The sequence below is a fragment of the Amborella trichopoda genome, chromosome 7, assembly GCF_054954075.1.
Source record: "Amborella trichopoda isolate Santa Cruz 75 chromosome 7, AtrichopodaSantaCruz75HAP2 v2.0, whole genome shotgun sequence".
Lineage (NCBI taxonomy): Eukaryota > Viridiplantae > Streptophyta > Magnoliopsida > Amborellales > Amborellaceae > Amborella > Amborella trichopoda.
In genome coordinates this window covers 37754188-37819814 of record NC_142342.1, presented here as the reverse complement: position 1 = coordinate 37819814, position 65627 = coordinate 37754188, and the positions used below count along the sequence as shown (strand labels likewise).

Genomic DNA, 65627 nt, shown 5'->3' with positions numbered 1-65627 from the left:
ACACCTTTGAATACTGTCGGACAGGCACGGTCAGAGTGCCTCCAGGACAAGTACCGTCGGAGCGCCTCGTCTCCATAACAAGCACTGCTGGAGTGCGTTTTGCAAATGCCACAGCACTGTCGTCTCCAGAACATGCACTGTCGGAGCGCATGTGTCTCGAGTGCCAGAGCAATATCTCTCGAGTGCTAGAGCGCCCTATGCAACTGCCGGAGCACTGTGGCTCCAAAGCATGTATTACCGGAGTGCCCTTTGAGACTTTCGGAGCGCATTGTCTCCAGAACGTGTACTGCCGGAGCACCTTTTTGCTAATGTCGGAGCGTTGTGTCTTCAATGCGGGAGCGCCCTATGCAACTGCCGAAACGCTATGGCTCCATGCATGTATTGCCGGAGCGTCCTTTGAGAATGCCGGAGTGCATTTCCGTTAAAAAAAAAAAGGGCATTTTGTACGATGAAGGGCATTTCCATAAAAAAGAAACTTTTTTGGTTGGGGGGGGGGTTACTTTTGGAAAAAAGTGAGATAATAGTTTTAGATGGGGGTAAGTTGCATAGAGAGTGTATTTTGGGGTTTTTTTTTGTAATTTTCCCAAGAATAAATGTAACAATATATCATTGTAATATGCGTAGGGTAATTATTTCATACAAGGGTTGTATAATAATATAATGCAATAACTTTTTAAAAACTATATTAGGGCCATTTGTTTTTGTTCTAAATTTAAAAATATACGCTTTTCTATCTAGGCCTTAGAATGATTTTTTTTCTTTTCAAAATTTTTAGATAAATTTATTATCATTAGATTAATAATATTAAAAAATAAAAAATGATTTTGAATTTATAATGGCCTAGATCTTGAAATTCATCTAATAGAAAGTCTAAATTCATTAGTGGAGGGAACTCATTTTGACCCTATATAGGGTGCAAATTATTTATTTATTTATTTTTAGATTGATTATTAAGATGAAGAGAGAGTGTGTGCAAATCTTTGGGTCATACAAATACTACAAACATAGTTTTTTAGAAGTATGGTTGCATTATACTATGATACAACCATTGTATGAAAATCACTGCCCATACATGTAGCGAAAGAAAGCATTGGCAACACACAAAAATGACTCAACTTTTCCTTGTGATTTCAATATGGGTGCGGTTTGTATAAGGCTGAGGCTCTAAACAATCAAAGTAAAATCCACTTTCAAATAGTATCGAGAAATATACTTTTATTACTTAAAATCTTTTTGATAGCCTTAAAATATATTTTTTTCTCCAATTATAAAATACAAAACTTCAAAATAGCATAGATCAATGAAAACTTCAAAATCTTGAAAATTAACAGTAAAAAAATGCATTATAAGATCACTATTTCTAAAATTTGATTTTTTTTTTTTTTTTCATGTCTATGCATTTTGAGGTCAAAATGATCAACTTGAGGAAATTTGGGTATCAAAATAATATTTTCTAGTGAAATATTTGACCCTAATTTGATTGTTTGGTGCCTCGCACTTGTATAAAGGTTTTCTTTTTAATATTTAGATGCTTGAAATAGTTTTCACTTAACACGGGTTTTTTAAAACGGTGTCGATGCAAAATTGTTCACAAAGCGGCCCAATTTTGGTGGTCAAAATGGGGATTTTAAAAAAAATTAAAAACCCAAAAATAAGAAATTATTTTGTAATTTATTTTTTATATTTTCTGACATTTTGGAATAAGATTGAAAATATTTTGGCTGACTATGCATTTTTACATTTTCCCCTCTTTTTTAGATGGGCCCCGTTTCTATGAGCAAGCCCGCGTATGTAGAAATGCGGTCTTCTTAATAAATCTATTTTTGAGATGGATTTTAAGACTTAATTTTGAAGGACATGTAATGTAATCTGTATAGAGATCGTGAATATGAAAAAATAAATATATTTTTAAAACTAAAAATAATAATTCTAGTAAGAAAATATTTGAACAGTTAGTTTCCGTTGGTTTTAGATGGAACACCTACTTGCATCCATCTTGAAGATAGATGCTTTACAATTTCTAGACTGTATATGTAGAAATGCGGTCCAGCCCGCATGAATCAATTTTTCCTTTTAGATTACTTCTAAAATATCTCTAGTCACAAATTGATTTTTCGAGATCTATTTTTCTACTACTTTTTTAACACCATATGAAAATAGTGCTTTAAATACAATTGTCATATTTTTAGGGATTTTTCGAATTTGTAATTTTTAACAATGTTTTGGCCTAGCCAGGACCTGCTTAACTAGCTAGGTTCCGTTTTGGGTCGTGTTTTCCTACACTGGGTTGCAACCCCTATCAAAATACGTAAAGCCTCACCTTAAAAACTCGTAGAAAAATACAATTCCGGCATTGAAAGACCATCAAATCTATCATCTCGACCGTGATATTATGATTATGGAAAACAAACTAGGATTTCATGCCTTAAATATAATAATATTATAACAGCTTATCTAGACGATCTATTTTATCCTAAAAATAGTGTTTACAAATTTACAAGATTTGTACCATTTTTTTAACTTCAAATTTCATAGTCATAGTGAAGCTTTATTTTTTTTTATTTTTTTGTAAGGCCTAGACCTTATCTGAACTACATATTTTTTGTAATTAAAGCTCTATATTAGCTATCATGTGGTCTTTTAATTTTATTTTTTTTTTTTAATGTGATCATGCGGTTTTATCTTAGCTATCATGTGGTTTATTAATTTTATTTTTGAATGTTATCTTGAGATCTTTTTAAACGCATCGATGTGGACCGGGATTTGTTGAGGCAGGAATCATTTAGTACTGAATTGGTTTCAACAAGATACAATAGTAGCCCCGCCCACTAGTCCACCCTAAACCTCCCCTTTCATATATGTTTTCATTTCTTCAAGCTTTTTTTGAAAACGATTTTTTTTTTTTTTTTTGAGATCCCAATATTCCCCTATAAACTCCTATTTAATTTTTTGTTTTTGTTTTTAATATTTTTTTAGATCGCCAACTCAAACAGATCTGAATCAGCGATTTGATACAGATGTAGATGGATAATTCCACCTGTGATCTCAATTTTGAAACCATTTTCCTGGATTGTGACTTGGGAGAAAAAATTCCAAACCGCCACAATAAGCTTTGATAAATGCCTAAAAAACCACTTGAAGTAAGAAACTTAACCTAAATAATACATAGTATTCATGTTCAGTTTTCGAAAGGCGTTCTTCAATGATTCAATTCAGAATAATTAAATTGATCATTAAAATCTCTAATGAAAGCGGGGGATGTTATGTATCGCCCATGGCGTGAGATACAACAACAAATCCTCTTGGGCACAATTACGTTTGGCTGAAATTCCTTTTCTCTTATAATATCCCTCAATGTTTTATTATAGGACTATTCATTTTTGGTAAAAGGTTACAACTTTGGAAGTCAAATTTAACCTATTAAAACATAACAAATTTTCAACTTTTTTAGTCATTGGAAGTCAAATTTAACATATTAAAACATATCAAAGAAAATTTGTTTCTCTCATTGTGCTCAAAGAAAATTTGTTTCTCTCATTGTGCTCAAGTAGTGACACATTAGCACATGTCCAATTTCACACCCAATAGTTGATAGTGAATGTGACATTCTTGTATCAAAAGTAAATGGTCTCATCATATACATTTCATATTTTGAAAACAGGTTCGTTAGTGTTGAACTGGCTTCGTAAACAGACAATAATTAGCAGGTAAAAAAAATAATGGCAGGCAATAGGCCTGGCCTGGCACCATTTTTCCGGCCATTTAAAACTAGGGCTTGGCCATGAAATTTGGCCCTTGGGCCGGGCCAGGCTAGGTTATGCTCAAGACCGGACCAGGGCCAGGGTTGGCTTGACCTGTTGCAAATACTAAAAAAGTTCAAAAAAAAGTATAAATTTTTTTTTAAAAAATGATCTTATGTAGGAACAGTAGAAAGATTCGTACACTACAGTAGTTATTATGAATTATCTAAAATTCAAGACCTTTTTCAGAAAAATAAAAAACAATAAAAACTATGCAATCTACCAAAATTCTTTAAATCATGCAAAATACCAATTGTAAAATGAGCATAACTAACTCTTTCCACAGAAAAAACCCGTGTCCTAATTTAGCTGAAAAAATGCTTCGTAATACAAAAATCTTTTAGAAAATCCAAGGGGATTTTCAGAAAAATAAAATACAATAAAAGGGTTAAAAAGTTTCAAGATTGTTGTTTTAGATTATTCAGTCTCTGCAGGTTGAAGAAAACACTTTCTGCAACAAAAAAGCCTAAGGAAGTCGTGCAAAAAATAAACAAAATATATATTTATTTGAGGATTTATTTCATAAAAAACACACAACGATAAAATAACATGAAATCAACCATTATTCTAAACCATAAAATCCCGGTAGAAGAGGAAACACCCTCTAGATAGGTCCCCCAAAGAAATCTTCCATCAAAACTAGTAAAATCCACACATTTGCCCTCAAATTTTCAAAAATCGCCAACACTTTGGACATTGGATCTCTTCATACGTGTTTTTTATCAGAGAAATTGTATAATAAACTTCCATTGAAAAAGTCCAGAAAATAAAAAATAAAAAAAAGGCAAATCAAGGTTTTGGCCTAGTCCGGGCACCAGGCTATGCACAGGTTGGGTCATGGCCATGGCCCAGCCCGTTGGCCCCTAGTTCTCTAAATTCTTTTTACTTTTAGGGCAAAGTTTATATAGAGCCAAGGCTCTAAACAATCAAATTAGAGCCCACCTCAAAAATTTTACTAGAAGAGGTTCTTTTGATGCCCAAATATCCTCAAATTGATTATCTCGACATCAAGATGCATAGACATGAGAAAAAAATGAATTTCAAGTTTTGAAAATAATGCAACACATTTCTAAACCGTCAATTTTCAGGATTTTCAAGTTTTCATAGATATGCTCGATCTACACTATTTTTGAAGTTTCCAATTTTATAATTAAAGATGAAAATATAATTTAAGGCTATCACAAAGATTTCTAGTATTAAAACCACATTTCTCAACACACTTTGAATGCTTTACTTTGATTGTTTAGAGCCCCGGTTTATACAAATCGCACCCATAACATCATATATAATAAATGTGTTACCTTTTAAGCAGAAGAAAAAGACAAGAAAATAAGAAGTTTCCAAGTGTAAGTAAACAACCATTATTTTCCTCCCTGTGTAGTTCGATGGGAGGAATGTACCTAGAATGTCAAATTGAGGTATCCCACCATCCGGACCACCTAGAGGTCCTTCTAGGTAAAATCATAGTTATCAACAATGTACTAAACCAATGGTCTGACCGGTCGGTCGGACTGTTGAGTGATGTCTTGCACAGTTTGGTCCAAAATAAATATCGGACTTGGTTGAAAACCACTCAAAACCAATGTTTAAAACTGGTCGGACCAGCTAGTTTTAACTGATTTGACTAGCTAAATAAAATTCAACTTTATTTTTAATATAGTTTATATTTTTAAACTATTGCATCTATTTTCCTTTCCTTGACCAGCCCTCACCAGTGGTTGGTCCAATCCTGTTAACACTAGATAAAATATAAGATATTCACCCTAACTTTTTATTGTTCAAATAATTTTTTTCTCCTCATTCCTCCACCCCTCTCCTCCTTGGCCGTTACCGGCTACGGAAATGTGACCCTTCAGACAGTGGGGTACAAGAATCAACACATTATTTCTCAGAAGTAAATATTTGTGGTCCATACTACAAAATATCAGGATCTTTTATAAGGAAATACGCGGGCCTATAAATAATGGGTTCTTGTTAAATGATGGGCATTAAGAATGAACCCCATTCAGATACTAATTAGGCTTTTTCTACTTTGCTCAGCTGACATCAATATCATTTCTTTGTTTTCAGAGAAAATCGGAATATTAAAGGGAATATTAGCATGACCCATAGGCATATAAATAAAGAAAATGACCAGCTAAAGAAAGAAAAAGGAAACAGGGGACTGAATTGGTAATGGAGGTGTTTTAGCGACCTTTCAACTCTTTGGAAGAGTTCAGTTTATAAAGTGAATTAACAATCAAATTCTTGTAATAATTTCAGTATCTCAATACATAGAAATAACTGTAATGTTTCTTCTGCGATTAGCATTCATTTGAAGTAAATGAACAAGCAACTGAAAACAAACTGCATAGACATGCGTGTGTGAAACACATACACAAAAATCAACTTGCTGTCACAAATCAATATTTTGGTCACATACAAATGCAATAGATAATCATAATACATGAAGTTACAGAAGTTAGACATAACAGTCGGGGAGCTTGGATATTTTTTAAGTCACATGCAATGCAAGTACATAATCAAAATACATGAATATTAAAAATGAATGAACAGCAGTTAAAAACTTGAAATTTTTTGCAGTTTGTGCTAAGAGAACAGTCCATGTGTTTTTTGGGGTTGACTGAGCCAGGATTAGAATCCAAGACCATTTTATCGAAGCCCTTGTGCCTAAACCAGTAAGTCAAGAAGCTGAACCCCAATAAACCATGCTTATTATTTCTTAACCTTTCATTTCTGACTGACCTCATTGAATGAACAAGGTAAGAAATGCATATTGAACAACACTCAAAATTGACCCTTTTCTTCCCCTACCTCTACCTTCCCATAGGCCCATGATTCAAAGCCTTAGACAATAAATATGCATGGGCAATAAATGGTGCAGTTAGAGGGGCTATGATCAGCAAATCGATATGCAGTATAGTGGAGGTTTTTGTGGTTAAGAATAATTTAGTTTTCATTGGTATTCATGATTGCAATTCAGCAAGCGCCAATGTATGCCACCACCCGCAAGCAATGTTCTTTAAGAAGCACCCCTCTAAAGGAACTTCAAAGGGTAGGTTCCTATCAATGGCATCACCTAAACCGAGCTGATCAAAAAAGAAAATAATTTGAATTTCAGAACTTAGAAATAAGGGTTCGTTATGATACCTTTAAAAGATAGGAAGTTTGGTACTTGCCTGCCCATACTTGTTCCAACCCCAGCAGAAAGCCTTTCCGTCTTCTTCAGGAGCCAATATGAAATGTTTGAACTCATATCAGTTAATGCTTCATATCTGCAATGGAGTCTTACAAACAGCAGAAATCTTGCGATAACTTATAGTGGAAAGCTAATAATACATTACTATAGGTACACACTGGTTGGGCATTTCAGTTGATTCTCTCAAAGCCATTCACATAATGGTCTCAAATGGAGAGTATGTAAGTCCAACGTTCTATATGTTATGAAATGCTCAGTAAAAATGCAAAACCGAACCCAACCAAACTCAAAGTGCGAACAGTCTAAGACTTTAATATTGAAATTTCAAAGGAAATGCAGGAACCCATCACCATTCTAAATTACAACTTTCAGTTAAACCAAATATACATAGGAGCACGGAAGCCAAAGTAACTTCAATTGGCATCATTCTATGGCAAGTTTCTGCCCAAGTATCAACAAAACAGACTTGACAACAATTATTACTATCTACTACTGCCAAGCATCAGCTCAAAACCATGGTACTCTGACTTCAAAGCTATACAAACAAGTATGTTGTCCAGCTCTCAAAAAGTCACAAGACGAACAAGTATGTTAAACATTTTCTCATATAACTTATTGATCTGCTTTAACTTAGTGATATGCTTTAACACTTCTCACATAATTCAGTTGCTCCCATTCTCTTTTAACTGGGATATAAGTAATTTCAGCATAGTCTGCATTTTACTAGAGGAAGTTGAAATTAAAGCAGAGAAAAAAATAGTTTGTTTGGATCAAGAGAGAGAAAGGAAAGGAAATAAAGATGAGGAAGAAGAAGAAGAAGGGGGGGAGAGAGAGAGAGAGAGAGAGAGAGAGAGAGAGAGGAAAGTGAGTGGTGTAGAGGTTCACTTGTGACCTCTACCCCTCTTATAACATTAAGTAATACCCCTTTCATAATATTAAGTAATAACCCTAATTACAAATCATGGAAATTACTACCCTTTTTTAGAGACATAAGACAAATAAAGACTAAACAAAAGATAAATGACAGTTTTGTCCATCAAATACAATAAAGTTTAATCCTTTTATTTCCAACACTCCCCCTCAAGTTGGTGCATAGAAATGAATTGTGCTCAACTTGTTTGTGATATCATGTTATTTGTCTCATCCAACGACTTTGGTGAAGATATCTGCAAGTTGATTTTTAGACTTCACATGATGAGTCTGAATGATCTTGGCAGCAACCTTCTCTCTAATAAAGTGACAAGCCATGTCAATGTGTTTAGTCTTTTCATGAAAATAGGATTTTCTGTGATATAAATGGATGCTTCGTTGTCACAATATAGAGCCATGAAAAGCTTAACTCTAACACCAAAATAAAAAAGAACACTTCTGGTCCACATTATCGCATGTACCATGAGCTATTGCCCTGTATTCTGCTCCAACACTTGATCTTTCCACCACATTTTGCTTCTTGCTTTTTCAAGTGACCAGGTTTCCCAATATGAAGGTACAATAGCCAGTTGTGGATCTTCTATCAGTTTGGCAACCCGCCCAATCAGCATCTGTGTAACTATAACATCAGTATGTCCTCGATTTGAGAAAAATATCCCCTTCCCTGGTGCAAACTTGAGATATCTTAATATTTTGTATACAACATCGAGGTGGCATTCATGCGGTGCATGCATAAATTGGCTGACCATGCTAACCGCATAAGAAATGTATGGTTGAGTGATTGTGAGATATATAAGCTTGCCCACTATTCGTTGATACTAATTAGGATCTTTGAGTAGCTTCCCCCTTTCTCGATGAAGTTTATGATTGACTTCTATATGAGTATCTACAGCTCTAGATCCCAACATCCCGATTTGTTGTAACAAGTCCATCACATTTTCTCTGGGAGATGATTATCCCTTTCTTTGATCTCGTCACTTCAATTCCCAAAAAATACGTAAGGGATCCTAAATGCTTAAATAAGATTTACGATCCTCAATGCCTTTCACATTATCCCCGATCACAACAATATCATCGACATACACAATAAGGGCAGTAATTCCAACAATATCTTTCTTCATAATGAGTGTATGATCAACCTGATTCCTTCTGAACCAAAATTTCAGCAGTGCCTCCCTGAATTTTTTAAACCATGCTCTAAGAGATTGTTTAAGTCCATATATTGCCTTCTTTAATTTGCAAACCTTTCTTGTCTCCCCCTTAATCAAAAAGAGGCATGGCCATATAGATTTCTTCTTGGATATCTCCATGTAAGAATGCAGTTTTAACATATAGCTGATGGAGTGGCCACGATCTATTCGCAGCTAGTGAAAAAATGATCCTCACAGTGCTCAGCTTGGCCACAGGCGTGAAAGTATCTTGGTAGCCTATACTTGGGTGAAACCTTTTGCAACCAATCTTGCTTTGTACCCTTCAATGGTACCATCAACTTTGTAGTTTACAATGAATATTTTCAACTACATCCTATGACCTTCTTCCTTCAAGAAGGTTAGTGATTTCTCATGTATTATTCCGCTCAAGTACTCGAATCTCGTCACCCATGGCAGCTTTCCATTGAGGTTGTGAAAGTGCTTCTGCAATACTGGAAGGTATACTAACAGGAGATAGAGCAGATGTGAAGGCACGATGAGGCGATGACACAAAATTGAGGTGTGTTATACCAGCAGCTCTATTTTTTCTCTCAATTATACCATTCTACTAAGGTGTGTATGGACACATTGTTTGGAACTCAATCCCTTGATCAAGAAGATAATCTTTGAGTTTGTTTGACACATGCTCACCCTTATTGTCAGATTGCAGGACTTTAATCTATGCATCATATTGAGTTCTAACCATTTTGTGATAGACTTGGAATAAATTAGCAACGTCATCTTTGTGTTTCATTAGATAGACAATGGTAAATCTAGAACAATCATCCACAAATGCAAAAAGGAAACAAAATCCAAACACAGATACAACTGGTGAAGGACCCCACACATCAGAATGTATAACAGAGAAAGGAACATCACTATTTTTATAGATATTGATAGGAAATGAAGTTTTGCAATGTTTTGACAACTCACAAATGTCACATTGCAATTGAACTTGACCCAGAGACTCAAATAATTTAAGAACTAAAAAATGCAAAGTAAAAGATGATGCATGACCAAGTCGGATGTGCCACAAATACACTCTTTCTTATTAGAAATTGAAGATGTGGCTGCTGCAGTTAGGGCGCGATCATGAGTCTCCAAAAAGTACAACCCTCCAATTTCACAACTATATGCCCAAATGTCATCCCCGTCATCAAGTCCTGAAATATACATAAGAAGGGAAAAATGTTATACTGCAGTTTATGGTCTTTATGGGATTACTAACTGACAGGATGTTGCTAGCAAGATTGGGAACATGTAAGGTGGATGATAAGTTAACAGGAGTAACATGCATGGTTTCCATTCCCTTGATTGGAATGAAAGAACCATCTGCTATTTTAACCAATTCATGACTAGAATAAGGGGTATAAGAGGAGAAAAAATCAGCCATACTAGTCATATGTTTAGTTGCGCCAGAATCAACAATCCAAGGGGTTTCAGAGCTATTTATAGAGAGATATGATGCACTAATGCAGGTACACTTGATTGTGCAATATGAGACTTAGAGGAAGAAGGGTCTAGAATGGAAACCTGCTGCTTGCGATCCAGGAGCTCTCTCTTAGGAATAGTCACCAACTCTCCTAGAGGTTCAAACGAGATGGTATCTCGTTGCCCTTGAGTAACTGGGGCAGTACTTTCACTGATTGTTGCTGAATTTTCCCTTAGAAAGTTTCTCCTTGTGTGTCCAACCAGATCCCAACATGTTTCCTTTGTGTGTTGAGTCTTCTCACAGTGGGTGCACTTTAATTTGTCTTTCTCATCAAATGTAGGGTTTCCAAGGCCACCCACCACCTCAGCCTCCATCACGGCTCCCAAAACGGTCTCCACCTCGATTAACACTAAAACTTATGTACAGGGGGGATGTTTCAGTTTCACCCAGAGCCACTGACATTATCGTGCGTCGAGTTTCTTCACGCTAAAGAAGGGAGAAAACAATACCAAGTGATCGAAAAGTTACAACATTGAGAACATTTGCCCTAATTGTTTCATACTCTTATTGACTCCCCTCAAAAGATAAAATATCTCCCTTTGTTCCAGTCTCCCTCTTTGTTCCTTTGCACAAGAACATTTTGTGGGCTGATGCTAGTTTAATTCATCCCAAAGACCACATAGTTTCCTAGTGGCAAGTCACCCTGTTTAAAACCACGGGTTTGTTGCTCCAATTCATAAACTCTTGCAATATTTTTCTTTTGGGAATAGGACTTAGAGACTGCCTCCCATAATTCCTTAGAGGTATTGCAGTTCATAAAGGATCAACTCATATTAGTTTGCATAGAAAATAGTATCCAATCTCAGCCTCCCAGTCTTCATATTTGGCATCCTTCAGGTCAGGTTTTTCCACAAGGCTGTCAATGTATCCCAATTTTTCTTTCCACCCATAAATAGTTTAACCGATCAGGCTTATTCTAAATAGTTGGTTCCATCAAACTTGACCATGGTGATTTGGGGACCAGATAACTCCATATTCGATGCCTGTAGAGATATTCTCCATTCTAGTTAAGATCCGATTACACCCTCAAATCTTAATCAACAATTGAGATCAAGTTACACCCTTTGATCTTTTCAAATACCAAATTTTACAGGTTTGGTTACACCTTCAGATCTGATTAGACACCCTTTTCCCTAGAAAAACATAAAAAAAGAGCACTAATAGTACTTCTTTGATTGGGGCATACAAGCGCTAATCCATCCAACAACTAGATTTACGAATAAATACTTAATCGACATTCAAAGTCATAAAAAAAAACTCATCTTCATCGGTACAGATACTGTTGGAAAAAAAAGGTTACGGTTTTAGGGCAAGATGATGTCATCTAACCCAAAGGTGACGTCAGCCCTTAACACAATTCCTACATACCTTTTTGAAGATCGACCCTTACTACAATACCATGCTACAGTGATGTGCTACAATACTGTGCCACAGTACCATCCTTACTGATCGTTTGGCTCTGACACCAAGTTGAAATAAAAGTAGAGAAGAAAACAATTTGGTAGGATCTAGAGAGAGAGAAGAAATAAATAAAAATGATGATGATGATGATGAAGAAGAAGAAGAAGGGAGAAAGAGATGGAGAGAAATGGAGAGGAGAGTGAGTGGCTTAGAACTTATAACATAAAGTAATAACCCTAATTACAACTTATAGACAATATTGCCCTTATTTAGAGACATATAAGGAGACATATAAGGACTAAACAAAAGATAAATGTCAGTTCTGTTCATCAAATACAATAAAGTTTATTCTTTTTATTTCCAATAGAGGAAATATACCTCCCAAGATTACACTAATTTAATCATATTAGAAACATGGACTTTAGCATAGGATTTCACCTGGTCACACAACTCGCAAGTTTTACCTGACTGCAATTTTAATATTATTTAGAATAGTTAGATTCTTTGTCCTTTGTGATAAACACTCAAGTAACACATGGGAGCCAATGTCTTACGAAAATACAATGTGCCCTTTGATGAAAAGCCTGTTTACCAATGGCAAGTGAGACTACAAAATAGGACTTGAGCTGTGCCCAAGAAAAGTTGACTCCAGCAAGTCCTGCGTTTAATAAACTATCGATAGGCAACACCAAAATGGTGTATACCATTCCAAAATATACCAAATTTAGGAAAGCAGATTGCACATAAACTTGAAAAGTGGCTCATACAATGGCAAACCTTGAAATACACACCCCCTCAGATAGCATAGTTGATGCCTAGTTGAAATGCGTGTATTACTCTCTCTCTCTCACAATCTTTCTCTCTCTCTCTGAGAGAAATTTTGTTCATTAAGATCGGCACAATTTGATTCATGAATCATGATACCAAAGAAAACATTCAAAGAGCACAAGTTTCATGGTTAATTCGTCCTTATAATACCAGAACCACATACATTTCTTGTGAAAATACAAATAAAACATAGGGTTACTTGGATTCAAATTAACACTTATTTTCTTCTCAAGCTCCATACTTGTAGTTCATTCTGAAAAATTGCTGAGCAAACCCAGAATTGCCCTAGTATGCTTGGAATCATTTTGGGGCAACGGGGTGGCAAAGGAAGGAATCTGGTTCTGCAATGGAATTGGCAACTGCCCTGATTTTACCGTAATCCCCCAGTTTGCTGTAGTGAACTGGATCATTTTAAGCTAAAAATCTGGAATTATCATATTTTCAAAAATAAAAAACTTTCCCAAATCTATTATGCACTCTTTTTAACCCTCTCTTTTCACCCAACCTCCATTTTGATCAATTCTCCGCCATTTTTTATTGATTTTCTCCAAAAAACGCACCATATGAAGCTTTTAACTTATTTATAATATCTATCTCATGTTTTTAAGATCTAAACCCTATGCAACGAAATCAAAAGATCAGAGTAGGGGGGCTTCTTTTGAGTTAATTCAAAACTTTGATTTACATGTTTTTTTTTTAATCCCAAACCCCTGATTTTTTAAAGCATACCGGCTTTTGATGATTCAAGAAATCGATTCGACTCAAAATTTGGATTTACATGTAGGGGTGGCAACCGGTCAGTCCGGGACCCAAAAAACATTTATGGGACCCAGACCCAGACCCGAAGTTATCAAACCCAGACCCAGAACCGACCCAAAAAAAAATATATATATATATATATACATGTATTATTTAAATATTATAACTAAAAATATATAGTTATATTAAATATTATTTAAATATTAACACTATCTAGGTCAGGTTTGGGTCAAGTCTACATGGACTCGGACCCCGACCTGGACCCGGACCCGAACCCGTACCCAGACCCAGACCCAGACCCAGACCCAGACCCAGACTCAGAACCAGGCCCGGAATCAAACCTGAATAGTGTTTGGGACCAGGATTTGGACCCGAACCCGAACCCGATCTGCCAGGTCCAATTTTGGGATCCATATCAAGACCCTAGTCGGGTCCTGATCCATTGCCACCCTATTTGCATGAATTTTTTAATCAGTCAAGAAGCCACTGATTGTTTTTCAAAAACTTGAGATTTGAAAACAAGAATTTTTTTTGTCCATTTATTGATTCATTGGTTTTTTAGCACTGATTCAAAAATAATTTCATTCAAAAAACTTGTGGATTAAAAATGATTGATTTATGGATAACCAGTATTTTTAAATCACCTGTTCTTTGAATCAAAAGGGATTTTTTGTTTAATGAATCATTTTAGGGATAGAGAGAAAAATCCCATTCGATTCAAATCTCATTTTACAATTGAAGAAAATACCATTTCAATTAAATATTTTTGTGAATCATATCAATTTTTTGTTGAAAAACAACCATTGGTTTGAATCAATCTATTTTATATTTTTTCTATGTATTTTATCTTTTTTACAAAAAAGGGTGAAAAGACTAGTTGTTGATTCACAAAAGATGAGTGATTGACAAACTAGTGATTTAGATTTATTTTTTTAACATTTTTTAAGAAACATACAATTTTTTTTTTAACCTTTTTTACGAAACATACACAAAACACTTTTTTAGGTTTTTCTAAAATTTTAATTCTATTATTTTTAGCTAGGTTGGGCCAACTTGCCCAAGAAAGATGGGAATCTGGAATCCAAATTGGTTTTTCAAGGGCACAAGTCAAGTACTGATTCCTGTTTTTAAAACCCTGATTTGAAGAATTCTTAAAAGGAGACTTAGGTGGTCTGGCCATGTGTGGCGCAGACCCAGTATATCACCTGTTAAGAGGTACGAGTTAGGTTAAGTGGAAGGTTCAGAAAGGGCAAAGGGTAGGCCCAGAAGGATATGGTTGGAAGTAGTGAGAAAAGTTCTGGGGATTTCTAGCTTCACTGAGGTATAACCCATAAGAGGGCAGAATGACATACCAGGATTAGTGTAGCCGACCCAAATTAGTTGGGAAAAGGCTTATAGATGATGTTGATGATTTGAAATATCCTTAAAAGGATAACATAACCTCCTGATACATTCCTGATTCTTCTGAAGTTTCAGAGGACTTCAATTTTATTGATCATCGAAAGAGTTTATACAATTGCATGTTATTTTTACTTTTTATTCTTTTCTATTTTTGCTTACAGCTGCATTTTCAGAAAATTGCATAAAATCAACATGCATACGTTTCATATTTAATTGCAATGATAATGAATACAAAACTTACCTGTTATTATGGCACTGTGACGGGCACCACAAGAAACAATTTTAGCATGCTTGTGCTCTATACTAGGTGCCTCTAAAAGCTTCGGGAGAGTCTGCAGTTAGAGTATTCAAACTCATCAAGAATAGTCCAATTTGGTTATATCATCACGAAACAATATTGTAGACACAAATACCAATAAATGCTCGTAAATCAATAAATCCTACCACTGCTTGATCATCCCCTGTTCCAAGTTGACCGAATTGATTCCCTCCAAAAGCATATACAGCACCATCCACAGAAATACAAACTGTGTGCCAAAGTCCAGCACCGACCCCCTGTATTTGTATACCACCAAGTGATGATAAACAAGTGGGGCTAAGCTCATCATCCGTACTACCATGCCCACACTACAACAAATAAGGATCCAATAAGGACTATGGGGTAAGCTGGACTATCATAAGATCACATCAAATGGAATGTGGAAGGGCATCTTGAATCATGATATAAGCTCGGCAAATATATTTGATTAAAAAAATAATTGTGCACTAAGAAGCCAAATACTCAAAGAATGTGGATTCATAAACCAAGGTTGTCAGAAACAAGGAATAACAGAGACCAAACTGGGCAAAAACGAAAGGTACAACGTCATAAAAATATGCAAAAAAGTTTAAAAATATTTGAAGTTGCCCCACACAGGATGATGAGATCCAGAATTTAAAGTATTTTTCTGATGTTTAGTAAGGTGGGTGCAGCCTCCAGCAGGACTCCAGGCACGGGAACAACTTGGCCTCGCAGCACTGAATTCTCTCCATGTGTACGCCAGTCTATCTGCTAGGGCATCCTTCAATGATCCTTCCACAGGTTCACCCACAGAAAACTTGTTATGACTTTTCCTTCCTTGAAATGATAAATTATGTAATGTAATTCTTGAATGAAACAATTCTTTGACTGTAAGACATAAATTTTATAAAATATCATGAAATATGGTGTAGGCTTATGTCTTTGACTGAGCTTTTTAAAGTATATTCAGTTTCCAAAGTCTGTTTATGGAAGCCAAAGGATGTTTTGAGCTCACTAATCAGTACATAGCAAGATGTATCTCAGTGACTTTAGGATTGTTTGATTCTAAAATTGTGCTAAAAAATTGTGGCAGCAAAATTTTGGTCAATTTTAGTTGTTTGGGTCAGCGATTGAAAGTCGAATTGCCTTATTGGGTCAGGATTGTCAGCTAGGCAATTCCGGTTCCAGGAACACTGGAATCACCCCAATTCTCCAATTTTTGGCTTCTGTTTTAATTTCTTTGTTAAATATAGCCCTGTCTGACTTGGGAGTTGGATGGGTCAAATTGGAATCGGACCCTGGCAAGTCGGGGCCCAATTCCAATTTTTGAAATACTGGTTTAGGCAAATAAAACTTCTACTATGCTAAACAACAAGAAAACAGTACTAGTTCCGAGGCCTGGAGAAAGAGCAGTCATTGGCGGTCTCTAGAAGTTGGGAACAACCATTAACACTATTGTGGACAGAACGCTATCCACACTTGCCACATCAAGTGCCCAGATCCCCTGATCATCCATTTCTTTGCCTGGAACACCTGCTACAATCTTTTTTCCCAAATGCACCAAGCCTAATTTAAGAGTGTCAAGGCTTTGAAGTGTTTAAGACCAAATAAATGAATGCCTTTAAAATGATTTCGAGCTATGATGGATACTTGCATAGGCTTAATGTAACGGTGTCAACATTGATACTGTTAGCAGATGCTCCTAGTATACTTGTAAATATAAAATGATATAACTTCAGTCATGTATCATGATATGGTATATGCACGCATCAATTTGTTGGATGCGTAAGATTATGTATTATACAAGGCATTATGTATATTCATCAATGTGCCAGATAGGATGCAAGTATCAGTACTGATGTCCTGATTTTGAGCAATGCAGCCCGCCCTCTCCATATCCATCCCCATATCCGTATCTGTATCAGGGCATCTTAGATTTCAAGTGTGTTTGACTTTGTGTCCTGTGCATTTATACATCAGGTTTGTCAACTCTTCTTTTCAATGCTTTGACTTCTCCTACGTCCCCTAAGGTTTTCCACTTTATTAGAGATCTTTACCATTTTATTTAATGTTTTAAAAACCTTGTCTTCTTTGAAACTTCAAATAGTTATTTAGTGCACGCTCTTATGCTCTGAGATTTGCTATACCACAAGCATTAGGGCAATACTCAAGTGTAGCATTCTTTAAAGGTTAACCTTTTTCACAGGGCTGATTTTCTTAGGATTTTTGCAACATCGGTTAAGGAAACCCAAAATCATTATTCCAAAAATCCCAGATTTAAACAGAAAGAGACAGAAGGCCACAGTGCTACCTATAAATAGGCATGCAGTGAAAATTGACACCTATTTTGAATAGTTTCAATCAGATATTTCTTATGTCAGGATGCATCCAAGTGTGTGAGAGTTTGCATAAACTAACAATAATACCAACAGAAGCACATCTTAGGAAACAAAGTTCACTGGTAGGCCACAACTGCAATCCCACCCCACGTCTCCAATGCACACCATACCTTCTAAATTATCTGGTGGCCCTAGCAGAAACAGAACAAGCATCATGGGAAGAGTAGCCAACCAGCTTAGAAATTGGCAGCTGCGAAAAGAGGCTTGTTGCTCAGATGTAGGTTTGTACAAGAATGCCATAGCCAACAACTTAACGCATTGGGACAACAAAAAAACTAAAAAATAGCTTAGTTACTGATAAAGTGCTTTCAAGGCCAGAAACGGGAGGGGAGGACAACAAATAGTGCGGCTCAATGCCTATCAAAAACAAAAAATGTATAGGCTGCCAAAAAAGAGGCAAACAAATGATAGTTATGGATCGCTAAGGAGAGAAGAGAAAGATACATGCATGGATATTCATTGTATTGGATGTCCAGTAATCTATGAAAGGAAGGCAAGAATGAATTCTAGGATATCTATTATCAAAGATATAAAATGCGGCCACGTAACACATTATGGCTGCATCAAAGCAGATGCACCCATGGGCGCTCGACAATCACTTGCATATGCGGGATTTCTTAATACGTTCACATAATTGTTGCATCGACTGCATATGTGAGCACATCACATAATGTCTTATGCACCCGCATATGCCGGTGGCTGCTTGTGGGAGGAAATTTGCCTACAACAGGTGTATTTCGTCATTCCCCCTCCCTAGAGGTGGATGTGTATACCCCCTTAGAACCATTTTTTCATGGTTTTAAAGGGATTAAATCGTAGAAATTGCAAATCAAAACCTGTTATCGAATCCAAATAATTCGATAAAATGTAGGGATTCTTTGGGCAACCATTCAAGTTTGTCTTGTGCGTCATTTTGAAGAATTTTTGGCGAAGGTTCACCAAGTAATTGAGGAATATAAGGGACACGGAGACTAAAACCTAGAAACCAAATTTTCTTTTGATGTTTGGTTGATAATAGTATTTTATTTTACATGTCATGGAGTATCAGTCTTTGGAGTTTGGATGTTATGTGCTTGTGAAGTACTCTGTCTTTGGATGTTATGACTATATGGCATATTGGGTTTTGGCTATATGCTACAACCTACAGTTCAACAGTATCTTGGTCGCTAGATGTGCTGCATCAGTCATTTGGCAACCTATAATAAGCTCTAAGAGAGGCTGCTTTCCATAGCTTAGCTTACCTGATGATTTAGTTATTCCTGGGCTGTGCTATATAAGCTCAGTCAGCCTAGTAAATCAAGTAAGGCAGAAGAATAGGCTCAGTTATTGTAAGGTGATTAAGAGCCATATGACAAATTTTGGATTAGCTCAAGGGGAATTACACTGCTTTAATCTCTTTAAAATAGTAGACTTGGCAACCATTTTTGCTCATGCAAGATTGTTGGATTTTCCACTAACCTAAAACTCACGAAAAACTTTGTTCACTTCCCAATAGGAGACGTTACTAAAGACCTTAGAACAGATTTAGAAGCTAGATCAGCATCCAAAATAAGAGATTTAAATGGCAGCTGCAATGATTAGTTTAGAGATTACAGGTAGTCAAGTTAAATGGAAAAATAGAAAAAAGGGCATAGTTAAGGGAACCATGTGGGTAGTAGGGTGACAATCCCGCTCCGGAACATCGATCCCACAGTTCCTGCAAGGGATCTTATAGGGACCCCATTATTTCGATTTTAGAATCTCGCTCCAAAAAAAAGGGGACCGTTTCATCCATCAGTGGAATCCAGTTCCATTTCGAAATAGATACCCGCTCCCATCAACTATGGTCCAACGTTTTGGTACATTAAAATCTTCGGTTCCATGTTTGTGGGTTTTACTTGCATTAACGGATGATACTAGGTTAGAGATTGCCATTGTCCAAAGTTCCCATTATTTAAGAATCATAAGTTGCATGATATTAAAATCCCATCCTTTTTCGCATAGCATGAAGCTCCATTATTTTAGATTCTTAATTTAAACTAGGCATTGTCTAGAGTGACCCACTGTTTTATTAAGTCCTATTGTGTAAGCCATCCCTCTTAGTTGTAAGAATACCTATTTCATTTAAAATCTTATATTTACGATGTCCTATTGTTTTAGAGTCTTAAATTTGATTACAATTGTGAGATGAGACTATATGGTTTCATTTCAAGCTTTAAAAAGCTTCTTTTACAATAGTCAAAGAGAGAGAGAGAGATAGAAGTTCATCTTGTCCTCTTGCCCCTTCGGAGTGCCAGCCTTTAACAAATAATAGAAGCAAAGGAGACTACATTCGAAGAAGATGACTCTTGGATGGTAGGATTCTAGGTTGCCGGGGACTCAGAGAGAATGGTGCATGCCAAAGTTGTATCATGGCTTGAAGATTGATTGGTTATAATAATGACCGACTTATAGAGATACATAATCAATCCGTTATTCATGCAAAAATAAATAAATCCATTGTTTTGTCTAGTGGAACTCAGATTCCTGCTAGTCAAAACATCGAACCCATTGAAATCGAATCTCGCTCCTAATAAATGTAAGGATCTTGCTCCTTGTCTTGTTTATTATACAGACGTCGATCCTAACCTCAGGGAGCTTCCACTATAGGGCGGTTTGGTGAATCCCGAACCGATCCCGCTCCCGCCTCCAACAACTATGAAAAAGGGAAAGTATAGGTAAAAACAGAAAATATGGGAAAGTTGGATGAAGGAAACAGAGTAATATTTCAAAAATATTTATCAAAGAGATTATAACTAGATTGGATCAATTATTGTAACCATTCAGACCAGGAACTGGTGTCCACATAGTTGACTGAAGGTAATCAATAGGTGTAGACCTTGAATTGATATTGAAGTGGGGTATAGTCATTCTGATTGTTGGAAGAGCCGGTTCGACTAGTCCAAACTAGATGGGCTGGTCCAGACATGCATAATAAAATTAGAAAACAAACTCTTTTTTAGATATGTTTGTCCGATTTTGGCTCTTCACCCCTGTGATGGACTGTGGGTCATGGGAACTACTAGGTTAGTTTGAGAAAGTAAGTGTGACATATAGTCATTAGTAAAGATGGAGTGCCTCAGTGTTTTCACATTTTCCTTAATCAAGTTGATCTGATTACCATAAAATTAATTTAGAAATAATTAATCTTGTTTTAAATTATTTTTAAAAATCAAAATAAATTTTTAGAAGTCTTTGAATATTGTATATTAGCAAAATTGATTTATAAATAAGCTAAAATTGAATTTTCAGGTATTTGAATATTTATAGGAAATAAAAATATCAAATATTCTAAAAATCATTTTATAAAGTTCTAAAAGTACTTAATAATCATGGGGGGACCATAATACATTACGACCGACCTGTTTAGGTCCACCTTGATTGGGGTGTGGAGCCCACTATGTCTCCATAGAGTGCGACGCCCCACTTTTCTCCCTTTCCAAATATTGTGGATTATGTGATAAGCCATGCAAATTGATTTGAAAGAGAAATGGAAGGTTTTGTAAAAGACGCCTATTGATTTCAAAAGGAGAACGTGTAGAAATTGATTGAAAATAAAAGGAAATACATAATAGTTTTTCTATACTAAATATTTGATGGGATTACGTCAAGGAAATTGAGGGATAAGGCTCTAGCACCTTCTATTAGATCATGATGGTTGATATATGGATTGCATGACTGAGATCTTTCATCGCATAGGTCACCTATGATAAATGGTCGAGACAGAATCTCATAAGGATGGTCAAACCCCAAAACCCTAACCCTAGCCTCACTTCTATATAACATCTCAAATGGGGGTCATCTCATACACCTTAAGTCTCTCTCTCTCTCCCCCTTATAGGTGGCACACCACCCTCCCTCTACTCTTCACTCTCACATAACCTCTAAGAAAATAGAAAGGGGCATGCCCATAGGTCTTGATATATAGAAGGGGGCACACCCACATAGTCCGAGAAGAAGAGAGACCCCATCTTGTGTATGCTTGCTCTTGATTACTAAATAAAGGGTTTGGCATAACTTCCCATTTGAGGAGATTCAAGAAAGACCTAGATCGTGTGTGCCATTGGTGGAGGAGACGCGATGTGGGGGTGCAAAGTCCAGTAGAGGTAATCTTTTGGCACATTGTCATGTTTTATGCTTTCTTGTGTTTTCTTGCTCCCAGTCTCAATTGATGTACTCTTCATTATGTAATAAAGAGTTTTTGAAAGTGGTAACAAGTGTGAATTTATTTTTGTTTTCTTTATATTTATTTGAGTTTCAATTGTAATACTTGAACATATGTAAGTGTTTTAGCTTGTATCGCAAAAAAAAAAATAAACTACATAAACTATGCTAGTTCACATAGTCCTGTTTTATTGAAGGAGTAGAATCCTCCTATGGCTACACATACCCCTTCTTCTTCTCCAAACAACAAGACCATACTTAGGGTCTCAATGTGCTACCCTTGTCTTGTCAAATTTTGGGTGGATGACCCTTTTTGAAAGGGGGGAGAGAGAAAAATGAATTTTTAAAGAGAGAGAGTGAGAGGGAGAGAGAGAGAGAAAGACTTGGTGCATGGAGGAGGGAGAAATATGTCTTGAGAGAGAGGGGCTCAATGGTGTTTAAATAGAATTTCTTCTCCTATTTGGATTAGGATTCTGTCCTTAGGTATTGCCTATCCAATGACACAACTTGACCAATAGGAACGTGAAAAATCTGTGGGGTGAGAGAGAACAAATCTGAGCCATCCATTCCACAAATTAGCCATCATGACTTTGGGAGGATTATTAGGAACCTTATCCTCTTGTAATTTGACCCAAGTTCAATTTCTATTTAAATTAGAATTATAACCAATCCAAAACTTCCTAATATATTTCCAAACACTGTAGGAAGTCAAAATAATTAGAATTTTAGTCAAACCAAACTCCTAATTAAAACAATATTTTAATATTTATAAGATCCTCCTAAAATAACATTTAACAAAAAAAATATCACATAAGTAAAAGAAAGAGGGTGTGCCACCCAAGAGAGAATAAGTGGTCCCCACAATGGCCCACGTCCCACTCATGGGTGGCACACATATGGGGCTGGATCCTGGGCCACGCCCTTTCAAATTTCAGAAATTATGAAAATGTCATCATCAAGGAGGGCTTCGGGCCAAGGTAGCTCAAGTGGTCGTGGAAGTGAATTTAAGGGAAAAGGTGGAAATTTAGTGGATGGACAGTCCTCATGGCCTGCTGGTCCGTCCAAACAGCAGGAAACTGCGGGTGTTGGGGCTAGTTCTAATCGCCCAAACAATAGAATCATAAAATTCAGGGATTGGTCATGTCTCTTCTCAGTGCTCGAATCGAAAATTTGTGGCCGTTGATAAGGATTTTTTCGAGGAGGACAACAAACTATCTTTTGACGGGGACCTTGTTTATAATGAAGAGCATGAGGGAGAAGATCTTAAAGTAACCTTTAATGACCATGGGGAGGATTTGGTGATCTGACACAGCATGATGACACCCAAGGTAATAAATATGGCAGATTGGTTGCGCACTAATATTTTCCACACTCAATGCACATCCTACAGGACGGTTTGCAATCTTATTATTGATGGGGGCAGCTGTGAAAATATTGAAGTTGAAGTTGAAGACAGAGAGCCATCCAAAACCATACAAGATAGCTTGATTCAAAGCGAGAAATGAGGCAACAGTTTCTAATCGTTGTCTAGTCTCTTTTTCTATTAGAAAGCATTGTAAAGATGAGGTATGGGGCGATGTTGTGCCAATGGATGCATGCCATTTATTATTGGGTAGACCATGGCAGTATGATAGACGTATCATACATGATGGATTTACAAACACTAATTCCTTTGTCAAAGATGGGGTAAAAGTGGTTTAGGTCCATCTAAGAAGGAAAGTGCATCCAAATCAGATGAAGGGTGTGCTAGCCTTTTGTTATGGAGGGATTGAAAAAGTCGAGGATGTTCTTTGCAGTGGCCCAAGAAGAGGAGCAGCTTATTAGTTCAATTCCACCACAGTTAGAGCCCTTAATGAGGGACTGTAGTGATGTTATTCCTGATGAGCTACTAGAGGGGTTACCACCCACGAGAGACATCCAACATCATGTAGGCCTCATTCATGAGTCTAGCCTACTGAACAAGGCTGCATATAGAATAAGCCCAAAGGAGCCAGATGAGTTGCAAAGATAGGTCACAGAGCTTCTACATAAGGGGTTCATCCGAGAGAGCAGGAGCCCTTGCATTGTCTCGGCCTTGTTGACACCTAAAAAGGATTGGACTTAGCACATGTGTGTGGATGGTAGGGCCATTAACAAGATCACGATCAAGTACCACTTCCCAATTCCTTACCTAGAGGATATGTTAAATATATCGGCTCTACTGTGTTCTCGAAGATAGATTTGAAGAGTGGGTACCATCAGATCTGCATTCGACTTGGAGATGAGTGGACTGCAGTCAAAACTCGAGAGGGCCTTTATGAGCGGTTGGTGATGCCATTTGGCCTCTCCGATGCACCTCGTACTTTTATGAGGGTGATGAATCAAGTGTTCAAGCCTTTTATTGGGGAATTCATGGAAGTATAATTTGATGATATTCCAGTGTACAACATTGGTGAGCAGGCGCATCTGGAGCACTTACGATTAGTGTTTGACTTGCTACGGGAACAACAATTGTATTTGAATCTTCAAAAGTGTGAATTCATGACAGATAGACTCATATTTCTTGGTTATATTGTTTCAATTGAGGGAATTAAGGTTGACTAAAGGAAGATAGAAATTATCAGGGATTGACCTACTCATACTACAATGCATGATGTTTGTAGTTTTCATGGATTCACTACTTTCTATAGGAGGTTTATCAGAAGCTTTAGTTCGATCATAGCACCTATCACAGATTGTCTGAAGAAGCGGGGATTTGTATGGACTGATGAAGCTGAGAAAAGTTTCAGTTGGTAAAGCAGAAGATAACTGAGGCAATCATGTTAGCTCTTCCAGACTTCGATGAAGTCTTTGAGTTGGATTGTGATGCTTCGCATGTTGGAATTGGTTCAGTTTTGAGCCAAGAAGGTCACCCCGTTGCCTTCTTAAGTGAGAAGTTGAATGACAACCGCTGCCAATATTCTACTTATTATGTGAAGTTTTTCGCTATTATTCAAGCCTTAAGGCATTGGCAGCATTACTTGATTCAGAGGGGAATTTATTTTGTTCTCAGATCATGAACCATTGAAGTACATTAATGGGCAACATAAACTAAATAAACGACATGCTCGATGCATGGCCTATTTGTAGGGGTTCACATTTGTTATTCGGCGTAAGATAGGTAGTCAGAACATACCGGTAGAAGCTTTGAGTAGAAGGTCAACTCCATTAAGTACCATGATGACTGCTAATACTGGGTTCGCGTTTATGAAGGATCATTATGCAGATGATGACCACTTCAGGGAGATAAGGGACCAATGTCGCAGTGGAGTCAGTGCAGATTTTCTTATTCAGGACGTATTTGTATTCCTGCGTGTTCCCCTAGCGAAACCCTAATAGTTGAGGTTAATGGGGAGATCTTGGTGGATATTTTAATCGAGACAAAACCATAGTATTGGTGGAGTCTAAGTACTACTGACCAAAATTGAAGAGAGATGTGCGGTTTGTTGAGAGTGCAGTGCCCCCGAGGAAGAGCCGAGAGGTTTGTGACCCCCTTGGCATCTTCTGAACAAACCAGTTAAAGAGGGAAAAGGCATTGAAATTGAGATTGCCACCCTTGAAAGAGGCCAAGGGACCTAAGATTACGCTTATACAAATCAATAAACTTGAATACATATAATGTGGATTAGAAGAAAGTGGGGATTATGGAATTTACTCAAAACTACAAGTATTAAGCCAACTTGAAGATGGATACCTAGGGACCCCAACACTTATAGCACCTAAACGGTGATTTTATACTCACTACAATGGGCTCCAACTTTCCCTTATGAGAATTATAAACTTTGACATAAAACAGAATGCAAAGATTTTTAAAGGAATGCAAGCATAACCATGAGAATTGACCTTTGGAGAAGGGAGAGAGAGATGAAGATAACTTTCTTAAAGGAATATGAAATACTAAATAAATGAAGTGTTACCTTCTACAAGCTCCAAATCAACAACAAGTGTAGCAACTCTTTGAAGCTTTGAACATGAATAAATCATTAAGCAAGCACACACCTTCTAGAATTCTCTCTTCTTACACAATTTTAGCATAGTCTCAAAGGGTAGGTAAAAATTCGTGGGTAGAGCTATTTATAGAGTTTTGAAAGGGAATCCTAAGAAAAAGGGCGCAACTTCAAATTGCGTAGTGGTGCGCAATTCTAAGTTGCGCCCTCAAGATAGCCCATGCAAAAAGTGGGCCCCTAGGGCTTCGACAAGTGTAAAATAGTCTTTGAAATGATGCCAAGTGTCCTAATGGCTAGCTGATTGGTCGAGGCGCTAATCCGAGTTGCGTCGTCGTTTGGTTAAAAATAGGGCATGATTTGAAGTCGTGCCTTGGTGCACAATTCCAAGCTGTGCCTTATTTTGAATGTGTTTGTTTCCATGAAGAATGTAGTAAGTTGTTCCACCGGGACACAATTTGAAGTCGAGCCTCATCTATAGGAGAAGAAGGCGCAACTTGAAGTTGTGCACTGGGGTTCTGTTCGAACTTGCGCACTGAATTTTGTGTGTTTATTAAAATGTAGGACGTGGACTCTACAAGTGAGACACGTATCGTGAATGATATTCGAGTGATGCTTAACGACAATAGAGAAAGCAAGACGCAACTTTAAATAGCACCTAATTTTTGGGTAGGCAGTAAATAAAGCGTGACTTGAAGTTGCGCCTTAGTGCGCAACTTTGAATTGTGCCTTAAGAGTGGAAACCAAAAAATAGTGCGCAATTTGAAGTTGTGCACTAATGCACAACTTCAAGTAGTGCTCTGATCTAGTGCGCAATTCAAAGCGACGCCCAGACTAAGGCACCATTCAAAGTGGCGCCCTAACTAAGGCACCATTCCAAGTGGCGCCTTGATTGAGGTGCCATTTCAACTAGTGCCCTATATCTATAGGGCACAGACATGCGGCGATTGAATTTTGAAGTGATGTAGAGGTGGGTATAGTTCATATTCTTACTACATATCTTCGAAAGTCGGGTATCTACGGGTGCCCCTCTTTGTCATAGGTTAAGTGGAGCCTGATTAACGACAACGATAAAAATGATGCCGGACTTTTGAAGATAAACAAAACATTTCAACTAAGAAATGGACAATGTACTCGTGGCCTTTGAATGAAGAAACAAATAATAGTTTTGGTGCTTTTCGTATGTTGACCAAGTACCATCTCAGAACCTATGACAACTTTCGAGTCCCATCAAGACTTTTGATGTGGTGCTTTATACATGGTGACTAAACCACCTTGGAGCCTATGATGACCCCCAGGTCCCATCAAGACTTTGTTACAGTGAGTTGTGGTGCTTTTTACATGGTGACCAAACCATCCTGAAGCTTATGACAACCCCAAATCTCGTCAAGATTTTACGCTACTTGAAAATCGAAAGGCAGTATTAAATTGTTGATGTGGGATTTAAATTTTGTCATATTGATCAAATTTTAATTTCTCATTTTTGGCCTAACTTAATTTTTTTTTTCTAGCATGGACACAAGAAGTAGCGTCCTGAAATGGGGCGCAAGTTTGAATTGCATCTCAAATAAGTTACTATTTTGAGTAGCGCACAATCAGAGCGCCGCTTGGAATGGCACTTTTTAAATGGGGCACAACCTAGGTCGCTATTTCAAATAGTTCCACGAACAGAAGTCACAACCTCCTTTATTTCTGTATTAAATCTTTAGAAAATTGAACGGGGGACCCATTATAGGCTCTCTCTGACATTGTTTCACCATTTTCAGTAACTCAGTAGCCTTTGATGAAAGGACATTTGATCCCGAAGGTGGCGGCTTTGATGTTTCCTCGCCTTTCACGACTCTGAAGAGCAAGCATATAGGTTATGCCCTTCTCCATAACCATGTAACCTCCCGATCCTTCTTCTTCTTTGGCTGTGTTTTTTTCTCTATTAGATATGCAACTCGAGTTTTTTTTTTTTTTTTTGGGTTTTGGTTGTCATGCTTGTTAATGCCATATTTGTATTTATTATTCAGCGGCCATCTGGAAGACTTTGTTGTAGGAGTTCAAGTGCTGATTGGTTGAAGGAGTGGATGGAAGGCATACATCCATATCATAGTAAGGAACTCTCGAGGTATGGCTTGCTGCACCATTTATCGCTTGTTAACATTTTTATAAACTGGCATGTGATTGAGGCGATATTTAAGAGATAGTGTCCCTACACCTCTACCTTTTGGCTAAGGCCTGGTGAACTCACCATTCTAACTGAAGAGGTCACAAGAATTTTAGGTTTAGGTAATAATGGTGCTATCCTTTTTCCTCAGTTAAAACATGATTACCCAGAGGACTTCGAAGTATTCATGGGATTGCCTATGCAAAACTTTGTTAGAAGTGGGGCAATGGTAAACCTAGAAGCCCCAAGTAAGAAATTTCATTCTAAAACCCATTATGGTGATCGTGGACATTATGTTGCTGCTCTTTCCTTTTGTTTAATTGGGGAACTCTTGTTTCCCAATAAATCCCATAAATTTTATGTTTCTTACATATCGTTGCTATCGTACAACCAACGTCTTTAGTTCCATTTGTTTTGGCTGAGCTTTTCACATGCTTGACACAAAGAGTTCATTGTTGGGAAACTGACTTCACCGGGTGTGTCATTCTTCTACAAGTATCTGAAATCCTTCCTACTTCTTCTTCCTTTCTTTTGATTTTTTTTTTTGTATAATAATTTTTTTATTTCTTATTATTATTATGTTTGTTTTACATATGTCTATTATTTTATTTTTAATTTTTGAAGACTTAGGTGTATATGCATTTTTCGACTCTTAGTCTTCCCCCAAGAACTCATTTCATAAGATATAATCCCCTGACAACTCATTACGGGTAGAAATGAAGGCCAACCCAGGGTCAGTTGAGCAGTATAGGCAAAAGTTGGAAGACATAAACTGGATGTTAGTGCCCCCATATAAATGTCGTCTATGTTCATTCCTTCTGATGACTCCAATCTCCTTTTGGTTGGCCCCCAAGAAATTCTTTCCTACCAACCGCAACATTGTGCCCATCAATTTGGTAGGGCTCAAGATGTAACCCTCCTATTTGTTTAACTCGTTCCATTCATAATAAGGGAAGCGCAGCAAAGTTAGTGATCGCTCAGGACTCTTGGATTCAAGCTATTTGTGCACCATTCGACCCTTTACTGAAGGGTAAGCCTGCTACAAATGACGCGCGGTTGAGTTTTTAGTCGGAACATGTGCCCCTTTCGTTTTATGAATCTATTCCAGAAAATAAGATTGTCGCAGAGGGTAAAAATTTGCCGACGGCCCCAGAATATGACATTAGGGAGTTAATTGATAGGATTGAAAGGTATGGGGAGAGCATCTGCAAACTCGAAATTGAAGTGGGGTACTGGAAGAAAGAAGATTCTTAATGGAAAGAGGCGTATGACCGAGAGATTTGTGAAAAAGGAAAAATTAAGGAAGGAATGTGAAGCGTTACACAACGTCGTGAACAAATCGAACACGTTTGATGATGATTTGTTGAGCTAGGTGAAGGAGAAAGCGAATAAAAAAGAGCCACGAGTAAAGTGACATTGTCCATTAGCCGCATGTGGGAGCAATTGAAGGCTTCCATTGTTATATATATATATATATATATTTGCTTCTTTTTCCTTTCCTTTTTTTTTTTTTGATAATTTTGGGCTTATAAAAATTATCACATTGCAATCCACTCCCATTAATAAAAAAAGAAAGAAAGAAATTATTTATTGTCCAAAATTATAAAAAAAAAGGAAAAGGAAAGAGAAGCATAATAATAATAATAATAATAATAATAATAATAATAAGAACAATAATAATAATAATAATAATAATAATAATAATAGAAATACTAATAATAGAAATAATAATAATAATAATAATAATAATAATAGTAATAATAATAATAATAATAATAATAATAATAGTAATAACAATTGAAGCCTTCAATTGCTCCTAGGCATGTCCAATGGATGATGTCACTTCGCTTGTGGCTCTTTCTCATTCGCTTTCTTCTTCACCTGGCCCAACATCATCAACATTAGACTCAATCAATTTATTCACGAGCTTGTGTAACGCTTCACATTCCTTCCCTAATTTTTTCCTTTTTACAAATCTCATTATCATATACCTCTTTCCATTGAGAAGCTTCTTTCTTCTAGTACCCCACTTCAATTTCGAGTTTGCAGATGCTCTCCCCGTACCTTTCAATCCTATCAACCAACTCCCTAACCTCGTATTCTTGGGCAGTCGGCAAATTTCTACCCTCTGCGGCAATCTTATCTTTTGGAAGAGATTCATAAAATGAAGGGGGCATATGTTCCGACCAAAAACTCAACCACGCGTCACTTGCAGTAGCCCTACCATCTGTTAAAGGGTCGAATGGTGCACAAATAGCTTGAATCTAAGAGTCCTGAGCCATCACTAACTTTGTTGCGGTCCCCTCACCACGTACAGAATGAGTAAAATGAATAAGAGGGATAACTCTCACTACATCTTGAGCCCTACCAAATTGACGGGCACAGTGTTGTGAATGATACGAAACAATTTCTTATGGGCCAACAAAAAGCAGATTGGAGTCATCAAAAGTAATGAAAATGGACCGGCATTTATGAGGGGGTACTAACATCCATGTTATGTCATCCAATTCATCCAACTTTTACCTATAATGGTTAGCTGATCCTGACTTGCCCTTCCTTTCCCCCCTGTAATGAGTTGCCAGCAGATTATGTCTTATAAAATGAGTTCTTGGGAGAAGACTAAGAGTCGGAAAATGCATATACACCCACGTCTACAAAAATTAAAAATACAATAAAATAATAGGTATCTGAAAAATAAATAATAACAATAAGGAATAACAAAATTATTATATAAAAAAAAATCAATAGAGTCTGAAGAAGTGGGAAGGATTCCAATTACTTGTACTCAATTTCCCCACATTCAACTCTTCGTGGCAAGCTTGTGAAAAGCCCAACCAAAACAGATGGAACTAAAGACTTTGAATTATCCTTGCATGATAGTAAGGATATTTAAGAAACATGAAGCTTATGGGATTTATTGTGAAACAAGAGTTCCCCACTTAAAAAACAGGAAAGAGCAGTAGTATAATGTTCACGATCACCATAATGGGTTTTAGAATGAAATTGCATATTTAGGGCTTCTAGGTTTACTATTCCCCCACTGCTAACAAAGTTTTGTAGAGGCAGCCCCATGAATACTTCAAGGTCCTCTTGATAGTCATGTTTTAATTGAGGAAAAAGGATAACACCATTATAACCTAATCCTAAAATTCTTGTGACCTCTTCAATTAGAATGGTGAATTCACCAGGCCTTAGCCAAAAGGTAGAGGTGTAGGGACACCATCTCTCAGAAATCGCCTCAATCACGTGCCAGTTTATAACAATGTTAACAAGCGATAAAAGGTGTAGCAAGTCATATCTCAAGAGTTCCTTACTATGATATGGATGTATGCCTTCCACCCACTCCTTCAGCCAATCAGCACTAGAACTCCTAAAGCGAAGTCTAGGAAATGGCCGCTGCATAATAAATACAAATATGACATTAATGAGCATGCCAACCAAAGCCCCCAAAAAACAAAAAATAAAAACTCGAGTAACAAGTTTAATAGAAAAAAAAAATTACAGCCACAGAACAAGAGGGAACGGGAGCTTACATGGTCATGGAAAAGGGCAAAACCTATATGCTTGCTCTCCAGAGTAGTGAAAGGCGAGGGAACATTAAAAGCCGCTATCTTCGGGATCAAATGTCCTTTCCTCAAAGGCTACAGAGTTATGAACTAAAAAAGGTGAAATAATGTCAGAGAAAGAACCTAAAAAAGGCCCCCCATTCGGTTTTATAAAGATTTAATACGGAAATAAAGGAGGGTGCGACTTCCGTTCACGACACTATTTGAAATAGCGCCCTAGGTTGAGCCCAATTTAAAAAGCGCCATTCCAAGTGACGTCCTTACTGTGTGCTACTCAAAATAGCGCCTAATTTGAGATGCAATTCAAACTTGCACCCCATTTACAGATACTACTTTTGCCATCCATGCTAAAAATAAATAAATATTCATTAAGCTAGGTAAAACATGGGAAATTAAAAATTCCATTAATATGACAAGATTTAAATCCCACATCAACAATTTAATACTGACCGTTGGTTCTCAAGCACCGCAAAATCTTGACTGGACCTGGGGGCCGTCATAAGCTCGAGGATGGTTTGGTCACCATGTAAAAAGCACCACAGTTGGTTTCAAGCACCGCAACAAAGTCTTGATGGGACCTGAAGGTCGTCATAAGCTCCAAGATGGTTTGGTCATCATGTACAAAGAACCACATTTGGTCTTCAAGAGCCACATCAAAAGTCTTGATGGGACTTGAAAGTCGTCATAACTTCCGAGATGGTACTTGGTCACCATACAGCAAACACTAAAACTATTTTGTCCTTCATTCAAAGGCCACAAGTACATTATCCATTTCTTCGCTAAATTTCAAATGTTTTGTTTATCTTCGAAAGTTTGCCATCATTTTCTATCTTTGTCATTAATTGAGCTCCACCTAACCAATGACAAAGAGGGGCATTTGTAGATACCAAACTTTCAAAGATATGTAGTAAGAATATGAACCGCACCCACCTCTACATCGCTTTAAAATTCAATCGTTACATATTTACACCCTATATAGATAAGGTGTAATGTGAAATGGCACCTTAGTCAGGGCGCCACTTTGAATGGCACCTCAGTCAGGGCACCACTTTGAATGGCACCTCAGTCAGGGTGCCATTTTGAATTGTGCACTAGATCAGGGCGCCACTTGAAGTTGCGCTACTTCAACTCGCTCACTATTTTTGGCTTCCACTCCTAAGACGCAATTCAAAGTTGCACACCAAAGCGCAACTTCAAGTCACACTTTATTTGCTACATACCCAGAAATGAGGCACTATTTAAAGTTGCGTCTTGCTTTCTACATGACCGTTAACAGAAGTGGCATCACTCGAATATCATTCGCGATACGTGCCTCACTGGTAGGGCCAACATCCTTCGTTTAACAAACATACAGAATTTGGTATAGAAGTTTGAATAATGCTCTGATGCGCAACTATAAGTTGCGCCTTCTTCTCCTACAGATGAGGTGCAACTTTAAATTGCACCCTGGTGGAACAACTTACCGTTGAAACACATGTCATTGTTTCCATCACTTGCAAACAAATGGCACCACTATGAGGCCCATGTTTTGCAAGAAAACCAACACGTTCAAAATAAGGGGCAACTTAAAATTGCACACCAAAGCGCGACTTCAAATCGCGTTCTATTTTTAACGAAACAATGATGCAAATCGGATTAGCGCCTCGACCAATCAGCTAGCCATTAACACACTTGGATCATTTCAAGGATTATTGCACACTTGTCAAAGCCCTAGGGACCGACTTTTTGCATGGGCTTATCTTCAAGGCGCAACTTGAAATCGCGAAGTAGTGCGCGATTTGAAGTTGTGCACTTTTTCCTAGGATTCCCTTTCCACTTGAATTTTCAAGGGCTACCCTTCGAAAACTCTATAAATAGCCCTACCCACGAATTTTCACTTACCTTTCGAAGACTATACTAAAAGTGTGTGAGAAGAGAGACAATTCTGCAAGGTGTGTTATAACTAAATGATCGATTTATGCATGTTTAAAGCTTCAAAGAGTTGTTATACTTGTTGCTGATTTGGAGCTTATATAAGGTAATATTATATTTATTTAGAATTTCATATTTCTTGAAGTAAGTTATCTTCATCTTTCTCTCCTTCCTTCAAAGGTCAATTCTCATGGTTATGTTTGCATTCCTTTAGAACTTTTACATTCTATTTTATGTCAAAGATTAGAATTTTCATAAAGGAAAGTTGGAGCACATTGTAGGGAGTATATAATCACCATCTAGGTGCTATAAGTGTTAGGCCCTTAGGTATCCATCTTAAGGTTGGCCTAATACTTGTAGTTTTAAGCGAATTCCATAATCCCCACTTGCTTCTAATCATATTATGCTTATACAAGTTTATTGACTTGTATAAGCATAATCATAGGTCCCTTGGCCTCTTCCAAGGGTGGCGATCGCAATTCCAGCAATTTTTCTCTCTTTAACCAATTTGTAGAGTATTTGAAGGGCGTCGGGGTGGTTAAAGAACCTCTCAGTTCTCTCTCAGGGGCTCTACAGAGAGGTGTCGTACGTGTCGACTGGCTAGGGCAATGACATAATACCTGGCTTTATTCTCCACTTCCTATTCCTAATGCACCTTAGGAGGATGTTAGCATGCATTTCGTGATGGGACTCCACAGACTCAAAGAGGTATGGATTCTACAGTCATGGTGGTGGATAGATTCTCAAAGATGACTCATTTTATACCTTGCAAGAAGACTTTAGATGCCATACATGTTGCTAACTTGTACTTCAAAGAGGCGGTGAGGTTGCATGCTGTTCCAAAGACAATAACTTCAGATCGGGATACCGAGTTTCTCAACTATTTTTTGGGAACTTTGTCGAAGAAATGGGGCACTTGGTTACAGTTTAGTAGTGCTTATCATCCGCAGACAGATGGCCAGATTGAAATAGTAAACTGTTCTCTTGCCAACCTTTTGAGAAGTATTATGAAAGAAAAGAAGAAATAGTGGAACCTAGCACTGCCACAAGTTGAGTTTGCTTATAATAGTGTTTACAATAGATCTACCGGTAAGAGATCATTCAAGGTGGTATATGGGAAAAACCTTATTCATTTGCTTGACTTGGTTCTTGTTCAGGCCAATGGGGAGGGTCATGCTACTGTTGAGGGCTTGGTTGAACAAATAAAAGAATTGCATGAACAAGTATGTGTTAGCCTAGAAGCCAATACAGCCAAATACAAGGAAGTAGAGGACAAGTATCACCGTTTCAAGGAGTTTAATGTGGGAGACTGGGTAATGGTATATCTCAGGAAGAAACGGCATCCAATGGGAAAATAGAGCAAGTTGAATGATTGTAAAGCGGGATTGTTCATGATTTTGAAGAAGATGGGCAACAATGCTTACAAGGTTGCTTTGCCTTCACATAGGGCGACTTCGGACATCTTCAACAGTGTTGATCTATCAGACTATTGTGGTCCGGAGGTGTATGAAGATGAAGATGCGAACTTGAAGGCGAGTTCTCCTTAACCTGGGGAGAATGATGATGGCAATCAAAGCACAACGAGTAGTCGATTCCTCCTAATTTTCGCTCATATTTTGAGGATGAAAACCCTATAAGGTCTTCTAAGAAGAACAAGAAGAGCAAGAAATAGTTTGAATTTTTTTTTGTAGTTTTTTAGGCCATTTCAATAATTTTATTTTTTTATTTTGTTGTTGGACCAGTTAGGGACTTTTTAGACATCTTAATTAAAATTATGGATTTTAATTTCAAATTATACTTAAGTTAGGACCTTTTGTCTTGGGAAAAAAAAGAAGCCCTAGGTGGGAGGAAGCCTTAGGTTTTCTCCAAAATTGCATGTATCAGGGTGTGTTCTTGCTTATTTCTATTGTTTCTTCAAGTTCTCTACATCACAAGATCACATGACTCACCAATTATGTGGTAGGAAGCTCCTAAGTCAATAATCCAAGGAGTAGGTTTCTAAGATACAAGAAGCACAAAAGTACCCGAGTTAGCAGGTGTGGCAATGGAAGTGGAAGGATGGATAGTAAGTTGTTGCATTTGTTTAACAAGTTTTTATATTCTTCTCTTGAGTGCAAAACAGAATCACCAAAACAATTTGATTGTTGTTGATGATCACTAGATTCATTCTGATAAGCATCATCACTTTCAAATATGTAAGTAATGTGATTTGCCCAAAGTAGGCTTACCAACTTTATCCCAACACTTATTAACTATATGATTTGTATGCCCACAATGCTTATACTTTTGAGTTCCACAACCCCTACCTTCATCACCTCTACCACAGCCTCTTCCTAAGTCATGACCACGTCCCCATCCCCTTCCTCCATCACCTTTCCCAACATATGTATTCAATGTCCTCCATCACTAACACTTGAGCCAGAAGAAGGCATCAAAGGGGCAGATATATTGATACGTATGTGTGCATACATATATTGAGGGATGATAACTCACTGCTTACCAAAATCTGTCCACGAACAGGCTGGTAATCAGGATTAAGACCCTATAAAAAGTTGGCAACCTTGAATTCTTCAAGTTGCTTCTTCTATAATTCCACATCACCAGATATATACAGATACAACTCTTCCCACATACCAAGGGCACTATAATATTCACTCACACCCTTATTACCCTGACGCAAATGAAATATTTTCTTAAACATTTTTGCACACCTGAGAGATGTTCATATTAGATGAATATATTTAAAGTGTCCTATTTCATTAACAGTGTCAAGAAACATCATATTCACAATTATTTGATGTTCCATACTACTCCACACACAAGTCATGATTATATAATTTCTCTCATCAACTCTTCATATCTATCATCAGATTCACTAGGTTTGTACTCAGTCAAGTATTTCAATTTCCCCCTCGCACCAAGGGACACTAGATACTTTAATAGATTAAGCCCATACAACATAATTGGACTCATTTAATTTCACCAAGGTAATTTCTATCTCAACATGTTCCGCGTTTAATTTTACTAGCCATGAGTGTATGAAATAAAAGATAAAGGCGGCAATTAGGGTCAACAAAATACAACCCACTCATACCAAGCCCAGTGCAATGCTAAGAACAACTTAAAAAAAATGGAGAGACACTTATCATTCAGATCTGAGAATAGTCACTTTCTTACACTGGAAAAAACTTGGGCAATGCCACATTATCCAAATCTGAGCATCACCCCCCTGCCACTCTTTGAGTAGATTAGGGCAGCATCTATACGCATGAAAAGTTTAGGGTATTTCAGAGAAATCTCTCGCAGATCCTCCACAATTGCCCACAAACCTCGAAGCTAAGCAGCGATTCCTCTATTGATCTTGATATTTAAAGAGGAATCACCTAAACAGCAACTTCACCAAACTAAACGCAAACCCACACAGGTTTCTACGCATAAAACCCTAGGAAACAGCCCCTAGAGTTTGGATCGAACAGCCCTAGGGAATAAGCATTTAATTTTTCTAAATAGACACCCCAAGAATCAATCCTAGGGTATTGGTAAGAGCAGTGAAGGCAGTGAAAAAAATATATAGCGTAGAGAAGATAAAGAAAGAATGTAGAGCAAGATGGAAAGAAAGGATAAATTCTCTAATATCATGTTTGAAAGAGTGACAGAGAGAGAAGGAAAGAGGAGAGAGAGTGATGTGAGAGTCCAATTGACATCGTACACGTCTCATATCTTATTTTTATATTAATGAAATATGCAAAATGGAATTTTTTTTTTTTTTTTTTTTTTTGAGGGAAGGTTAACTTGTAATTTCCCATACACCATTTTTTTGAGGGAAAAATGGCAATATTGCCCATACAATCTACAAATAGGATACTAAGTAATTTCTACAAACCATATCGGATGCATAGCTTCATACTTTCATGAATCTCTCTCTCTCTCTCTCTCTCTCTCTCTCTCTCTCTCTCTCTCTCTCTCTCTCCCTCTCTCTTTCTCTCTCTCTCTCTCTCTCCCTATCTCTCCCTCATATCAATACTGCGCAATTTCTACAAACTATCTTCCATGTTATTTGATGTAGATCATCATCCTAACCCTAGTGATGATGTTAACAACCATCATGGAGAGTGATGCAGAGAGAGAGAAGGCATATAAAATGCAATTCAGTTAATTGAATATATGGAGAAAAATATTCCCTTCCACCACCGTCCAACCTACTGGTTGCATGGGCTATATACTACATGATAGTGATTGTGATTATAATCATATAGCTCATATAACATTTTTCCTTCACTAATCTTGGTCAACATAGATGGTGTTAAGATATTTTAGCTATATGATCATTACTATAGGTTTCCACCTTTTGAATCTCTCTAAATGTTTTCACTACACCGTTCATGTGAGTAATTTTCCACAGCCCATATGATCATCACAACCCCATCACCATAAGGTTAACATTGGGTAGAACCATAACTTCGAATAATTAAATAAGAAAAAAATCATACACTCTTTATGTGCCTAGCAAAAATAAATCCTAATAGTGAAAAGAGACCATTGAATTTTTGGACAATCTCAATAAACCTAGGAGAGAAAGAGATGGAGATCTCTCCCATGATTGTGGATGTTTAGAACAAAAGTCCCATCTTTTTAACTCCTCGATAATTCGAACTCTTGTCTTCTAATTCCTTTATAATGGGAAGGTCTTCCATTAAATCACCTTAACCATAGTGGGCCGCCTACAGTAGTCTCTCTCCATTAGCTATATCATCTAAATGAATACCATGTGTCCTAGCATTAAAATGTGGTTAAATATATGTAGAACAAATAGACAGATAACAAATCCATTTATAACAAAAGTTGGGAAAATATTCAATTACAAGTAACGTTCTTAATAAAGTTATTTAGAAAACAGACTTCACATTAATAAAACTAGTTTAAAAACTATACAATTCCAATTCTATAATTAGAACTTTTAAAAGAAATTATAAATTTGGACGTGCCTTGTCTTTCAAGTTAAATTTGATTTTCAAAACTATAATTGAAACAATTTTTTTAAATTTCATAAGCAAAATTCGTAATTTCCATAATCAATCCTAATTATTATATGAGAAACTACTTAGACATTTCTTTGAAAAAACAATAGTTCCCAGTTTTTAAACAAAAAGTGCTAATTGGGAAATTTGTTAAATTCATATTTTAAGCCACAAATACTTATTAAAATAAAAAATAACATTTCAAAATTTTATATATGTCTACATTGATATTAATTGCAAATGTTTAATCAATATTCACAACTTTACATTTTATTAATGAAAGTACGTTTGGCTACTCACTTTTTTTATTAATGCTTTGGTTTCAAGAACATGGGTGGCAATGCTAACAACTACAAAATTGACCTCCAAAAGGTTTGGGTGGAAATTAAAAAACATGAGTGGAGCTATTTATTCTCATTATGATTAAAATTAGTTAAGGTTTAATTTAATTTTATATGTTAATTATTAATAAAGTCCTTAGGAGTAGCCTTAAGATGCCAACGGCACTAGATTTTAGTGGACACTATGTTGGGTCGGAAGATTTAGAGATAAAGAAGATGTTTGAAAACTGCAGTTATACAATGGCAGCACTCACTTATCTCATTAATATCTCACAAAAATTGTTTGCAGCTGAAATTCTTTTTTACCTAAAGCAGATATAAAAGCAATTTCAATGTTCAAAATTTCAGTGAAATACAATGTATCATCATCAAGAACCAGCTCTTCCAAGTTCCCTATTTTCTGCTGCCTCCAGAATAGTAACACAGATGATGATCCCAGTTTTAGAGAAAGAAACCGACACTGTGTGACAGTGGACAGCCCAGAATCCTTCTAAGGTCTCATGCCCACACAAGGGGAGATTGAAGGCAGAGCAAATCTGGAATTGATGTCAATACTCCCTCCTATGAGGTGCTGAGTACATTAAGTGAGGATCCTGAAGTTGACCCCAAGATACAACCCTCCCAAGCATGAGTCCTGGTCAATGTAACACATAGCTCACTAAAGCGATGCTTCGAGAGTTCACTAGAATATCCAAATATGTCTTTTCATCTTGATTTTCCTCTATCTTTTTTTGGAGTAAAGCTAACTTTTGTATTGATGTGAGTGTGTCAAGAAACAGAAGAGGGATCCGAGGTACCCACAAGTCAGGTCTCTCGATCAAAAAATAGGTCAAAGACCCTATACAAAAAATTGGGGCTTATAGACTTGCCCGATTACAATAGGTGTTATGGAATGTAACCAAAAAATTGGGGCTTATAGACTTGCTCGATTACAAGAAGTGTACTGAAGTGTAACTAAACACGGATGCGCCCACTGTGGTCCAAAGCAAAAGAGGAGATGGACCGGCGACTACTATTTGACATCTGCAGCCCAACAAAATCTCGTCTAGGTGAGATCTTTTGCTTGGGCCCTAGCTCCGTCTTTCGCCAGAAGATTGGCGAACTCATTGGACGTCGTCCAGATATGATTCCATGAGACGACAATATCCCTGCAAGTGTAAGCAATCTCATCAAAAATCAAAGATAGATACCACGGAGGTGGTGAGGTCCCAGCTGCTTAGGAAATGACATTTTGGGCGTCTCCTTTCACAAACAAGCGTGATCCCCAAGAGCGGTTGAAGCTCTTAAGGCCCAAGAGCAGGGCCATGGCTTCAGCAAATTGAGAGTCTTCATGGCCTAAGTGCTCGGAATAGGTGAACAGGATATTGCGTTGATGGTCGCAGAAGACTTCATCGGCTCTAGCAGCGCCAGGGTTCCCCAGAGAGCAACCGTCAAAGTTAAGCTTGATGGTGCCTTCTAAGGGGGCAACCAATTGTTGGGTCTTTGGACCTTATGTGGTTGGAGATTGAGGGTGTTTTCCCATTGGCTCAGAAAAGTGTTTACCGAAATCTCGGAGAAAACCTTGTGGTTAGAGGCCCAGAAAATAACTAATGAAGTTACCTTGTGGAAAAGTGTTGGGACTTCTTTTTTACGGCCTTGGAAGATCCTGGCATTCCTTTCTAACCAAATGACCCAGATGGTGGCTGCCATGGCGGCCTTCCATAGGGTTCTACCAGCCTTCGGCCAATAAGGGACATGGTACGAGGAGATTAGAACCGTGACCAAAGGTGGGGTGACCCATTGGAAGCCGAACAACTGGACTAAGAGGCTCCACAGGTCCTGTGCAAGGCTGCAATGGATGAAGAGGTGTGGGTTTGATTCCTCACTCTGGCACATAGCGCATCTGTTGGGGATTGGGATCCCTTTCTTTTGAAGCTGGTCACCTGTGAGAGCCCTTTGGGAGCAGGCAATCCAATTAAAGGTCTGCACTTTTGGAGTGGCGATAGCGGATCAGACCTTGGAGAGGACAGAGATAGGGTTGAGTGGGAAGGTGGGCGGCTGGATAAGTTTTTTGTAAAATGATGCCACCGAAAATGTGCCAGAAGGAGAGAGAGTCCAAACAAGAGAATCCTTCCCAGTCGGAGCTATGAAGATGGAATGCAAAGCAGTTGAAAGGGATAGGAAATGGCTAGTTGCGAGATTTCTTCTGAAGGAGGGGTTCTAGACTCTTTGATCCCCTGAAAGGACCATTTCATCTGCTATGGTGGAAGCTTTGTTGGAGGCATGAGAGTAAAGGGAGGGGAAGAGGTCCCTTAAGGGAGTGTGGCGTTGCCAGAGGTTTGACCAGAAGCTTACTCTTGTACCTTCTCTAGGATGAAATCGGATGAATTTTTTGAACAAGGAGAGGGAGGATGCAAAGGACTTTCACGCACTTGAGGCCCTATTCAGGGATCTCCCCTCGGCACCCAAGCGTCTTTCGAAATCATGTATTTGCTACGGAGGACTTGAGCCCAGAGGGAGTTAGTCTGAGTAGCTAATCGCCACTACCATTTCCCTAGTAAGGCCAGGTTGTGTTTCCTAAGGATCCTAATCCCTAACCCTCCCTGCAATTTGGGGAGGCAGACCTTGTCCCATGAAATGAGGTGACATTTGGTTTTCTCGATCTGACCTAACCAAAGGAAATTCCTCATCAGTTGGTCTAGGCGGTTGGCCATCGAGACTGGCATATGGAAAAGGGACATGAGGTAGACTGGAGAGTTTACCAGGGTTGCTTTTACCAGTGCGGTGCGGCCTGCCAGATAGATGTCTCCCTTTCAATCCTGCCAAACGCCTGTCTACTTTGTCTATCACATGAGACCATTGTCTCTTTTTTGGTTTTCCCAATCCCAAGGTTAGACCAAGGTAGGTGGTGGGGAAGTCCTCGACTTTGCAATCCCAATTAGGAATTAGCGCTCTGGTTTCTACATTAGCGAGGGCCACCCCCATCATCTTTGATTTATCCACGTTGACTTTGAAGCCTGTTGCTGCTTCGAAGCATTTAAGAAAAAGCCTCAGATTGACTATTTCTTCTAGTGTTGCATCCAGGAACACCAATGTGTCGTCTGCATATTGTAGGTGACACAGTTGGGAGGACTGCATTTGAAGCCTGTGAGAAGGCCTTCTTGGTACAAACGAGTGATAGATCGACTAAATACTTCTGCTGCAATGGCGAAGAGAAAAGGGGAGAGTGAATCCCCTTGACGGAGCCCCCTCGAGAATGGGAAAAAGCCTTTTGGAGTCCCATTGATGAGGATGAGAGTAATAAAAGCCTCTCATCCACTTTCTCCAAAGGTCCAGGAACCCCATTCTAGCCATTGTTTCATCCAGTTTTGATCAGTCAACGTGGTAATACGCCTTCTCCCAATCTGTCTTGAAAATGAGGCTGGGTTTCTTGGTGATGTGCCTGGAGTGTAGGCACTCATGTTGCACTAAAGCCCCATCTAGGATTTGCCTATCTTTGATGAATGCTGACTGTGACGGCGAGATGATAAGGGGAAGGACTTGTTTGAACCTTGAAGCCAGTACCTTGGCCAGAATCTTGTATTGAGCAGGTTGATTGGACTGAAGTCCTTGAGTTCCTCTGCCCCTTCAATGAAGCTAGCGTTGATGGCTTGTGAAGAATTCATCAAAGAAACTCTTGAAGTCTGGTTGGAAGGTTTCCCAAAAGATCTTTAAAGGGGCAATGGGGAAACCGTCAGGACCGAGGGGTTGTCTTTGGCTAGATCGTCGATAGCTTTCGTAATTTCTACTTCAGAGAAAGGGCTCTTCAGCTAAAGTGCTCAGTGGTCTGGAAGAGTTAAGAAATCTAGATTGGTCATCCTTGGTCTGAGACCCAAAGGGGCAATGTAGAGATTTTGGAAGAAAGCAAGGATGGCCGACTTGATTTCCACAAACTGATCCAGATTATGATTGTCAACCTTGATAGTGGAGATAGTATTGTCTCTTCTGCGACAATTAGCTATTCAGTGCAAGAAACCTGTATTTTGGTCCCCTGCTTTTAGCCAGTTTACTTTGGACCTTTGAAACCAATACAGTTCTTCCTTTTTTAGAATGGAGAAGTATTCCAACTTGGTTTGGGTCCTAAGGTTTGATTATGTGGCTGATAGAGGTCTGGACTCCTCTGTTTGATCGAGGTCTTGAATGGTATTCAGCCGGGAGGACTTGGTTTGAGAGTAGTTCCCGGGGATAGACTTACTCCAGGTTTGAGGGAGGCTTTTGGTTTGGAGCCTATACCCTGCTCTACCTGAAACCAAGGGAGAAAAGGAGTTCCACCAAGTTGGAATAAGGGTTGAGAACGAGTCTTCTTCTAGCTAGGCTAATTCAAATCTAAAAGGCTTTTGTCCTCTCCTGACAGCTTGAGTGTCCAGAAGGATGGGGAAGTGGTTCGAGGTGGGTTTAGGCAGGGATAGAGCATGTGTTCCCAGAAAACGTTCCTCCCAATTCAAGGAGAGGAAGAATCTATCCAACTTAGAGAGAGAGGGTTGGGATGAGTGGTCTGATCAAGTGAAGCGGTTTCCTTGGAGGGGGATATCTAGGAATTCGTTACGAGAGGTGAAGTTCGAGAAGTCCATCATTCCCTGAGAATTGATGGAGTTGGAATTTCTCTTGTGGGACCATCTAGTGATATCGAATCCCCACCCAGGTACCAAGTAGGATGGGGTAGGGAAGCTACATGGTCCAGTTCAGCCCAAAGCAAAGGTCTAAGAGAAGCGGAGTTCCGTAAATAGCTGAGAATTTCCAGGGGAAATCATCGGATATGCGTGAAAGAAGAACTATGACCAAGTACTCCCCAATGTAGGAAGAAAGGAGTAAGTGTTCTAATGGGTTCCAAACACCCATATTCCACCTGATGCCCTGACTGCAGGCAAAGACACCCACTGGTAAGGCCTTCTTCCCCAGACAAGACGAATAAGTTGGAGGGTAGGGTCCGGCTGTTTGGTCTCAATAAGAGCTAGGATTGAGGGAAAGTGTTTTACTGTCATATCCTTGACAGCCTCCCTTTTGGAAGGCTATCCCAACCCTCTTACATTCCACGTAAGAATTTTCATGGTTTAAAAGTGGGAGCAAAAGAGGGGGCAAGTCTTACAAACCTCCTCGGAGAAGAAGCCCAAGGGGGAGGGGAGAGGGGGTTGGCGAAGGGGGCTCTTCTATGGAGGGTTTATCGTAATTGATCGAGGAGACTAGGTTGAGAAGCTCCCTTTGTCCTCTAAAGCTCACCTTAAGACGGCTTTGAGCGTCCGAGAGTAAGAATTGGTGTGCCAATCCTTCAGAGCCTTTGCGTTGGAAACCCATGATACGATAGATTTCCTTCATCTTGTTAAGTTCATTGTTATTCCCATCCCTATTGACGCCCTCAGCATTGGCCTCGGCTGAAGGGGGAGAGATCAGGGGGCGTAGGTGACCTGGGGTTACCCCTGACTAGAGAAGTGGGCAAAGAGAAAGGGTTAGTAGGGTAGAGGTCAGGAGGAGGAGTTCAAGGTTAGAAAGCGGGGAAGGAACAAGGAGGAAAACGGGGCTAGGGGAAGCAGGAAGGGGAAGGTCGCAAGTAAAAGAAGATGGGGAGGATGGAGGGCTGGGCGTTACATCAAGGGGCTGCAGGAGGGGACAGGCCAGAGGTTAGATTACTCTGGAACAGGGTAGGGAAGGTGGGGGAGGGAGTCTAATGGAGATAGGACGGAGTTAGCGAGGGGTAGAGAGGAGGGCTAAGAAAGGAAGCAGGTAAAGGGTAGAGAAAAGAGGGGTGATAAGTAAGGAAGTGGTGAGACTAGGGGTACAAAGGAGGGATTAGACTAAGGACGAGTGGAGGGTTAGGTAACATGCAGAGTTCGAACGCTGCAAATGTGAACCAAGTGAGGGGTAAACGAGAAGTGAGGGGCTACCAAGAAAGAGATCAGGGCTGAGTCAGGAGGAGAGGGGTCCATGGAGTGCACTGCCATGATGCCAAAGGGAAACTGAGATCTATCCATATCGGACAAGGATGGAGAAGGGGTTGGTGGCTTGACAGGCTGAGGAGGAACTACCTAGGTGGCAAAGTGCAGAGGTAAGAAGGTCAGGGAAGAGAAGGGTGTAGAAGACGAAGGAACAGATGGGGGTAGGAGAGCCAGGGGCAAAGGTTCAAGAGGTTCGAGGGGTAAAGGAGAAGAGAAGGGGTTTGGATCCACGTGGATGGGCTCCTGGCTAGGATTCTTGATGAGGGAGAGGGTTGTAGGGTGGGGGGAGTTCTGCAAAGAGGTAGAGGAGGGTGCCAAAGGGAGAGGGAAGGAGAAGGGCGCCAAGGGGAGAGGAGAGCGTGGGTCAACCAAAGAGTCACTAAGGGTGGAGTGGGAAAGAGAGGGTGGTGGGGGTAGAAGAGAGAGGGGGGCAAACGAGGCGTCTGAAGTGGCTTTATAGTGATCGTGGTCTCGAGACTCGAGATGAGGCCAGATGTCACCAAAGGGGTTGAGGGTTGAGGGTGGAGGGCGGTGTCTCTTCGACTGACGGCGAGGAAAAGACAATGGTAGGAGGAGGCGACGGATGAGAAGACAGGGGCGATGAAGGGTTGCATGAGGTCAACGGGTGGGATGATGAGGGCAGGGATTGATTATGTGAGGGTGACAGGTGGGAGGGATGATGAGAGTGGCACAGGGTGAAAAGTGTCAGGTTGGCATGGGGAGAGGCAGAAGGAAGTGGGGGCAAAGTAAACAGGTGTTGAGCGAGCAAGAGGGGTGCTTAAGATCTGAGCCAAACAAGATGAGTCCTCATACGGGAGGGGCCAGCTGTCTGGGAGAGTAAAAGACGACAAGCCAAACCCAACTGAGTGGCCCGACAAATGAAGCATCAGAGAAGGCTCGCGGTCTACCATCATGTCCTTGCCGAGGCGGTGAGTTAGGTCTAGAAGTGGCGGGAGAGGACCGACAGCAGCGCCGCCATCGAGGCTTAGGCCTGGCAGGGAGGGTACACCTACAGACTGCAAGGCCGGCTGGATGACATCAAACGTCTTACCAGGCTGACCAGTTTGACCCCCACGTGGTTTTCAGGTGGCTACTAGGACCAATTTCAGAAGATTGGGTTGGGGGCGCTCCCTGAGAGGCGTGGAGCCGTTGTGAAGCTACCAATGACGCCTCCTTGGGTGGCGACGTTTCCTCGAAATAGTGATCCAGGATCGGGAGGAGGAGCCCTTGGGTAAGGGAAGGTCTATTGGGTTAATGAAGTTGGCAGAGGGCAGAGAGGTCACCGACCACGAGAGTGAGATTGGGAAGAAAAGGTCATCAACTTCTAACCAGATGCAAGGTGGGATGAAGGTAATGTCTAGGACATCCAGGAGAAGACGAATGGAACCAAGAGGAAGCAGTTCAATGGATTTCCAGTGGATTGAGATCAGGTCACCACAAGCTTCTGCCACTCTCCTGAACGTGGGTGGAGACCACGCGTATAGGGGAATGTGGCCCGTCGTGAGCCAAAGTCTCTGCTTCCGATAAGACCCTTCCTTTGGCGACCATGCTCGAAGTATGAAGGTGGCCCCTTTGAAAATAGAGGGGGGGGGTTCCTGTAGGACACGGAGAGCATGTTCGTGTGAGGGGAAGGAAAAGAGTATGTTGCCACTAGAGAGGCGGTGGCAAGTACGGTTTGGCTACACCCAGAGCTGTTGAGCCCATCTTTCAATTCCCCTGACATCATCTCGTCTAGGTTGGAAACTTCCCACTAGGGAAGCAAGAAGTTTGGATCTGTGCGGAGCAGATTCCTTTGCAGGGGTGGAGACGATGAAGGGGTGAACGGGGAAAAAGCATCCGGGGCAGGAGGACACCCACCTGAGGAGGGAGGTGAGGTACCGGGAACAAGGGGTACTTTAGCTGCGGCGACCACCTATGAGAAAGAGGCCTGCAGAGCCGGATTAGACTTTAGGACAAACGGCTTGAGTCCTCGAGTAGGAAGAGGGGGGGGGGGGGGGAGGCAGAGTTTGAGAAGGCAGGGGTTTAGCTTTGGGATAAAGTTCATAGATTGTGTTCCAGCTGAGAGAAAGAGGGAGAAGACGACGCCTACTCCTCTTCATCTTTTGATTGACTTTGGTTCTTTAGATTTTCCTCTCTCTTGCTTTACTATTACCATTTCTATGGTTTTGATACACAAAGATCACAAGTTCGTAATAGTTAACAGCATCAAAAAAAAAAAAAGATCACAGATTCACAGGATTCAACAGCTGTATGACTGCAGAATTACCCTACGTTCTGATGTGATCCACCACCTTCAAGAAACTCATGCAAAGTTCTCATCCTTCAAGAAACTCATGCAAAGTTCTCATCCTTCAAGAAACTCATGCAAAGCTCTCAAATCCAATGATGAGACACATTGATCCCAAGATTTGTGCTTATGGCATTGTGCAAAATTTCAGATAGGAAAAACTAAGATTCTAACGTGCATAGATGAGGATCCATTTCGTACAAAAAATATATAACAAATAAATATGGGGTTTTCCGTGTTTCTTTTTACTACTAGGAAGGGTGAACCTTATCTTTTATATAAATAAAAGATTTGTGCTTATGGCATTGTGCAAAATTTCAGATAGGAAAAACTAAGATTCTAACGTGCATAGATGAGGATCCATTTCGTACAAAAAATATATAACAAATAAATATGGGGTTTTCCGTGTTTCTTTTTACTACTAGGAAGGGTGAACCTTATCTTTTATATAAATAACCTTAGATATGAAATTATTACATAGCTTCCCTAACAAGCAACAAAAATATCCTCCATTAAATTTTTGGTACATTGAAGATATTCCAATGAGTAAATGGTGAAAATGATTCAGGGCATAATCCAATCTATGCATAAGTTTTATCAAATTTTGAGATATTTTTACTTATAAAGAAAAGTTGAGACATTCTAAAATATCTGTGGTTGTATCACTTTCATATTTTTACAGAAAAGAATTTTAAGCAGAGATTTAGTTTTCATAACCACTATTTAGGGGCTATTCTGTGCAATTCAATTTCAAACCATTCAGCTAATAGAACAGTTGTATGCAATGGCTTTGGGTTGTATGGATGGATGAAATTACTAAAAAAGTGGATAAAGAAAAAGACCCCTATTTCAGCATATGCAATGTTTGTATTTAAAACAAAAACTTTATGAACTCCTATATGGGACAGAAAGTATGCAGGTATTTCTTAATAAGGAAATGAGCAACCCACATAGGAAAAACGAAAAGAAAAAAGGATAGGAACAACAATCTAGACATGAATAAAATTCACCTGCCCATATAAACCCCACCCAAACGTCAATAGTGCTCCAGCATCTACAATGATAAAAATAACAAGTAAAAGCATTACACAACAGTAATGTGCACTTGAAACAACACAAAAAAATATAAAATGTGGCAGTCTACATAATGATGTCGACTCTACCACTAGTAATAGAAGTCAAGAAAGTATGAATAAACAATACTATAACAATAGAAAATAAAGGAAGAGGGCCATGTTTGACAACAACCAGAACTGCATATATAGCCACACAAATAGGAAGAATTAGATATCATCATATCAACCACAAATGTCAAATATTGTACAAAGTCATATGGATATCAATAACTTCTTGGTCTAGCCAATACAAGATATCAATAACGTCAGAAATAAAATTTGTTTAATCTATTCACAACAAGCTTATAACGTCAAAACAAGGCAACATTTGGATGCACCAAATTTTTGGCAATCGTGCCGCTTTTTATTATGAATATTAAAGAGTGACAGGAACCCTAGCTTGCTCCCCCACTTTTAGTGAAACAGCCCAACACTACCTAAAAAAATTGTTTTCCTCTATTCCCCAAAAAGAAAAGTGAACCTCTTTGATAATATAACATAACAATGTTATCTAAAAGGAAATAAACCATTGATAAATATCCTTGTAGGTCGATGGCCAGAACAAGCAAATACACCAGTTTGCAAGCCAAGCTAATTCTGCTGTAAGCTTTCCAATGTCTTCCCTAGAATTCATTATGATCAAGTGCGAGCTGCACATCTCATATTTTAATTTGTCCTTAAAGTATTTATTCAAAACCTTAAATTCACCTCAATTTTTTTTTATCGACAAAGCTCCCAACCGTATTTATTGGACTTTACACAAAGTTTCAAGCAGAAAGAGTTCTCTTTGGTATTTCATCTTTCCATTCAGCAATCAATGGGAGCATGTCAAATTCAGAACTTATAAATACAGAGTAGATGACCAAATCATCATCATCATTAAAGCCTTTTCCCAACTAATTGGGGTTGGCTATACGAAACCTGATCTGTCATTATGCTCTATTAAGGGGCATAACCTTAGTGAGGCCATAAGTCGCTACATCTTTTCGGCCTCACTAAGGGTGTATGGCCCTTAATAGAGTAGAATGGCAGACCAAGATTCGTGTAGCGGACCCCAATTATTTGAGAAAATACTTTGATGGTGATGATGATCTACTCTGTATTTATAAGTTCTGAACTTCACATGCTCCCACTGCTTGCTGAATGGAAAGATGAAATACCAAAGAGAAGTCTTTCTGCTTTAAACTTTATGTGAAGTCCAAAAAATACAGTTGGGAGCTTTGTCGATAAAAAAAAATAGAGGTGAATTTAAGGTTTTGAACAAATACTTTTAAGGACAAATTAAAATACGGAACACTTAAATGTAACACCTAAATATGGAACACTTAAAAAATAACTTACTTCCTACCCACAGCCAACAACAGCAGACATACGAAAATATAGTCTATATGGAAAGAAATATTAAAAAATAAATAAAAATAAAAAATATATAAAAAAAATGAAAGTGTAAAAGTTAGGACAGACGCTAGCAATTGCATACGAGGTTCAAGGATGTAAGCCCACATCAAGAATGCAACTGCTTATTAGACACTACTGCATTCTGCAGATATCAGTGACAACAGCAAATTTCACTTGCCAATCTTAATACATGACTCTTGTTTAGGTGCATGTGCTATAAGGCAACTTCCAAGTCATTCATTTTTAAATTTTGTTCACAATTCCGAGCTGAGAAAGTACTCATTAGTCTCAAGTGTTATAGCCGAAGGACTTTATAACCAGCCAGGATTTTAAGCATTTTCAATCACCAGGTCCATGACATACAATGCAATGTCATTGATTGATTGAGGAAACATGCAATGCAAAGTTCATTTTGAGCATAGTAGCCAGAGTATAGAGGAGAACAGACAGACCATCATCTAGGTGGTTACACAACCAATATGCTAGCTACCACACTATTGAAGGGAAAGAGGCCACATATTTTTGGGACACCTTGCACTGCTTAATATGACCCTGAGCATGAGGCGATTAGTAAGTTGAAAATCATGGACTTGACGATAAAGAAAACAAATGCTACAACAGTTATCATATACAACCACACACGTGAAGAGAGAAGACAGAGTTGGTGATGACAAGGGGGACGAGATTTACCAGTTCTTACTTGACCCTTTAATCTATCTTGGCCCAAAAAGACATGCTCAGGGTCATGGCCATTTCTGAACAGTAAAAATAAGCAGGACGTCCGAGCATGCAAAGGGGAAGAAGACTACTGATATTGTTTTACAACCCCAATTTTGGAATGGGCTGGTCTAATCCCTCAAAGCATTTGATCCTTTGGTGAAAGTGTTGGACTTGGAGTGTAGTGAGAAGAAACCACGAATGGGGTATATTACAAGGCAATGGAAGTTGCCAAGGAAGAGATTGTGAGAACTATGGATATGACAAGAAAAAGTATTTATCAATTTTGACGACTGTAGATGTTAAGTGGAATAACCATCCACATACGCCCCTGCATGCAACAAGTGTTTTCTCAACCCCCAATACTTTTATTTGGGTTATATAAATGATTCCAAGGATTGGATCATGGATGGGTATAATATGTGCAACTTGAACTCCAAGACTTCATGACAATAGAGTTCATGATACTCAACCCCCACGTGGAACTGCAAGACCTCACAACAATGGATTTCAATATGTATTAGTTTTTCATGGGGTCATTTGAGACAGATATAACAACAACGAAGACTAATAAATTTCATACAAGTAAACTCCATACTGAACCTGACTTGTAGCTCATTTGGTTGAAAGCACAACTTTAGCTTACATTAGTTGGTAATTTTCAACTTGCGTTGTCGTATTAGTTCCCATAAGTCTTAACTTGAAATATTTTTTTCTGAACTGCAATCATGCATTATCCAACAGGTCCATACGAAAGGACAAACAACTCAAGCAAAAGACAAATCAAAGGTTGAATTAGCACTATTAGGAGCATTTTCATATCAACTGTTTTGTTGGAGAGATATGGACGATATTAATGAGTGAGGATCAAGTGTTCTCTAGAGAACATTTGAGCTAGGGCCAAGTTCGTGAGGTTGCACAACAAAAGCACCAAAGACAGGCCCATCTGATTTTTTTCTTTTTCCTGTAACAGAATAACCATATAGGGGGCTTTGATATCAAAACCAAACCTCCGGAGACCCCACAAAGCTCCAACATGTCTAGGTTGACTCATTCATGTTGAGTAGTTGCTTACTACTGTTGCTGATGCCTACAAAATACAGTAGCATATAATTTCCCACTATCTGTTTATGAGTAGTTGCATACGCACTTAAACCTCCTTTGCAGTTGCAAGCATGGATTGTAATTTTTTCTCTTTATGTTTCTCCTCTTTTCCAAACAATTTAGTTTCTCTTCGTGGGAATAACAGTAGTGACTTAAGTTTGAAATGCTATAAGGCAAAAAGAGAGAAGATCAAATCAAATACATAAATCAGTTATTCTCTAGGTTCTCCATTTTTTGGTTCTATCATCATGGGCACAACCTTAAAGAACATGGCCTGTGTGCACAACCTTAAGGCCTGGATTTTTGTGGGAACAGTCCCTACAAAAACACAAAATAGGTTGCGGTCATGGAATACAATAAGCAATCAGATGGGTACCCACTCAATTAGAGAAAAAGAAATGATTTGGACACTTTTAACCCCACCCAATTCTTGTTTTTCTGGTGCAAAATTATTTTTCCCTAGGTTTTAGAACAAACCAACCAAAAGAAGGGAGAATAAAAAAAAACAAAGAAAATTCTTCTGCAAAACCACAATAGCCAATAAGATAGGGCCCCACTCAATTAGATGGGGGTTGTTTTTGTACCCCAGAGATATTTGCCAAGGATTTGGGCTGTGTTGGCTGGAATAAAAATGCATTTTTTGCCCACTTCCCCAAACTCAAGTCATGAGATCCACTAAACTGGCCCAAATAAAATAATTTGAAATGGTTGAAAGACTACTTCTAGATGTGCATCATTAAAACTGGCTTTCAAGCATAAAGCATAAAGCAGGAAACATAGATGAGATTTAAGCCTTCGAAGAATATAATTCAAAGCATTTGATTAATTAAAAATAAATAAATCAAGGAAATAAAATATGGAATATAACAAGAGACACAAATAGTTTAATACTACAATAAACGAAAGTAAAAATTTACGAAAAACAGTTTTATACTACAATAAACAAAAGTATAAATGTACAGATCTTGTTGAAGTCCAGATAACAAGCATAATTTGTGAATGCCAAATTCTTTCTTTTGTTATTTTGCCTCATGTACGATCTGTGATATCTACCAAATTCACCACATGACTGTGTGTGTGTGTATCTGAATGCTACAAACCTAGATCCGAACACCTTGAATATGTTGGATTAGTTTCCTGGACTATATCTCACTATCCCATTTTAAAATCTTTTATTTCTCTTTCTATCTTGTACATTTTCCATATAATCACCTGTTCATCGAAGCATTCGAATCACACAGTACAAGTACATGAAGAGGCTAGCTTATGTGTATCACCTGGCAGGCAACCAAATATAATCCTAAGAGGACTCTCCAGCATATGCTCTACTGCACCGAATTAAGAATTGCTGAATAGACATCATTCACAAGGGAGAATACCTAGAGTTTTAATGGGACTATGAAACGTCAGATTTATATACCATGTATGTTGAGTTTAAGGAAAAAGTGCCCCTCCATTCTGAATGCAGTGAATGGCATAAAAACCTAATTCTCAACGTGTTTCAATAACCATTAAGCACATGACTAATGTAATTTTTTTCCTTGTTAGTGTATTGGGACCTTTTGGGTATTAAACAGGACCAAGCAAACAAATGGTCTCATGCCCAAAGTATTCTTATTACTTAGTAGGAAACAAGTAGACAGTAAATAGGAATCTATAATGTCTTAAGATATTTAACTAAGGTTCCTTGCCAAAAACAATTACAATGATAGAAAATTGGCTAATCAAGTTGATATACCATTTTGAGTGTGCGTCAAATGTGAGCGCCAGTGATAATTTGGTAAGGCAAGTTGACATCCAAACTAAGTTACCAATTGTGAACATGGAATACTAAAAAGGAATTCCAAGAGCCACAAGAATCTTTGGGTAAAGTGATTGATTGTCAGAACATAGACATATTTTAGAAAAGGGATTCGCTGGTACACTCCAAATTTCTGACTCATGGTGACAGTTTCAGTAATTCATTACATATTTTTGACCTTTCACTTTAAGCAAGCCATGGATCATTTTGGGCATCATTCTTTGCTCAGGCTCAAAGATCCTCAGAGTGAAGAATAAATCCAGAATCCAGATGAAATACAGTACGAGGTTTTTACATGGCATACATAGAAAGATCAGGGATGATAATATTAAAGTGGCACTCTAACCTGTAATTACAGCACTATGTCGACCACCACAGGCTATTGCTTTTATATAACTGCCAAAAGGCTTGAAAACTTTATCATCAAGAAGATTACTTCCCCTAAAACTTGGTTGTGGTATTTGTTTCCAATAGGAAGATGCTTCAATACAAGCGATAGGATGAGGAGATGAAACTGCTGGAATGCGAGATCCCAAGCCCAGCTGACCTTCCCCACCATAGCCCCAGCCCCATACTTGACCCATATCTGAAACTTCAACAAATGAAGTATGGCTTAGAGTTGGTGTATTTGAGCTTTTAGTTACTCAAACCATTACATACGCATTTAACGTAGGAAAAGACATGAGCATGTTAGCTCAGTTAAATAGACACATGAGAGAAATGATAAAATTTCCAACTTCATCACCAAACAAGGGGAGAATAAATCTACCTGACAAGGCCAATGTATGACGCCCACCAGCAGCAACCGCAGAAACCTTCACTCCTACACTCAATGTGACAAGACATGGGTTTGCAGAAATATCTTCATCAGAAGCATTTGACTTTTCAGCAGATTGTTTACCCATAGCCAGCCTTCTACGCTTTGCACCTTCATTGCCAATCAAAACATGAGAAAATATGGTGGTCGATTTGAGAAGCAACTTTCACCTTTTTTTCTTTTTTTTTTTGACAAATAACCAGCAAAGAAAATATCGTATCGCATATTTGGACTTAACCAAGCAAATCATACCTTCCAATGAATCACTTTGAGAGAATCCAGAGAGAACTGATTTACTTCTAGTTCCAGTTAATGAAGTGCACCAAGATACATCAGACGATGTACTAGGTGAAGCATCCACAAGATCATGGTGGTCACTAGAAGTGGGCCTAGTTTGTAATTTTTCATCGACATGGCTAGGCAATGACCCGCTTGAGCTTGCAGGCAGAGCCTTATCTGAAATTTGTCCAGTAACTGGATCTGGCATTGTCTTCCCAGTTGGAACACACTCTTTCCAACCCCATGTGTAGACTTCTCCACTTTCTAGGTTTAACAAGGGTCAATCAGTCAGTTGTTTTCATTTGAAGTAGCATAGAAGAAAAAGAAGACATTGAAAATGTAAAAATTTTACTGATTTACTGAATCCTGAATAGCATCAAGCACCTGTGGCAGCAACACAATGAGCCCACCCTGCAGCTGCCTTCACAATAGCAGAATCAGTTGGAAGAGGAAACGGCTCTGGAGTCCGCTGAAGAAAGTTCCCAACAAAGTAAGTTTAGACAGCCTGACACCTAACATCAGGCTCACGTGTTGATTTAGAACATGAAAAGAAGCCCATTTATTGAGCTTAAAATCAGTAGATACATAGATACATAAAACTTTTCCACCTCATGTTTCCCCGAAGCCACATAACTTTGGCCTAGATCATCTGTGGAGCCCCAAGTATGAAGCTTTCCTGATTCTGATCAATAAATAATAGGCATAAGCACTTGAATTAGTAGGGAACAAAACCAATTTTCTTGTGCATTACATTTCAATATCGATGAAAAGATCCCAAAACTATTTTATTATGCAAACGTAATTGAAGAATGTAGATAGCAGTTCATGTCATATAAGGAAATATATTGCAAAGATTGACCTTAGTAGTTCTAGATTTGACCTGCTGAAAACTTATAGAAATGTGAAAGACCTCTCAAATACACGAAACATCAGATTCAATTGCAAGCTAGTGAGTGCTTTTTCAATGAACATAAACACAACATTTTCCCAGATTGAGCAACAAATGAAGAAGCTGGAAATGTGTAACACAATAAGATCAGTGGCAAGGGACCTGCAACAGAACAGCTGCATCCAAGTTTATTGATTATATTGTACTCATGATTAGGTTAATTAGGTGTCAACTCTCAAAGTAATATTTAGTCCATTCAGAATCATATGAATATACTAATTATTTATTTCAAATAAGTTATAAGACAGAAATATAATGTACTGACACAAGATAAGTCTCTGTTTATATAATTGATATATCTTGTGGAGAGAGAATGTTAAGAAACTCCAAATGGTTTCTCAGAATGTAATGATTGGAGCATCATAACTAAATGACAAAAATGATAGATACACAGTACAAATATCATTATGACATTAATGAAACGATTAGACCTAGGTACAATGTGGCCTAGACTTGTAGTCAATATCATCCCACAATCTAAGTAGCAAGAAGCTACAGAACGACCTTCAATCTAAAAAATTCTGTACCTGTCCCATGAGAGATTATAGTTGGTTATGATATCAGCCAAGTGAGCGGCATGAAACATCAGATGTGAATACTACCCAAACATATCATGCTCACTTCAACTAGAAAATTTAGTGAAAGCACTTATCAAGGAAATTATTCCATGATTGAAATAATTAACGTGTTCATGATCCCATGGTTTATCCCATAAACTTAACCATAGTAGAGAATGATTCTTGGTCCTAAAAGTGAATAACCGAATTTTAGAAGATAGTAAAGTCAAGTAATTCACTTACAATTAGTATGCACTTGACGTGGATCTTGTGAATTTCAGATTGCCATACAATGAGATGAGTTTAGAACCAAAAGACACTACAGAAGCCTGCCTCTCCACATTTTAGAGCCAACAGAAATCCATACTAGAGAAGAAAATGAGAATGCTAGGCATGGATGGCAAATAAAGTAAACTTGCAGTCGCACTGCCTCTAATGTAACTTATTATGTTCTTTGTTGCCTATATGAGTTTTAGTAGATTTTGAAAAAACCCAAGAACCACGTCAAACCAAGCAAAACAAAAAATATCGAAGTCTAAGTCTCCCCAAAACTGCCTCACAGTGAATTGAATTAGTAGCAGGACTGCTTTCTTGTATAAAAGCTTGTGAAGGAGGACAGGTGCAGGTAAACAGCTTGGCAAAAAGCATTTTGGATTTGCAGAACTTACAAGGCATAATTGTGTAAGTCGTGCCCTTGAGAATGATATTACAATTAACATATGGGGGAAAACTTTAATGGCTCTGATGTTATTCAAGAATTCCGATGATGTGATGATCCATAATCTTTGAAAATAAATAATAACAAAATATTGGCATTAAGATATGTTCCTCCAGGCCTCTCATTTATGAAGCAATGAGGATGATCAAGAAGTTAGCTTTTGAGCTGATTCGAGTTCCATCTTGTTTGAGGATTTAAAGAATTTTTGCAGTCCATGTTTAAAGGACTTTGCCTTATAGACCTGATTAACCTAGCAATGTGAGGATCAGGAGGTCCCCTGCAGCCTGTCCCATTACATATGTAGGCAATTACTATCTTACTTCAGTAAGCTCTGATCTCCCAACTATATAAAAGATGGTCCTCCAAGGGTTCAGTGCATCCGTGCTATTACATTAGCACAACGGATTGGAAGTCAATGCCACAATATCCTGTTTTCATTAGAGATGATTTCTGGCATGGTTTCCTAGGAAGGTCAGTCGCTCTAAGCAATTCATGTTTGATATTTTGGTTCTTTATAATATTTTGATGTTATTCGCCAAGATGGTCTACGCCATTCATCATATTTTAGTGTTGAGAATGCAGTACATGTACTCTCTACGCATTACGGGGATCTGTAAAGGCATTTGTTGAGACCAGGAACTAAGTAAACTTCAAATGCATATCCAGTGCAGTTCGTCCTCAGGCCTGAGTCCCGAATACACTTCACAGCCTTCCAAATGTTAGATTATAATATTTATAAAGAATGTCTGTTTCCAATGTTGTAAAACATTAAAACGTTATTTCAATAGTTGAATTCTTCATAGACGCAATTCTCTCTACCTCAAATTTATTCAACCCTGCACACTACAGGTCAATGAAATGATACACCTTTCATCCTCAAGACCAAAAGGTCATAGAATCCAAAGAACAAGAAGCCAAACCAAAACCAACTGAAGACTCCCCCCCCCCCCCCCCCCCCCCCCCCCCCCTCTCGAGAAATTGAAGTATCACCCTGTACCTTTCCTTCTTCCTCCATCTCAACTACAGTTTTGGTGCTCTTAGCCAAGTCACATGTTCTTTGGTCTCAATAGATGCAGATACATAACGCATAAATCATTGCAAACTCAATTCACAAATTAGTACGAGTTTAAGCTATAATTGGATGTGTGAAACATGCCTTCTCATTCCATGAAGAATCAATCAAATGTCTACTTACTGTGGTCTCCAGCCCTTAGATTCAGGCTCCAAAATCTCCGGACTAATCGATCATTCCGGAAGTAGAAAAAATGAATACAAAGAGAAAGAGCACCAAAAAATTTGTTCTGTCTAGCTCTCTCTATGTCAACTCTCATTAGGATGTTTGGTGGTGCCTTGAGCTCATTCGTTCCAGTATCCACAACATAGTCAAAGCCAAATAACACAATACAGAACTGAAAGCAACAAGGAATTGCCCAAGAAAAGAAAAAAGCCAAATGCATCAATGTGCAATTCAGTACAAGAAGATAACAATAACAGTAAAAGACCCGCACTATTAGCAACAATAACCGATCAAACAACAATAACAAAATAAACGAACACTGATAATCCCTTCCATTATCACCAAAATAGCACATACATTGAATAAGGTTCATCAATTTGTCCTTCCATTTTTACTACAAATAGAAAAAAAAAAAAAAAAAAAAATTAACGAAAGCAGCTCCTTCCATTTCCCAGCACAAATCAAGCGCAAATCAAAGAAATCTACCAGAAATGGCCACGGCAAAGCCGCATCCGCCACCGCATACATCCTTCCATTGCTCACCGTTGGATGGTCTCTCGACACGAGTTGGGACAAAGAGAGGGCCTCTCTCTGGTGAAGAACCAGGGAGGTAACCCCACATGAAAACCATGGGGGACCCCTCCTTCTTCTCCAGCATTACTGCTGGACCCAAAAATGGAGCTAGGGCTCCTTCCTATTCTTCTTTTCCACAAGGACAAAAAAGGGATCAGCTTGAAGACAAACCCTAGCCCTAAAGCATACAGAAGAGGAAAGTTTTAATAGGATTTCTGTGAAGAGAGGGCTCATACAGAGTGAGCAGCTTAGAGAGAGAGAGAGCTGAGTAAAGTCAGTAAACAAAAAACGAGAGAGAGAGAGAGAGAGAGTAAACAAAAGAGCGAGTGAGGGGGTGAGGAGGAGAAGAGGCGGGGGGGTCAAGTGGGGGGAAGCCCCCACCGTATATATTTCAGGGCTATGGCATTGTCCACGTGACCTTTACGACGTGGGTGACGAACATGTGGCATTTCGAGGGCCTTTAAAAAGGTTCTTTGTGGGCCCCACTTTGGTGGGCCCAAAAACTTCTGGGTGGCCTTTGATTAGAGACTGGCAGTGGAAACGTGGGAAAAGAGGGGGAAAGATGATATCCGCCGAAATTATGGCCACGAACATTTCGCCGAATTTGGACCAAAATTTCGTGTATTTTGAGCCCCATATGTATAGATAAGTGACCTCGTCGATCACCGTTGAAAGCTTGAGATCAAAACATGAGCCGTTTGTATTATTAACACCACCGGTGGCCTCACCAGTGCTGTGGCCTGCGTCTTCCAGTTTTGCCGTCGTGAAAATATTTAAAAATGGAGCTATCGGTGATGATGTCAATCCAACATGCTTACAAGTTACGTAACGAGCAACCCTTCGACTTATAGTCGACGTTATTTTGGACGGTGGCGTGTCAAATGGCCAACAACCTCTCTAGTAGTGTTGAACGTCACTACTAGCTAGCATTTTCACGTTCAAAATTGGTTTGGACAATGGTGGCATTATTAACACCACCGGTGGCCTCACCAGTGCTGTGGCCTGCGTCTTCCAGTTTTGCCGTTGTGAAAATATTTAAAAATGGAGCTATCGGTGATGATGTCAATGCAACATGCTTACAAGTTACGTAACGAGCAACCCTGCGACTTATAGTCGACGTTATTTTGGACGGTGGCGTGTCAAATGGCCAACGACCTCTCTAGTAGTGTTGAACGTCACTACTAGCTAGCATTTTCACGTTCAAAATTGGTTTGGACAATGGTGGCATTATTAACACCACCGGTGGCCTCACCAGTGCTGTGGCCTGCGTCTTCCAGTTTTGCCGTTGTGAAAATATTTAAAAATGGAGCTATCGGTGATGATGTCAATGCAACATGCTTACAAGTTACGTAACGAGCAACCCTTCGACTTATAGTCGACGTTATTTTGGACGGTGGCGTGTCAAATGGCCAACGACCTCTCTGGTAGTGTTGAACGTCACTACTAGCTAGCATTTTCACGTTCAAAATTGGTTTGGACAATGGGTGGTCGTTTTAGCCAATGAAAAAGTGACATTATTTGTATCATCATTCAATGTTGGGACCCCCATCGCATGTGCAACGATGGTTATTTTATGCCGCAAACTAAGCATTCTATTGCTTGACGATTAGCAGCATTTTGGGCTAATAAGATTGTTGATCATGGAGCATTCCTACCATCAGCGTCACAAGTAATCGTGACCCTCTGCAACCGCATTCCAAGGGTATCAATTTTGTGACTTGAGCCACCGTCCGTTAGGTGTTGCTAGTATGATAGTCGATGTTGGAACTCCCAGCGCCGTGCCAACACTATGGCGTCACCACCCCAAAATTTGTTTGAGGATTGAAAGTGATGTTTTTTCTTTTTGTTAACCTTGGTCCAAACGCTAGCCTTTCGTGTGTGTCGGAGCCACACATGCATCACCCCTCCCACAAGCTACGGAGCACTCATTTTCGTCCTTGCTAGATCCAGAGTTTTAAAACCCAGTGATTTGGGTCGGGAATCACCGATAGAGACTAAGATCAGCTAGGACCGAAATAGTTCTGGGAATGCAACGGTCCTTGCTTGGTTCACCCTTCAAATCCTCTTTTTCATAAAAAAAAAATTTTCAAGCTAATTTATATTTTTTTAGGTCCCCTTAAATCCTAAATCCTATAAACCACTATTTTAATATTTATTTAAGTTTAATTTTAAATTATTTTTTTGGATGATTGATTTAGACAGATTCAAATCGCTAATCCAACAATCTTACATGGATATATGGGGTGGACTTTCCACCCACTAATGTGAGTTTTAAAACTCTGGCTAGACCTTTTGAAGCGAAATTCTATTGTACGAGGCTTGGCCACAATTGGCATCTCCAAGTAAGGACAAAGCACAAGGTGGAAGTTATTGTTAAGGAAAAAAAAGAAAAGAAGAAAGAGGAAGAAAGACTAGGTGGAAGTTACGAAGCATTTTAGGAAAGCTTGAGGCCGTCCAGTTCAACTAATCCTGTATAAGGGCCTCCTCCTCTTTCCCTTCTTAATCCACATTAAAAGCGTCATAGGGCCAGTTAGAAGTGTCATTTATTTGTAAAACCGGTCTGTTAGAATCGGAACTGCTCGGTTAGATCGCTATCGGTGGGGTGGTGATTCCGGTTAAGGCCGGTTTTAAGGTACACTATGTAAGACTGCACTTTCCAAAAAAAATCAAGACCAAAACCGACCGGTTCAATGTGGAACCGACGGTTTTTCTTCAAAACTGATCGGTTTTCCTAACCGGTCCGGTTTATCATTGTTTTTGTCCGTTATAACGCCGTTTTAACACATCAAATAACTGCCGTTATTTGACCCATGCCCGTTATTTTTCATAGAACAAGATTTTGCAGCGTTTTTTTTTCTTCCATTTTGTATTTTTTTTTTCAGTCAAATATTGATGTTATAAACCATAAACTTTCTATAGATCATCGATTATTGAATCAAAAATCGAAAAACAAAGAGTTCTTGGCGGATTGAAATGGTGATTTTTTAAAATTAGAAATTTCTGTCATTCTATCAAATGCAGGTTTAATACCTTATATATTTTTATAAAAATGGAGGGCTTTGATTGATTGTTGAAGGATTCAACGTTTACATATTTCAATTTTTCCAAAACGATGAAGATTTGAGGCTTTTTTGGGCCCGAAGTATTGTTGCTCGAAGAACTATTTTTATCCAAACAAATTGATTTCTTATCGATCAATTGATCGATTTTTATGGAATTGATCACTGAACTATGATCATAAAGGCCTTATCTATCAAATAAACTAGTTATTTTGATTTTGCTATTGATTAAATATTTTTATATCGATTTTTTTGCTGTGTTTTTTCCTGAAATTTTCGTGAAGTGAAAAATCCGCAATTTTTTGAATAAAGATCTCAATAGTGAATAAATTTTCATGAAATTTGGGGCATTTGAATCTTAATTGAATTATCTATCATATCCCCATGTCAATTTGTTCAAAAAATGAAAGATTTGGGGTTGATTTCGACTCTAAATTTTTTGTGTTCTTTGGCTTGATTTTAAGATTCTTAAAAGAAATTTGTGTTTTTAATAAAATTACGTTTTGTTTTTATAAAAATATGTAATTTGTGATGAATATGAGAAAAAAAAAGAATACATTCTTTTTTAAAAAAAATTATATATTTTTTGGTGAGCTTGTTGGATTGTTTTTCGGGGAAATATATTATTGTCCTCTATTTTTAACTTCTATATCTTATCAAACCCAAGAATTGGAAATATTACTTGTAAGCAAAAGGACTCCATCTTTTCTATCTTCCAACCCCCTAAACCCTTTTGAGCATATACTATTGACTTCAACAACTTATGAAATGACTATATCTCTCTCTCTCTAAAACTCAATCTCTCTCTCTCAAAACTCCATCTCTCTCTAAAACCCAAATTCCATCTGTCTCTCACATCATCATCTCTCTCCCTAAAACTCAAACTCCATCTCTCTCACACACATAAGAAGGTGTGCTCGTGTTCGAGCTCAAGCTAAACGCCTTGACTGGTAAACTCGTCGAGAAGAAAAGAGAAAGAGATGGAGTTTGAATAGTGTATCATTGTAGTGTTTGTTTGGGTCAAAAATTTATAATCAAAAGGTTCCAAGGGATTGTAAGATAGAAAAGATGGAGAACTTTTGCTTACAAGTAATATTTTCAATTCTTGGGTCTCATGAGATGTGTTAGTTAAAAATAAGGGATAAGGAGATATGTTCTTTTGCTTTTAATGTTATATATTTTTTTTTATAAAAATATTTATTTGTGATGCATATGAGAAAAAAATTATTTCTTTTGAAGGTTATTTTTGGTGTATGTTATTAATGTTTGTGTTCTCAACTTCTTGTTTAGTTGTGACATTTTTTTCTAATTTGTTTTTTTATTTGTTACAAGCTATTTATCATTTGTTGTAACTTCATACTCCTTAAATTTGTTTATTAGCCTATATGAAGAAGAGAGGTAGAAACCAAAAGTATTTTACTCATCTCTCTGGTTTCCACATGCTGAAATGGATAAAAACTTAACCTGTTTTTTTAAAAAAATATGCACCATAATTTTACATTTTAAAGTTGTCATCGTATATATTTTATTATTTTTTCATGTTAAAATCTAACTCAAAAGGTTACTGAGTAAATGAGGTTTGGCCATTTGAAAATCGATTTGGCCATTTGAAAATCGACTTGGCCATATTTTTTTTAAATATGTCATTTGGCAATTTGAAGCAGCACTTAACACCTTGACGCACACCCTACATTTGATAAACATGTTAATAAGTAAATGAGGTGCTCTCTCTTACTACCTTGACTCACAACCTTCCGAAAAATTGGGAACATCATGCTATAAAAAAATACGCTCTCAAACCCAATTCCAAACCGTATTAAAGGGTTTTTCAACATTAAAACAACTTTTTTCAACATCAACATTAAAACAATATAGAAACACATATTGTTGCATCATCCATTGTTAGTTGGACTTTGTAACTTCACCCATTGAATTTACTTTTAACACAAAGAGGTCACAATCACTCATGTCCTTCAGATTAAAAATCGGGTGGTTGTGAAGGTGTCATTGACTGCACTCAAAATCTAAAAGAAAATTTCTCGAAGTTCATGACATACACCAAGCCTTCAATTTGACAATAATAGCTAAGAGTAATTGTGACATGTAAAAAAAGACAAATGGTCTCATAGTATATATCACATAAGGAGATTACCATGTACCGCAACATTTGCAATTCATGCGTAAGGCTTCCAACATCAAAAGGCTTTCTTCTTGCTCTCATGGCACTTTTATTATGTCGGATTTTTGTCAAACTAGCCACTTTCCCTTGTTTGTGCATTGGAACATTGGCTCCACCCAATTTCGAAGAATCAAGCTCCACAATGTCTTTGGAAAATTCTTTAGCCTGCTATTATTTGGGAGGTTTTGAAAGAGATGAATCGTAGCTGTTTTTAGAATACAAATTTGGAGATGGAAAAGTTGAAAAATAAAATCTTGATCTCCATGATTAATTGGTTGCTGAGTACAAAGGAATGTTGGGGAATATCTAGACATGATTCGCAGTACAACCTCAAGAGCATTGTGAATATGGGAAAATCTAAGGGAAAGGTGGTTGATACATGGAGAACGCTGACTATGGGAGTAATTAAGCTGCATTTCGATGGTTGCTCCATTGGGAATCCAGGACTGGTGGGGGTGGCAAATCTAGTTAGAGATCATAATAATATTATTTTGGTGAGATTCAACAGGCTTTGTAAAGTGGTTATGGCCAATAAAGCTGAGTTGCATGACTTACTCGTCAGATTGACGATTATTGTAGAGAGGAATTTGGGAGAGATTATAGAAGGTGATTCCCTGAATGTTATTAATTGGTGTAAAATGGTACGGAACAAAGTATAACGCTGGGTGGGAATTGGTGCTACATGGTTAAGGAGGGCTTTGCCTATCTTTTGCAGTTCATTCTTACTTTCTAAACTCATTATGTTTTAATAAAATGTTAGTAACTCTTATCAAACAAAGAAATGGAAAAACTAAGCATTTCTAATGGAAAAACTAAAAAAATATCAAAATTGGAGTTGATCGAGAGGCAATTTTGGAAAAAAATAAAAAAATGGGTTGACGACCTTCTTTGTAATTTCCTCCTATAAGTAGAGAATTTCGTATTTTACCTAAAATTTTAGGATCCATATGTAAATCACTTAAAAAAAAGAAAAAAACTCCACAAAGCACTTGTAGCAATCATCCATGTCTTGTGGGAAATCTATTTCATACCTGTGGACATGTGAAATAGATTTCCATGTGAAATACATCATGCTATAAAAAAATACGCTCTCAAACCCAATTCCAAACCGTATTAAAGGGTTTTTCAACATTAAAACAACTTTTTTCAACATTAACATTAAAACAATATAGAAACACATATTGTTGCATCATCCATTGTTAGTTGGACTTTGTAACTTCACCCATTGAATTTACTTTTAACACAAAGAGGTCACAATCACTCATGTCCTTCAGATTAAAAATCGGGTGGTTGTGAAGGTGTCATTGACTGCACTCAAAATCTAAAAGAAAATTTCTAGAAGTTCATGACATACACTAAGCCTTCAATTTGACAATAATAGCTAAGAGTAATTGTGACATGTAAAAAAAGACAAATGGTCTCATAGTATATATCACATAAGGAGATTACCATGTACCGCAACATTTGCAATTCATGCGTAAGGCTTCCAACACCAAAAGGCTTTCTTCTTGCTCTCATGGCACGTTTATTATGTCGGATTTTTGTCAAACTAGCCACTTTCCCTTGTTTGTGCATTGGATTATTGGCTCCACCCAATTTCGGAGAATCAAGCTCCACAATGTCTTTGGAAAATTCTTTAGCCTGCTATTATTTGGGAGGTTTTGAAAGAGATGAATCGTAGCTGTTTTTAGAATACAAATTTGGAGATGGAAAAGTTGAAAAATAAAATCTTGATCTCCATGATTAATTGGTTGCTGAGTACAAAGGAATGTTGGGGAATATCTAGACATTATTCGCAGTACAACCTCAAGAGCATTGTGAATATGGGAAAATCTAAGGGAAAGGTGGTTGATACATGGAGAACGCTGACTATGGGAGTAATTAAGCTGCATTTCGATGGTTGCTCCATTGGGAATCCAGGACTGGTGGGGGTGGCAAATCTAGTTAGAGATCATAATAATATTATTTTGGTGAGATTCAACAGGCTTTGTAAAGTGGTTATGGCCAATAAGGCTGAGTTGCATGACTTACTCGTCAGATTGACGATTATTGTAGAGAGAAATTTGGGAGAGATTATA

General features: G+C 38.3%; 1 protein-coding gene across 11 annotated transcripts; it reads right to left on the bottom strand.

Annotated features, from left to right (window-relative positions):
• Nucleotides 1–6019: 6019 nt before the first annotated feature.
• Nucleotides 6020–59446, bottom strand: LOC18422805 (ultraviolet-B receptor UVR8). 11 transcript variants are annotated; one of them, XR_016059760.1, is made up of 13 exons: nt 58225–59446; nt 54886–54959; nt 54662–54746; nt 54251–54541; nt 53951–54109; nt 53528–53773; nt 48057–48100; nt 31509–31631; nt 31290–31371; nt 15445–15627; nt 15242–15332; nt 6980–7023; nt 6209–6889 (listed from the first exon to the last, which is right to left on the bottom strand). XR_016059760.1 is itself a non-coding variant. In XM_088872640.1 (11 exons), exons 1-10 carry the CDS (start codon nt 58394–58396, stop codon nt 6953–6955), a joined length of 1416 nt encoding a protein of 471 aa, XP_088728766.1. In that variant the 5' UTR covers nt 58397–59446; the 3' UTR covers nt 6020–6146; nt 6951–6952. The 11 variants fall into 11 exon arrangements, 3 of the variants coding, with proteins under 3 accessions (XP_088728766.1, XP_006827493.1, XP_011624620.1); XR_016059761.1 differs by having other exon boundaries at nt 53528–53767; XM_088872640.1 differs by lacking the exons at nt 6209–6889; nt 31290–31371; nt 31509–31631 and adding an exon at nt 6020–6146 and having other exon boundaries at nt 6951–7023.
• Between the last annotated feature and the right edge of the window lie 6181 nt (nt 59447–65627).

What these genes read in the sequence shown, in the direction of transcription:
- LOC18422805 (XM_006827430.4), bottom strand. Translation starts at nt 58,396, where the DNA reads ATGCTGGAGAAGAAGGAGGGGTCCCCCATGGTTTTCATGTGGGGTTAC. An exon ending in TCATTGTGTTGCTGCCACAG is followed by an intron (nt 54,542 to 54,661) that starts GTGCTTGATGCT and finishes TGTTAAACCTAG; the next exon opens with AAAGTGGAGAAGTCTACACA. An exon ending in ACATAGTGCTGTAATTACAG is followed by an intron (nt 48,101 to 53,527) that starts GTTAGAGTGCCA and finishes TTATCATTGTAG; the next exon opens with ATGCTGGAGCACTATTGACG.